This window comes from Ammodytes marinus (genome assembly GCF_949987685.1).
Source record: "Ammodytes marinus genome assembly, chromosome: 17".
NCBI classification, from domain to species: domain Eukaryota; kingdom Metazoa; phylum Chordata; class Actinopteri; order Uranoscopiformes; family Ammodytidae; genus Ammodytes; species Ammodytes marinus.
In genome coordinates, this window is record NC_137221.1 from 10,664,575 (window position 1) to 10,736,663 (window position 72,089).

General features: G+C 39.2%; 3 protein-coding genes across 7 annotated transcripts; 2 read left to right on the plus strand and 1 right to left on the minus strand.

Moving 5' to 3' along the window:
* The first annotated feature begins 15,023 nt into the window (after nucleotides 1–15,023).
* Nucleotides 15,024–18,938, plus strand: LOC307263752 (uncharacterized protein). The gene is made up of 2 exons (XM_080044992.1): nucleotides 15,024–15,160; nucleotides 16,082–18,938. Exon 2 carries the CDS (start codon nucleotides 16,135–16,137, stop codon nucleotides 17,488–17,490), a length of 1,356 nt encoding a protein of 451 aa, XP_079901118.1. The 5' UTR covers nucleotides 15,024–15,160; nucleotides 16,082–16,134; the 3' UTR covers nucleotides 17,491–18,938.
* Nucleotides 18,939–19,871: 933 nt separating this feature from the next.
* Nucleotides 19,872–27,968, plus strand: tmem79a (transmembrane protein 79a). The gene is made up of 5 exons (XM_080044981.1): nucleotides 19,872–20,008; nucleotides 22,734–23,576; nucleotides 24,408–24,602; nucleotides 25,092–25,314; nucleotides 26,068–27,968. The coding sequence occupies exons 2-5, from the start codon at nucleotides 22,859–22,861 to the stop codon at nucleotides 26,258–26,260; spliced, it is 1,329 nt and encodes a 442-aa protein (XP_079901107.1). The 5' UTR covers nucleotides 19,872–20,008; nucleotides 22,734–22,858; the 3' UTR covers nucleotides 26,261–27,968.
* Nucleotides 27,969–29,393: 1,425 nt separating this feature from the next.
* On the minus strand, nucleotides 29,394–53,770 carry mef2d (myocyte enhancer factor 2d). Of its 5 annotated transcripts, none has more exons than XM_080045589.1 (12): nucleotides 53,599–53,770; nucleotides 45,973–46,326; nucleotides 43,765–43,968; nucleotides 43,436–43,573; nucleotides 42,040–42,253; nucleotides 41,579–41,635; nucleotides 40,743–40,924; nucleotides 37,353–37,482; nucleotides 36,620–36,803; nucleotides 35,275–35,343; nucleotides 34,189–34,239; nucleotides 29,394–33,615 (listed from the first exon to the last, which is right to left on the minus strand). In XM_080045589.1, exons 2-12 carry the CDS (start codon nucleotides 46,024–46,026, stop codon nucleotides 33,180–33,182), a joined length of 1,719 nt encoding a protein of 572 aa, XP_079901715.1. In that variant the 5' UTR covers nucleotides 46,027–46,326; nucleotides 53,599–53,770; the 3' UTR covers nucleotides 29,394–33,179. The 5 variants fall into 5 exon arrangements, with proteins under 5 accessions (XP_079901715.1, XP_079901714.1, XP_079901716.1 ...); XM_080045588.1 differs by having other exon boundaries at nucleotides 42,040–42,256; XM_080045590.1 differs by lacking the exon at nucleotides 34,189–34,239 and having other exon boundaries at nucleotides 42,040–42,256.
* Nucleotides 53,771–72,089: the final 18,319 nt, after the last annotated feature.

Here is a 72,089-nt window from a genome sequence, read left to right on the forward strand (position 1 = left end):
GATGTATTTTCGTATCACGCTCTCATTCATGCTTTGTTGATGACACAGTATCCATTCTCACCATTATCACCCACTTTGTTAATCCATTTCATACTGTGCACACAATGTTTGAAGCCTCCTCCAACATAAATGCTTGCGTTTCTATTATGTCCTTTGTTCTGCTGAGTGCTTCATCTCTAATCAGGGATTGGTCCATTATGATTTAATTATCGTATATAGTATAGTATATAGTATTCTTTCATGATTGAGTCAAGGATGGTTTTTGCTGAAAACAGCAGTACTACTAGACTATTTGGCCTGGATAAAAGCCCAGATAAGGTTGTGTCTGGGTGGCTGACTTTTATTTATTTACCTATCCCAACTTCATGGCTCCCCATGTTTATTGATGTTCCCCTTCCTATCCTGTGGTATGCTAATAATCTGCATGATGCTCTGTTGATTTCAGGAATGCCGCGGTCAACCATGGAAGCTCCCCAGTGAGAAGAGATCCATTGGAAAAACCCTCAATCTAGATCCTGGTTGTGAGGTAAATGCTTTGGCAACATCTGTTTCTTCCCTTTTATACCAACAAAGACTCTTTGAATTTGGCTAAAAAGGAAAAAGAGAGCAAATAGATTGAGATCAGAGCTAGTCATGGAGAACGTCTGCTCAAAGTATACAGAGAGACTGTGTCATTTATATGTCTCTAAGGTTATATTTCTTCTATGAAAATCTCGCACTGTCCCCTCTATTTTCTTTCATTTCAACTTTCTTTATCAACCACAAATTTGTTCTCATGTTCGATGCATGTTGAAGCGAGATTGTTATATGTCCTCCGCTATGAACAGACATCTTCACAAATCTGTTAGCTATTACACAATACATTCTGTTGAAAGAAGACTCAATCAGAGCGCAATCATATATGTTTTTCAACATAATGGCTAATGTATTCTCACATAACTGCTTGCATGATTATGCTTTGTCTCTCTCTTTTCCTACTCTTTAACAAACACTCACTCAACCAAAAAAAAACATTAGAGTGTACTAGATATGCCAAAAGAGAGTTAAACCAGCAATACAAAAAACACATTAAAAATGGTAAATATAGTTAATATTATTTAAAGTAATTACATATAAAATATGAAAGTGCTCTTTATGGAATAATAACATCAAAATGTTACTACATTTTTAAACCCTACATATGCTGTGCTCTTTGTGAATAGTGAAAATGTGTGAACACACGCACGCACACATTTAAACACATTTTAAACAAATATATATACACAAGACATGCACAGACACACACACACACACACACACACACACACACACACACACACACACACACACACACACACACACACACACTCACACACACACACACACACACTCACACACACACTGGCCCACACTACCCAATAGCCATTGACAACAGTGCCCTAGCAACCATTGGGCATCATGCCAAGCCACTGAGGTTGCCTGGTAGTGTGTTCCCATGGTTACATTTTCTGCCTTTGTAAATAAGGTACACAGAAAGAGAAAAGGGGGGGGGGGGGGGTTTGGGAGAAATTGCACCACAGAATCTCATTCTATCTTGAGATAGCTAATAATTTATGGTTTGTGAGAGGCAGATACTTATTCTGGCCCTGGCAACTGAAGAGTTGCATTAGCATCGATGGGGATCTAAGGTCCCAGTCCTTGCTGCATAGAGTCTTAGTACACCAGTCTCTGAATTACTTTTTTCTCATAAATAGATTTGGTAGTGTGACGATCACACTCTTCAGTAGGCTCTGGTAAAGTAAAAAGGGAATGGTGTTATATATTGGTGTTGGAGAATATTTTAATTATTATTTAATTTGTGTATTCAAATAGTTCCTTGTTTATCCTTATAATTGGGTTTTTCTCATCAAATAGTCACTCTTAGTTTAACTTTCTTCTACCTTGAATGTCATTCGTTAAGAAATTATTGTTTATCAAAAGAGTGTGTGCCCCTTTGTAAAATCAAGTGGACCATCAGCGGTCCTTGGCCTAGAGTTTGAGAACCGCTGTCTTAAGCCTGCATTCCTGTTGAGCTGCTTGCCAACTTGCCAGACGATTCATAGCTGTGGCTAACGGTTTATTTGCTGTCACTGGGCAGATTTCACTCCTCCATGCTCCTACATTGTTTGGGTGGTGCCATAGTCCCTGTGCGTCACTTCTCAAAGACAATGAGTGGTGGAGAGTCACCTGAAAACCTTTGGCAACGGAGTCTAATCGTTTTTTGTGGGTTTTTGTAGAGAAAGGTTTTTGTTCACTTATCAGAAATGTATTGTTGCGAGGCAGATTTGATCTTAATTTTTTTTTTTTGTCACATTTCTACCATTCGATCTTCTGCTCTGACTGCCTATTGTTGTTGACAAATGTTATGTTTTTAATGTGCATTTTGGAGGACAGAATTATTTTCTTTTTTTCATGTCAGAAATTCTCAAAATCTTGACAAAAATCCTGTCCTTCAAAATGGACATTTGATTCATTTTCAACAAAGAAACTATTAGTTGATGGATTAAAATTGTAAGCCTTTTTCTCAAGAAGCAAAGATCCTGAACATTTGTAGAAGTGTTATAGTCCTCTTATTGAAGAAGCCTCAACCCAGTTTTTGTACAAAAGCTAAATCTTATGCACTCAAAATAAGAGTTTAGTTATTTTTTGTAATAATGACTGGTATTATTACAGTATTGTCTCAGCTTTTGTGAGGCAAGATTAACACATAATGATCACGCTGTGATAATCCATATACCCACTACCCAGAGTCATTATCGGATGTGATAACAACACTTTAGATTAATGAAACAAACTGAATTACTGTTAAATAGAATTAATTTACTGCAGCTCAGCATGAGCTTCTTTTTGTGTATTCTGTCACTACACTACCGACTCATTGCCATCTTGGTCATTTGCAACGGCATTATTTAGTTGCTCTTAGGCAAACATTTTATATTGTCAAAAACTTTGGCTCACTAGTACAATGTGTTAAGTGATTTTTTCATTGTAAAAATATATTTCAAGTCATTTAATGCACTGGTACTTCAACCTCTTTAGTTCCGGTTCATTAATATTTTGTGATATTATGTAAAATAAATACTTCAGCATGATTAATTTGTTTTGGCTCTCGCAAGAGGTCGAGCTTTAATCCCCACAAAGCCTCACCTGACCTGATACCAGCTTGGGTTCGGGTTTAAACACCTCCCTGGCCACCGGTGGAGGGGCTTCCCACCAGACTCACATTGGCACACAAACAAACCCAGGCAGATTGGCATAGAGCTGGCATTGGCACAACCATGCCGCATTCATGCGTGATCCGACTGCCAATGAGACGGTGAGAGAGGTTTAAAAAAGGGGAGGAGCAGAATCAAGGGAATCAAGGGGGGAGACAGAGTTGGTATGAACAGAGAGATTGTCTGAGGAAAAGAAAAAAAAAGTTTTAAAAAGATTTTGAGGCCTGAAATGTCCAGTGATGAAGGACAAATAAGAGGCACGTAGGGAGACGGGAGGACGGCCAAAGAAAGAAACTAAAGGGTAGGCGGAGGGTGGGCTTTTAGCATGGCAGAGGGCAGTGGAAAGAGGCGAGGTGAATGGGTTTGCATTTGGAAGCTGGCCAATAAAAAATGTATGTCTCTATTAAGCATATGGTGCTGCCGAACCCTTTGAAGTAAACACTAAGTTGTCTCATATTTCATCTGATAATGGTTAACAGTTCAATCTTTAGCAATTACAAGTTGAGACTACAAATGGCTATTATCCCTCTAATGTAATTAAAACAGCCATTTATCATCTTATGCACATTCACCTGAGCTATTCCGTACATATTAAAATGCAGTTATGTTCCTGGCAGGCAATACAGTGAGTTACCTTATAAGGAATCAGGCATATGCCACTTTTGTTCCTGAACCCAGCTTTGTCAGTCATCCCCAAACGTCCAAGACTTCAAGGTTGTATTTTTGGTGCATTGACCAAGCTGAATAGGAGGCCTAGCAACTCAGCTGTGCAGCTGCTATCAAGTAATCAATGAGTCCTTGAGGCACATAGGAGGAGTGTCAAAACACAGCCATTGCCCGCTAACAACAGCCAATTTGCTACTTTTGCAGGAGATCAACTCAGCTAGATGTCAAATGTGTGGGTGAGCCCCATTATTTACAAAGTATGAGAGAGATTGACTGGAAAGTGCTGGTACTCTAGTGTCATCGAATTACTTACACATTAGATCCTATTTGTTAGAATGACCTGGACTAATTTCTACATTATGTGAATGTACCTTATTAAACAGTGCAATTAACCCTATAATTTTTTTATGTGTCAAGATATTGAATGACATCAATAATGAGATTCTGAAGTAGGAGACTAATTATTCACATTGGTAAAACATTACAGGCACTAAATCTAGATGGAATACTAAATATATTTTTATTTCTAAAAATTCATAGTTTCAACTGAATTGAGTCACTATTGCACTCACTCATCTTGTGCTCAGGGCCGCCATAATGGAATTTTTTACTGGCTTCCTGATCTAAGAAGGCTCCAAAACAATGTAATTTTAAAAAATTATTGACTGGTTCATGATAAGCCCCTGATCTTCGTAGGGGGGGCGTAGAGAGATCAGGGGTCTATCATGAGCCAGTAAAGAGAAGAAAAATAAATCACATTATGTTTGGCCTACGAAGATCAGGGGGCATCATTCACCAGTACATTTTTGTTATTTTTTAAATAACATTGTTCGGGGGAACGAAGATCAGGGGCCTAAATTGAGCCATTAAAAACAAAACAAAGTCTTCAAAGAGAGAAGTAGCTTCTGGATAAGGGATTATTAAAAACAAAATTGGATTGCTGACTGACTGGATTTTTTAAACCTGTTTTTTTTTCTAATCTTTTTGGTAATTCTGTGTCTCCAAATTATTCCAGAAAATAGCTCTGAATTGCTCACATATGACACAGTTTATTAAATCTTTTTATTCTCAAAGTGCACCAGATTTATGTATTTTACTTTAAAAGGTTCACATTTTTCTTCCGGGGGGGCATGCCCCCGGACCCCCCTAGAAGGTCCAGGATCCCCACCGCTTTCTCCTAAATTACCTTCAAAAGCACTGTAACCAACCATGTGTGTTTGGTTATTAAAAGTCATTAGACCAAGAGGGGGGTTATGTACAAGTTTCCTTAAGTGATTCGTTATTTCATCAATAGAGATATTTTGGTGTAGACAAACATAACTTTTACGCATCTGTATTGTAAGACCGCCGCCCGAGGGGGCCTACGAAACCTCTCAGCCCCTAGGCCTAATGGCAGGTTGAGGCAAGCCTGCTTGTGCTTATCAATGGCTGAAAAGAGGGGTGGTCATTTCTACAGGTCACACTTTCATTAACTGGCATCTCTGCAGCACTAGTGAACTCTGTTGGGTGCTTCACATCTGTGACACTCCTTGTTAATATTAAGACCTGAGGGATGTGACGCATTGCTCACTAACGCTGCTATTCTCTTAGATAATCTATCCCCAGAAGGTCACTTCTGCCTTTTTAAAAGTTGATAAGATAAGTTTAAAGGAATATTTTTCCTTTTGTATGAAAATCATAGTAAAGACAGACATGAAGGGCGAAAACATGCAAAAAGGGTTTAGCGTTACAACTTGCATGCTTCACAGAAACCAGTGGTCTGTTTTACAAAAGGGATTTCCAAGCAAACCTTTCACAAATTATTGTATGCAATTTGCAGATACATTTACAACTCCAATACGCTTCTCACTTGCTCACGGATGGGTTACAGATCTGTTTATTTTTCATTTGTGCAAGGTGTCATAATTTCTATCAGATACTCGAGCATCAAGTACATTTTTGTTCAAGTTTTGCTGCTTTTCTCCATCTAATATGAAATCAAAGAAATTATCTTTTAAGTGTTGGTCGGACAAAACAACTGATTTATCGATAATAAGAACAAAGTGTTGCAGCCATAATATATAAGTCAATCTCAGGAATATTTATGGTCAAAACATCTAGAGTTAATATACTTACATGGACAAAAAAAGGTGCCCCACAACACAGAGAAACTATACTTCAAACTGTGATAGCTAACATCAGCCTTCTTCAGACACAAGGCAGTACTTGAGTCTAACTATTGGTTCAGTGAATTGAAAACAGGAGAGGAGTATTCGACTTCAACCTCAGAATGACAATGAAGTGCGCTCAGTAGTGCTGAATCGAGTCTTTGAGGAGAGGCAAGATTCCAACGGCTGTACTTGCAGAAGTAGGTCAGGCAGACGCCCACAGTAAGCAACTGCAGGTTAAGTGCGTGTCTTTGTATTCAGAGACAGTAAAGATCTGCCTTGGCCTCTGGTGGGGGGTTGGGGGATGGGGTGGGGGGCTCTCTATGTACTGCGTCTACCCACAAGAGGGAGACAAGTCCACAAAAATAGTTAGTTAGCCAGTCCCAGCCTTTATTCCTTTGAATTCCAACAGAACCATATTATATTTTCATTTGTAGACACAGACCAAGTCTTTCGTCTGATTCTTAATGTTTTGTTTTATTGATTAATTGAGACAAATCCCACTCTTTTATTCATGATGATTCAATCTTACAAATTCTGACAGACAGAAATATTTGTAAAAGGCAAGAATACTCCAGTTGGAAGAAGAAGAGACTCCAGTGCTGACCCTGCTCCGGTGCTCTGCAGTGTGAGGTAGTTGGTTGTATGGTTTCGCATAATAAACAGCCTGGAGATAACTGTACAACCTTCTAGCTTTCCCTGCGGTGTCACCCAGACTCCAGACACATGCCATCAATCTTTATACCTCTTGGAGTGGTAAGTATGAAGACTGACTTTCAAAAGGAGAGAAGACTTTCAATTTGATTGGCTTTATTTATTTTTTCAATCTTATTTTTTAACAATTTTACCAGTACAAATAACTTTTAGAGATGTATTTAAATTAGATAAGTCAATGGTCCTCATTTAATTTAGGTGTAAAAGAGTATATTCTCTTTTATCATACATTTAAAAAAAAATAAAACATTTCCTTACCTTTTACTTATTTTTAGGTTATTTAAAGGTTGTGGCGATGGACAAAAGAGACACGCTGGCAGTCACTACCAAGCAGATAATTATTCAATCTAAAATAATTAAACATTTCTATTTCAACAAATTACATTTCAGGTCCATATTTATAATGACAAGAAAACAAGCTACAAGTCAGTTTCTTCACTGACTTTAATCTAACACATCTGAAATACCAATCAGGTTTTGTAGTCTAGGTCGAGCTAATCCAGACATCAATATATCAACCTTGCTCTGCAGCGCTCTTTGATTTGTTGTTTGGTGCAGTCCTACGGGGTGTAGAGCCAACTATCAATAGCTGTTTGTTTTCCGTGCTTTCTTAGCATGCCATGCAATCCAGAACATCTCTTCAGACAGCATAATGCTGGAATGTAATATACAGTAAAAATCAGGCAAAAATCAGGATTCATTATTTCTATCATTTTTATCATGATTCAGGGGCTTTTTTGTCTGTAGATCCACCCACCATGATTTCAGCAGTTTGAAAATATAAAATGTAAACTGCATTATGTTACAGCCTTTTTATTTGAATCTTTCCTGTTAATTTACATATTACACAAATATGATGCATTGTATGGCAAAGCGTTTCCTTAAAGTGTCTTGACACACAGATCTCCAAAGTTAACTATCTCTACACGCTTGCCTTTCTCTGTAGTTATGGTTGATAATGACAGCATGCCCAGACATTAGTAACAGTGTGTCCTGTAGCAGGGGGCCGTATGTGAACTTGCTTACTGCCTCCGCCTCCTTTTCCTCCTTCTCCCTGCACCCCCACCCACCCCCCTCTGTCCCCCAGTGTGTCTGGCTAGTGGCTCAGACACTCAGTATCCGCATTGCGTTGCAGTACTCCAGTGAGGAGGGGAGAAAAAAAAGAGCATATATCAGCAATCTCTGCCGAGCACTGCTCTTTTCTGTAGGCACACAAAGAAGCCGTCATGTTCTAACTCAAAAGGAAATACAACCGTCACAAAAGAGCCAACTTCCACTCGCTATTTTATTAAACCTGGCCGGTTCCTGCATTTGTCTTACATTTAATCAGGAATGTTATTTTTTCCCTTTCAACAGCTCTATTTTCTCATTAATTACAAGTACATTTTTTCATTTCCCATTTTATCACTGCAACCCAACATGACATTTTAAAATGTGTCTTCTTTATTGAAACCATTCTTTATTATTATTCACGCACAGAAAATTTAATTTGGGAAGTTTTCCTGTGAAAGTTGCAAAAGTTCAGCTATGTGATTCCACAATTTGTGAGGTCTTACTCACCAAAGGGTGGTAGATATTTCGGAGTTTGTGCAACAAAGGCGGCTGGATTGATAAGCGGTTACTTGTGCGTATAGCAGTCTGATGTGATAATGAAATATGGAAGAAGAGCAGCGGTGTTGTGGTCAGAATGGCTGGGAGGTTAATCCCCTTTGGGCTTGCTGTGGCTTTGATCGTCATGCTGTGTAAAATCCACAGTGTCCGTCTGTAAGTTCCCCCCTGTTGTTCCCTCCCTTTCCCACACACACACACACACACCCTCTCACACAAATGCATGTGTTCACAGCGGCGGCGCACAAGGACATGCACGAACACACACCTCACACACATGCAACTACCTTGACTCTCTCCAGATGCCCGAACATAGCAGCACAAGTTCAAACCCACACAAACAAACATAGAGTAATAGATACCCATTTAGAGACACAGCATTGTGTGATTGTAGACTGCAAGATAGGCAAGACGGGACGTCATGCCTGGAAAAAATGTAAGTGGTTAGAGAGAGAGCGAAAGAAAGCGAGAGGGAGACGAGGAGGGAAAGATGAAAATGAGCGGAAGGGCTGAGACAGAGAATGGGGAGGAGGGGACAGAGTGATAGGTAGGAGAAGAAAGCGATAGCTCGAGATACTGCATGCTTGCATAAGTGTCTGACTGTGTATGTTTGTGTGTGTGTGCGTGCACGTGTTTGTGTGCGATGTATGTAGGTGACACAGATTTATGAAAGGAGGAGGTCATAGATGGAGGCGCTGTTGGTGGTTGTTGGGGGTTGGGGGAAGTGGGGGTTTTGGTACAGCACCAGATAATGGAATCAATGCAATCTGTATGTTTTACTGTGTGTGAGTGTGTGTGTATGTGTGGTTGTATATGTCTTGTTTGTGTGCGCATGTGTGTTTGTTTAGCGTACCTGCCTCATAGACATTGCTTGCTCGGACTCTAATCGCCTGGAGAATTAGTGATGTGACTTGGCAGAGAGAAACAGGCACAAAACAGAGCCAGGGACAGCGCCTGAGAGTAGGATAGAGGAAGAGGAGAGACAAAAAGAGGAGAGCCAGACACGGAGGGGTAGCGAGAGGGGAATAGCTTTCCTGTTCGCCGCTGCGTACAGCACTCACAAAAAAGAAAGGACTGGGAATATGGGGCAGGATAGGTTTTATCAAGCGTTATTTTTTTAGCCACTGGATTAATTGTTGTTTTTTCTCCCTCAAAAGGGAAAAACGGATCAATAACTCATCGAAAAGAGTGCGTTGTATCGTATGTTTGTGTGTGTTTGTGCGAGTGTGTGCGCGTACCTGTTTTATGTACATGCACTTGTTGTCTATATGTGCATTAGTACAAATGTGTGCGTGTGTGTTTGTTTTAAGGCAACAGCAGGCAAAGGCAAATGGTGAGTTCAGATTGACTTTAAACAGGCCAGCTAACAAAAGGAGACAAGCAATTCGACTGACCACGTCCGCCCCGCCATCTTCCCTTCATTTGTCTCCAGCTTATCGTTCATCCTTTTTGACAGAGGTTTTCTTTTTCTTTTTTACACAAGAATATTTCACTTCATCCTCCCTGTAGCTTCTGGTTCTCATCTGCCGGTCTTTGTCTCTGGTGCGTTTGAGAAGCAGCAGAGGAGCTCGTAAAAAACTGGGACAGAGGAAAAATATCTCAAAGCTCAGAGACAAAGAGGAAACAGAGAGAGGCAGTGTCATTTCTCACACCAGCAGAAAAAGGCTTCGAGTCGCACATCTGTCTGCATGCGTGTGCACCTGGCCACATCTTTGTAAGTAAGGGGACATGTCTTGGATTTTTGGCGGACGATAAAGCTGTCAACTGCACAGGCTTTACATGTGATGCATATGGAGCTTTTCAGCTGTGCACCAGTTGTTTGGACCCGGGGCTCATCTTCTTCATATGGCATCAGCAATGTCAGGCTTGTATGACATTTATTCTGTCTGGGGGGAGAGTAAATCAGTGTTACTCCCTCAAGGCTGAGCATCTTTGTCATGGGGGAGCGATTGCATAATCCTGTGCGATCACAGGGCCTGCTGTAGGAAATATAAGATGACAGCGTTGTCTGGGGCTCTGGGCACAGCTGTCTGTTGGAGGTTTCATGCATTTTCACAAGCAAAGAGTCGAGCACGCATTTGTATATAAACCGTATGACCGCAGTGTTGGAGCTTAACGCAAATACGCAAATTCAGATTTTTACATGTATGTGTCTATGCTCTTTGTCTCTCTGTCTACCAGCAGGGGGCATTTTGTTTCCAACGTCTTAGTGCACAGACCTGCACTGAAAAACAGGCGCTGGCTATGTCAGGAGGAAAGACAGTAAATTGGCCCTGAAAATGAAACAAACGAATAAATACCAGTAAGAGAAATGATATTTGTATGGTTCCCAATGTACTCTAACTAAATCTTTGTCTTTCTGCAGGATGTGGTCCAATCCATTGTGTGCAGACATGCCAGAATGAAACATTTCATGTCGGACTGCATCGTCATCGTTAAAAAACAACGGTAACCATCCAACATGGCGTATGAACTGTCTCTTATTTTAGAGTCTATTTTTGTTATAACATATGAGGCTTTGTATCCATCATCAGTTACCATTGTAATTATATGAAGGTTTTAATGTCAATCGTGAATCGCACTGAGCATAAATAACTAAATTATGCATAGCTCATATACATGACAAAGATAGATACCAGCGCAATCGCTAAATAAACCTGTATAATTATGTATGCATTCTTAACATACTTCACAGATATACAGTATCATTTAAGACATATTGGATTTTAACTGGCTGGGGCTGATTGAACAGTCGACAGCTGACCAGCAGTGTATTGGTGTGCTTCATTTTCCCTGAGACCCTTAACCTGTGATGATATGAAAGGTCACAGGTGAGGTCCTTGGGAACAAAGTGGCATGCAACTGCATCAGGAGGACGCAACATTTCCTGTCATTACAGAGATAGACAACAGGTTATGTTCCCTGTTTTAAATAACAAATTGATCACAAACGGCAGAAATGTATCACAGATGTATCAAACGTTTTCAACTCCATTAACTCATCTGGAGAGAATTCCCCAGACTTTTCCAGACATCATGGACAACGTGATTTTTCTGAAGGGGGCAGCACCTTTTGGCTGGCTTTGTGCTCAGAACACTCTCACAGTTCAATAACAAAAGACAGCCAAGGTTCATGACCCCGATACATGATTCACGTGGGATCTGTTGACAGACACTGAACATTGCAACCTGTCTTCAAGAGACAGGGAACACTTTCAGTATAATTGATGATTATCTTTTATTTGATGCTTATTGATGTGTGAAAATCACAGCGACTGAAAATATTTGTTACTGTCAGACTTTGAAGAAAATATGACTTTGATAAAACCATAGGATAAAACATTTTTCATACGAATATTCAGATTACTTATTCTGTACAACTAATAGTCAAAAAACTTAAAGTATGTTCAGTGACTACCATGTCATAAGAAAATAAGAAGAAAAAAAGCATCACGTGTGCCCTGATCTTTTTTGATTGAAAAATACAAAATATGTAAATAAAATTCAAGAAATGGTAGCAGCTTGTTGTGTCTTTTTATCTTATACCTTGTAAATCCAATTCATACAGAAAATGATTTTCATCTGTTTTCCTTAATTGGCCTTACTGGTATTTTCTGCCACTGTATACAATATGTAGCCTATGTACAGTATGTGTATGTTTACTATATATTTAGGAAATATTTCTGCTCACCCAGTCAAGGAATTTAATGTGACATAAACATTACAGCTTATTGACGAACATGTGATACCAGAGATCACACATAAAACTTTTTCTACCGTCACATTTTTATGACCTGAGCTAGATATTAGTTTTGAGGTGAATAAATGAAAAAGTGTTGTGGTCCTCTCTCCCAGGCGCTCGGCCTGGGTGACTTAGTTTTCCCTGGCTCTAGGCCCGTCCATGTGTTTGTGCATCCCAGGACAGTTGACATTGATTGTGTAGGAGACAGACTGAGACGCATTAGTACCCAGCTCGCCCCTGCTGCTGAAAAACACATTAACTGGCTGCATTGGGAGCCCCGTCTGGTAACCATGGCAAAGCACACAGGGAGAGGGGAGGAGGAGGGGTAGGAGAGTTGAGACGGGGCAGCGGGTTCAGCGAGCAGTCTCTCAGGGGTTGTCTTTCTCAAAACGGTCCTTTCCTTTCCTCCGGCCACGTCAGTCATTTTCTCTCAGCCTCTCTGTCTTCCTCTTTTGAACTGACAGCGTCTCACTCTCTCTGTCCTCACACTAATATAAACACAATTTGCATATTTCTTTCTCCTCTCTTTCATTTTTCTTCTTCTTGTCCGTGCTGACCTCATCAATGTGCTCTTACCTCATACTCCACCCCCTTATCCAACTACACTGCAACTTAATCTGCATCTGATTTGCCCCTTTTTTTCCACACATGTTTTTTCTTCCATTGTCAATATGGTTCCCCTCAGTGGAGAGGCACAGGAAAGAAGAGAGGAAACTAAAACAATGTGGAATAAACGTGGCTAAAACTGATACTGAAGGAGGGCAGATGAGCTAATGACTTCCAACAATCATAACCCCAATATATAATATCATTTAGGACTTTGTATACTTGCGTTTTCTTGCATATAGATATATAGACAGACAAATAGAATCCATAGACAGTAGATGAGCAATATGTATTTAAAAAACACTCTTAGGGCCTATATATTTTTTGATTACTTTAATTTCTCAACAAGGACATATTCAACTTAAAAGTTTGAATAAATATGTTTTTTGGTCAGGTGTTGTGCTAAAGTACAATTGTACGGCACATTTACTTTGAGTATTTTTTATGTTAGAAGACTTTTAAAGAGAATAACATACGGTTGCTTAATCCCTGTTAATTGTTTTGCTTGTAAAACATCCAGTGAACTCATACAAATGCAAGCTCAGCTCCAACATTGAGTGCACCTATGACGACTGTGGCCTCAAAGTGCATCATATAAAATATATAAAGGTTATGATAAAGTTTGGTAATATCAGCCACCAAAAGCTACTGGTCAGTGGCCATAAACAAGACTCTGGTTATTCGATCTTCCACAACAAGATTTCATAAGAAATTACTTTTTACTGAAAAGTTTAGCCCTTAAATCATAATTTAATGAGAAATAACCCATATGGACCTCTGTGTATTTACCAGAATTTGACTGGACAAATGTTAGGTTTTACACTATATTTATTTTAATGAGAATGTGTGTATAATTTTAAATCAACAGACCATCTTTACTTTATATTATTTTTAGTACTTTTCTTCAAGTACAATTTAAAGTATATGACGTTTATTGGAGTGTTAAATCAATGTCTATTTGCACTTAACAAACAAGTCTGTAGGGGGCAGTGCTGAGCTACGTTAATGTGAAGTTAAACAATGTAATCAGTTCAATTGAGCTCTAATAATGATAAATAATGAGATGCATTTAAAAAACTTCACATGAGTATATCCACTTTGTGATTTAATTTAGATAAGCGGTAGGGAATGAGTCCAAAACTAGCAAACTTTAACAATAACTTCACACTAAAAGCAAATCAGAGAGAAGCCCTGAGGTGGCTGAAATACTTTTCTCACTGTTTGTTCATGCTCAGTTTTGTAACAATGTAAATATGTCTTTACAATATGATGTGATTCACAATAAGTTTTCGGAAAGGAATGGACAGTTCCACGTTAAAAGCTAAAAACATGTTTGGAAACCTGTAAACATTTTACTGCAAATAATTCTGTTCTTGGAGCATTTTCCTTTTGTTGAGGGTGTCCTTTTTGATGTAGCCTACAACATGGCACATGCTATTTGCAGGGATCATTTGGAGAATTGTATCAAGTGGCAAATTGGGAGAGATGCTCTCATTCCTGTGGTTGAGAGTGTGCATCCATGGGCCATGTATCAGACTTAGATATAAGGATTGCAAGCAATATTTGGTTGACTACTTTTTAACATGAGAATTGCATTGGTGTTTTCTCCTTTTTAGTTTTATATGAGAGGTGAAATAAGATTTAACTTTTGATCATGCACAGGGGAAATCAGCAGTAGCAGAAACAAAAGAACAGTTGCAGGACATAGATAGATAGATAGATAGATAGATAGATAGATAGATAGATAGATAGATAGATAGATAGATAGATAGATAGATAGATAGATAGATAGATAGATAGATAGATAGATAGATAGATAGATAGATAGATAGATAGATAATCTATGTATCAATTCAAGATGGATGGAAGAACAGACAGTCAGACTTTTATTATTACAGTTAATTTACGTTATTGGTATCTCTAGCATAGCCTACATCTATCTATAACATAAGAATGAAAAACAGAGATGGTAGCATACTAATTACCATATACAAAACATAAATAGTTTTCAAATTGTATTGAAACAAAATAGCATAATAGCAAACAATTAACAAGGAATTTTCAAGAAACAAAAAAGGTTTAAATGAATAAAACTGTGTGGTGTGTTAAATATATTGTGTCCGGAGAAAGCAGTGCGAAGAGAATTGCAAACAATTGTGCCAAAGAAAATGTAAATACCATAGAGTAGATTGTGTAGCCAAATACTGCTCAAGGTGGGCTCATGGACGGGTGGGCTCTGTTACATGTGGGAGGCATGGTGGGAGGCTGAATGCGGAACCGAAACTCTGCGCTGCAATTTCCCCCCGGAGCCTCCTAAACCTCGCGGACCCCCGGATGTGGTCGCAAATTTAAACCGCCATCAACAACAAATGCGCACTTCTGTCTGACGAGGGACTTTCTCTTTTGTGGAAAATAAATTAAAACTTCATAGGAGGTTTATTTCAGGTGAGTTATTTTCTTTTTTGCAGTAGCCTATTTTATTGATTTCATGCCGCTAGCCGCAATTTCCTTCGCCATCAAATTTGAAGCTGACTACTTCCTGGAAAACAATCTGGTCCACAGGCTAAGGCCTTAAATCTCAACAAGTGTACCCACCTTCTGTTTCAGAGGGGGATGCATGAGGGTTTTAATTATTTTTAAAATAATTTGTGTTTGTTTTGGTTTTTAAATATGCAGTCGGAGAACGCTAAATAATTTTTAATTGCATGCAGCGCCGTGCAACATCCCCACGTTGCACGAGTGTATTTCAGGAAGTAGCCCCAGCCGTGAAAAAGCTACCCTATAAATAATGCTAGTTTGAACAACGTTATCAGTGTATTTCCAAATAATGTTTGGAAAAAAATATATTTATACGTGCAAATTTGAATGCATACATATTTTACTCCACGGATCAGGTTATTTATATTTATTGTATTTGTTCCGTATTTGTCTACTTCATTTAACAAAAAAGACGAAAAATAGTAGCTCCTTAGTGAAATAGAAAACGTTTTGATCGCCCTGATCTTTTTTTTTTAAGATTAAAGATGCTTTATTTATAGTGCAGATAAACAGAGATTAAATGGGGCACTGAGGGGAATGACATGCAGAGAATAACTGACCAACATATATACACATTACTTTCTTGCTTTTATAAAATAAATAAAAGATAGCCTGTCTATATGAAATGAATGGCGCGATTAACAAATACTTCCATTCTTGTTTTCAAAAATGACAAATGAGGAATTGAAGAAATCAGTTGTAGATCAATCAAATTGTTGCAGCTCTATTACATTCAGCAACTATTTATTTTTGTAATGCAACCTGACTTTACTGTTTATGGTTATTGACCACTTAAACTGATAATATTTTTTTTTGTGCTTCTCAAAGTTCAATTTACAGGTGCAAACCTAACAAAAGCAGTCCAAGCAAACAGCAACAGTATGGAGGACGAAGTAAGCACGGCTGAGACAGGACAAGGAGAGGCTGTGAACAGTGAGGGAGAGCCCAGTGCAGACATGTCCAACAACAGTCCTACTAAAAGAGGAAGGGGGCGGCCACAGGGGTCAAAAAAGCTCAAGGTTTGTGTCACAGACATTAAACTACTAGAGTTTGTCTCAGACATTTCCAACGGTGGGTCCCCACAGACTCCGAGGGGAAGAGGGCGTCCAAAAGTCCATAAACCAACAGAGCAGCAAGAATCGGTGGGCGACAATGCTGATAACTCAAGTCCTTGTAAAGTGAGCCCGACAGGGACCACGAAACAGGCCAGTGATGAAGACGTATCTCCTAAGAAAAGAGGCAGGCCAAGAAAGTCTACCCCCAAGATGGCCGATGGTTCTGAAGATTTACCGAATGGTGACTCTGAAAAGCCAAAAGAAAGAAGGGGGCGACCAAAAGGATCCACAAAGCGCAAGTCAGAGGCTACAGACGGTTCTGTAACCCCTAAGAAAAGAGGTCGACCAAAAGGATCTCCCAATAAGAAACCCAGGCTGGTGAATGAGCTGAGCGGGGATTTTAGCATTAGCTCAGCGAAGAGGGGTAGAGGTAGAGCTAGGAAACCAGAGTCAAACGGCATCTCAGAGACGCCTCAAAGAGGGAGGGGGCGGCCCAGGAAGAGCGACGTGAGTGTTGATAAGTCAGCCAAGAGGGGAAGAGGTCGACCGAGGGGCTCTCAAAACATGAAACCCACTGCATATAGGGCAAGTGGGAAGGTAGGCCGGCCTCAGAAAGGAGCATCCCCTTCCACAAAAGAGAAACGCGGTAGACCAAGAAAATCACCTGCCAATAGGGGAAGGGGAAGACCAAGAAAGAACCCTCTGTTGTCACCTGATGAGCTGAAAAAGCCAAGAGTATGGAAGCCCCTGGGAAGGCCTAGGAAATACCCACTTGCCGATCCTCCAAAGGAATCGTCAGCAGCCCCCCCGCGAGGCCGAGGTCGGCCGCGTAAGTCGGAGACGAAGAGAGGGGCTCACTTACGCAAAAACAGTCCATCCACGCCACGCACACCCACTTATGATGGACCCCCGAGGAAAAGAGGCCGACCCCCAGGTTCAGCTAAATCTAAGGATAAATCCCCAGCGAAAAGAGGCCGGGGCCGTCCTAAAGGTTCAGTCAAAAAAGATGAAGCCGAAAACGCATCCCCAAACCAATCGACAGCAATGAGCGATTCGGCTGTTGAGGAGGAACTTTATGAAGACGCAGTAGAGACGGTGGAGATGCCCGGTGACCAGGGGGAAGAAGTTGAGGAAACACTCATCCATCAGGATGAGACCTTTGACATTAGCAGCCAGGCTTGATGAACTGTCTGGGCCTGACCAAAAAGTTGCTGTAATAGTTGCTGTTTGATTCATTGAATACAATCTTGTCAAAGAAAACACATTTTTAACGTTTTGTCAGATTTACAGCAGCTCTCCTGCTCTCCCAACTTACTTGTTCATGTTTTATAGTGCTTTTTTTTTAAATTATATTTTATTTTTGTCATCTGAGAAAGCAGTAGTACTAATAATCTTTAACTTGAACTGGCATGTAGAGTTTATTGTTAAAGACTGATTGTTCCAGTTTTCATTAAGCTTTCAGATGTAGTGTTTGTCAGACTAACTGTAACTTTAAGCGTTTGGTGAGGAAATTCTGAGGAAAGATACAATCCCAAACAAATATTTGAGAGCTGAGAATAAAACAACAAAAATTAGCAAAACTATTGAGAGCTAAATTCTGGCGGCAAATCTGGGCAAGAATCTGTTCTGCTAAGGATTTTGAGGTATAGATGATAAAGAATAAAGACTTAAGCTATGTGAAGGTTGTTTGAACATACAGAGACTTATCACCTGAATCTCTAGTCCACAGTGAGTTTCAGCTTATTGTTTCTGGCTGCAACTTAACAGTTTTGATTCACCTCTGCAGCTCTCAAGCTAAGTATTATTAAGTGAGCTTCTGTTCCATGGCTCGATTTTGTAGTAATTTGTGTTATTCAAAACGCAGACGGAATTCTGAAAGGGTCCTTTTATATTTTTTAGTTCTGGAACAAGACTTGGAATTTGCATTTTTGCCTTGTTTCTGTATTGAGTAGGCCTATCTCTGAGGAGAGTTTGAAAAAGCTTTGAATGTTTCACCAGTTACCGTTATTCAAATAAATTGTTGTTGAGTTGTCTGGCATAGATCAGCATCTCAACTTTAAAAAAAAAAAAATGTAATACATGCATTCCTCAACAGGATGAAAATATCTGAAATGCCTTCCCGCCAAAAGATTTCCTCTTCTAAATAACATTGCCTTTTCTTTCTTTTTTTGATGCTGTTATCAATTGCAGTTATTTTACTCTTTTCTGTAAATGTTTACCTGTAGCTGTGAAGCCTTTTGCTGTCTCTGAATTATTTAGGACTTTCATGAGATTAAATTCAAGGAATGGTATTGATTTTACAAACATTCATCTTTTTGGTTTTGAGCACCTTGTTTAAAACATTGTGAAATTAATATCACATCATTATTATTGATATTAACAGTTTTCTGGTTGGTTCAAACAATTGAACTTCCTACTTGCCAAGTTGTGCTTCTGTGTGTCAAGTTATCAAGTGTAAAAGAATGCAAGATGAGGATGAAAATGGAGGTTTATTTGAAGTTAAAAATCGATGAACTTCTGCTTTGTGAAGCTAGATCGTTTTAAACAACATATTTGGATTTTGTGTTTTGAAGTCAAGAATTTGTGAAATTTTGCTCTTTTAAATAAAATATTCTTGCCGTTTTATTTTACACAGTCTGATGTGATATTTGGATCAGGAGGTATATTTCAATATCCCTTTCATTTTCTGTAGATTTTTGTCTTCCATTATTTACTTCCAGACAGTTTAGTTAACTCGATGTAGCAGCCTGCAGTACATGGAAAGAAATTAGCATTTTATAATAGTGTGTGTGGGAAGCAACTCCACCCTCACCACTCCTGTTTAATGACCTCACTGATGCACCTTAGAGCTTCAACAAAGGCTGTGTGTTTGACGAATGTGTCACTCCTAACTTAAATTCCAGTACATGTCAAGGTCTACATTTTTATTGTTAAAAATAACACACAGAGAGCATTACTTCTTGTAACGATATACCCAAAACAAAGTAAAGTATCATTATCACAGTAGTGATAGTTTATGAAGGATATAATTTTATTACAGTATTTAATATATTATGTACACAATATCTTGGTAGTCGTGCAACACTTCCTGCAAAAGTGAAGGGCAGTAAGCATTTGTAACTTATGTGTGCCTTTATAGAGAAATAAACTATTGTACCAAAATTGCTTCATCATTGTCAATTGTATAGAAAAAAGTAAAGTAGGCCCACATGGATATTGAATTATTAGTTAAAAAATAAAAAGTATTCAAGAGACAGGGGTGTGGAGTACGGAAGCCGAGATGCATGTTATCGCAATAATTTTTCAATGTTATCGTGATAATGAGTGAATTGTCCTTACCTCTAATTATATTGTTATATCGAGATAATGTGATTACTCAACCGATAGTCACAAAAGATTGTCTCTTGTTCAGTATCTCGTTGTTATGAGAATACAAAGCTTGTTTTTCTCGTGATAATGTAAAAACCATAGATATTGTAAAAAGGCTGGCGACTTTTTCGGTGCGTGAAACTAGAAGCAGAGTGATACCTCCTCACCGTTTCTATCTGTGGGATTGGTTTAAAGAATGGAATGAGCTGAGCACCTGGTCACACCTGCCAGGTTACTTTTTAGCTACTTCAGTCAGAAACTACAGTCAGTTCGTGACATACAGACTTACATTTTACGGGTTGTTTTGGGGACGTGAACGGAGTCAAAACAGGTACGTGGGCCTTTAACTTTCAATAATTTCTCAAGTTGCCAGTCTGTCGTCAACAAGAGAGTTGTTACAAAAAAAGTTTTAGCCCTAGCTCGAAACTCACATAGCCTACCTCAAACTCACAGCTCTGTACCTTATCAATGTACCAGGTCTAATAAGCTACACCTCAAGCTTTGTAAAAGCGCCACCTTCTCAACAGAACCCGGGGCCATACATTTGATTAACAAATATCTACACAGTGTTGACATTTCAGACTAGGCCTAACCAACAGAACGTGTTTTCTAAACAGTTTCAGCGTCTGTAAAGCATTGTGTTTCATTCACTGCCTTGCTTTCTCAGACTCTGACAAGGAAGTAGGCCTACAATACAAAATCAATCATTTCCTGTAAGTAATTGAGTAGGCTGCAATCCTAAACAACACATCTCTCCTTAAAAACCAGACGGTGAATAGACACAGACCTCTTCTTGGTGGGGCTAAGAAAATAAATCTACATTTTAATTCTCATAATACTTTCTAACAATTTTGTGCAAATGCAGTGTTGTTGCCCTGTAGCATACTGTGTGTGGTTGTATTGTAGCAGACAGGCAAAGTCCAGGCTGTTTTCACAGAGCAGGAATGCAGCCATGTTGATATAGCTTGTTCCTCGCTTTATAGGCCTAGCAAAAAATCTATTGTTGTTTCCTGTTAATAATTGGCATTACATATATTCCACAGTTGGGTAGACCTAGGTTCAACACACTCTGATAGTTTTTTTTAGTTTTGAGAATTGATTTAGTCGTTTGGGGATTGGATTGCGGGTCCAAAAGCAGATGTGGGAGGTTTCTTGAATGTCACTTAAAGGAAATAACATCATAACATTCCCTCTGCAACATATTATCAACATCTGTAACGTTTTGAAAATTAATTGTATTGCTTCTCAAATGTGAAGATTTCCTGCTGTTGTATGTTTCTAAATTACATTGTTTGTGGCTACGAAGATCAGGGGCCTATATTGAGCTATACTACTATTGAGCGACTCTTCAGTGTACCCCCCCTGTCTCCCATGTTTGTTTACTGTCACTGAATGTCTCTTGGTGGGGTATAACTGTAAACAGAATTTCGTTGTTTTGGTACAATGACAAATAAATCATCTTGAATCTTGAATCAGTATTAGAAAAAAACAAAGACTTCTCAGAGAGATTTTTAAAGCTGTACATTTTTTTCTTTCTGCCCTTTTGGTTATTCTGTGTCCAAATTATTCCAGAAAATAGTACTAAATAGCTCACATAGGACGCAGCTGATTTAGCATTAGTTTTCTTCTCAAAATGCCCCCGAACCCCCATAGAAGGTCCTGAGTTCCCACAACAGTCTCCCAAATTCCCGTGAGAAATACTGTATTACCTTAAAATGATTTGTTTATTAATCAAAACAAATATTGCAAATTTTGTGTTGTAAGACGGACACTGAGGGAGCCTACGCAACCTCTCAGCCCCAGGGCCTAATGGCAGGTTGAGGCAGGACTGGCAATATGGGTTCATGCAGGTACACCAACTTATATTGTACATATAAAGAATGATCAATATATGTTTAAACAAATATAGGTTTTTTAATTTTTATAGTAGGTAGATCTTCTTCACTTGGTCATTTTAAAAGTAGCTCACAAGCTGAAAGACTGTGGGCACCCCTGCGTTACATAATCAGGATAAGCTTTGAGCAATCAAATAAAATGTTTATAAAACATTTATACTGGTGTGCCCCTTTCTATTGTTCATGTACTTGTATTGTGGGTTTGTCTCTTTAAAATGTGAAAAGACTTAAATAAAAAATAAACTATGCGTTGGTGCAGCCTTAAAGGTGGAGTCAGCGATTCTGGAGAATGCTTGTTGTTAAAATCATCATCATATCTTCTCATGATCTGCTACCTGTCCGTACTGTGTGCACTGAAAAAGAAATCTGGTGTTAATACACAGTCTGTAAACTGGTATGATGCGAGCAACATAGTAAATGTTTACAGAGCCTAGGCTCAGTATTAACCCTGGATCCCCCCCCCCCCCACAGTTCATCATATTGAGGAGATGTACACTCATTTTGACAAAGTGATTTTGACAACACCCTTTCTCCAGAATCGCTGACTCCACCTTAACATTTTGAATAGATTTTCTGGTATACACCCAAACTTGCCTTTTACACGGTGTTGGCCTGAGACAGGAGCAGCCACACACAGCAACATAAATCCCAACCCATAATAAATATTGAACTTTTTTATATTGAAGATATTTTTTGGCATTTTTCATGCTTTATTGATAGTGTGAAGAGACACAGGTGAAATGGGGCAGAGAGGGGAGTGACATGCAGAGCACGACCGCGGGCGGGAATCGAACCCGGGTCTGCTGCTGGGCCCGGCACGGGGGGGATACCCTACCAACTGAGCTAAGGGTGCCCCATAAATTGTGAACTTTTTTTTTTTTTTTCTAAAGATTTTTTTAATGGGCATTTTTATGCTTTATTGATAGTGCAGAGAGACAGAGGTGAAATGGGGCAGAGAGGGGAGTGACATGCAGAGTTCGACCGCGGGCGGGAATCGAACCCGGGTCTGCTGCTGGGCCCGGCCCGGGGGGGGGGGGGGGGGGACGCCCTACCAATTGAGCTAAGGGCGCCCCCTATAAATAGTGAACTTTGATTGACTTATCTTTTTTTATGAAGCTGGTTGTGATATTAAACACAGTTGTTACTTTTCCCCACTCACAGGGAAATCAAGAGAAGTGGCCAAAAATGACTTTTAGCAACTGGAAGAAGCTTTGCTAACAGTCAAGACTCTTTGATGGTGCAACAGGTTATCGACCGAGACCAAAGACGACTTTAAAAACTCAAGAATGTCTGGCTTAGGTGGTGGTTCGATCTCAGATTCAGTTGAAGAGGTGTCACTTTCCCAGGCTGGTCCGACTGCAGAGCCACACAAATCGGAAAGTAAAAAGCTGCAGGAAAACGACAACATGGAGGAAAGACTGGAGACAACAGATGCAGAAGAAGAAGAAGACTTAAAGGAGGAGAATGAGGAGGAGGAGGTGATCAGCTCTGCTCATCTGGAGCCGTGCACCCTGCCATGGCCCGGAGACAAAGACAGAAGCCGCCAGACAGACGAGGGAGTCTGGTCGGATAAAGGAGCTTCTGAGCCCGAAGAGAGGGACACGGGGATCAGCGCAGGAAGCCAGGACCTGTCGGAGGAGCACAGCCAGGCAGAGAGCGACACCAACAGCAAAGGCAAGTGGAGGGAGAGCATGCCAGAGGGAGAGCGCTGGAGGGACGAGGACATGGAGCCCCAGCGCCACGACAAAGGGGACGGATCACTGGCAGACGACGAGGAAGAGGAGGAAGAGGAGGGAGAGGAGGAGGAAGAAGAGTCACATTGGATGTCAGAGAAAGCTGCTCTGGGTTTCACTCCACGAGTCACCATTGTGCGTCCGTCCAGCAAAGAGCTTCCAGAGGAGAGTCGTCTCTTCATAGAGGGGGACGAGGAGAAGGACGGCCAGATGGAGCCCCACTCTGCGGGGCAGTACTACCAAGAGTGGCCAGAACAAGACGACAAGTTCTGTGAGTATGAGACGACAATACAAACTAAACTTTGATACATTTTTTGACCCATATTTTTATCACGATATTTAAGGATTTAAAAAGTAATTTAGTGAGAATGAGCAATAGGACTCATTTATTCAATTGTTTACTCCTGTTGACAGTAAGATGTCATTATAGAATTGGCTTTACTCAATCAGTGGGTAACGTCACTGATTGAGTGCTTCTGGTGTCGTGGAAGGGAACACGATTATGACCAAAAAATGCACCTTTTTAATATGTCTTGCCATATGAATTTAAGTGCTTTTTATATTTTTATATCCAATTTTGAGTTCCTGGACTTGGATTATTTATGAAATGTTTTTGTCATTCCTCCCCTCCATCACTGATGTTTGCTCCAAGCGGGACAGCCAATCAGAGACATAGACTTATCCTATTATGCACACTGTATTCTCTAGTAAAGCAATCCCTACATTTTACTCAGGGATGCTATTCTGCAAAACTTTAAAGAATTTAGTTTTTATTTGCGGAATGTCTCCTCTATTTTATCATTTAAATTGATGCTCACAATGTAATAATGTTCATAATCCAGGCAGGGTAGAGTTGTCTGAGGCACATTTTCACTCCATAGAGAAGGGTGAAGTAAGTGAGCCACTGCACTCTGAGCATAGTAGTTTAGCATAATACTCTTTTCTTCTCAATTAGATATAATTACATGTGTTGAGATGAATCATGCTGTGACTTCAGTCTCATCCTCTTTTTCTCGCTGTCACTGTTTTGTCCCAAAAAAGTCAAAAACTTGTGTTTTTTTTGTTGAAGATCCTGATTTTTCCGCCTCTTTCCCTTCTTCAGACCTGTGTGATCACCTGTGCAGTGAGAAGCTGAAGCTGATTCTTTCTATGTTGGCCGCGGGGATCCTCTTCCCTCTGCTGGTGTGGGCGGGTTACGCCCTGCTCCCCTTTGACTCCCCACAGCTGGAGAGCACACCCCTCAGAGTGGTGTACACACTGCGCTGCTCCTTCTTCGCCATCTTCCCCATCCTGCTTGGTAAGCTCTCACTGTGTTCATGTTAGGTTTATCTTGCTATGACACAATTTAAGCTATAGAGAGTAACTTTTTCATATCATCGAATGTTAGTTGCATTGAAGCCATCATCAGACGAAGCAAAGTTGATTAGGCCTATCAGCTCCACAGAACTCAATGTATTTCTCAGTATTGCAGCGTCTACAAACTGGTATCGCCCCCTGACACTGGCACAAAAGCTCAGAAATAACCCAAGAAGCGACCAAGATATCTTTCATTTGTTGATTCTTCTGCTAAGAAAAAAACCTTGACGCACAGCTGAAGGTATAAAATCCATGCGTGATCTCCGATGGCTTACCTCATGTAGATGTGTCGACACTGTTGTTGTAATTACTCAGAATTCCTTATGGTGGCAACAGAAGATACACACTATAGCTTTAATATGAGGTAAAACAAACACTTTGAACCACAAACAAACACAAACAGGTGATATTGACTGTCGTGTCTCTCCAGGTGTGGTGGTGCAGGGCGTGGCCCGGCTGCGCTACAGCGTCCTGACGCCCCTCTACCAGAATAAACTGGTGAACAGAGAGGTGGCGCTGCACGTGCACTACGTCAACGAATCGCTGGCCCTCTTCCTCTTCTACTTCCTGCAACTCGCTGTGATGGCGACCTACATCAGCCAGGATCTGCTTAAGTTGGTGCCACTGCTCACAATCATATTTGCTTTCGGCAGGTATGTGTACTCGCCGTCACACCTTTTTTAAATGATTCAGATACAAACCAGGGACACGGTGAAAGGGATACATGATTCTGATGGACTTTCCCCGATGTGCATGGGAGTGACCAATGTGGTGTGACATATCAGACGTGTCGGGTTAAATGAAAACAACAAACTGAGTCATAAATTGGGATTAACGTCTAACTGCTATAAACTCTGTGGGGCTGTAAATTATAAAAGATGTATTTACTATCACTATCCAAGTTTACCATGTTACGATGGTAACATTTGCTAATTAGCACAACAATCATAGTATAGCTGAAGCATTATTTCAGAAGGTTGTTGCTCAAAACTTTTGTACAGATAATGGCGTAAGATAGTTATGAGTAAAAAAAAAAATAATAATTTAATATGGACTAAAGTGGTGGAGTGACCAACAGACTGACATTACCATCTCCACAGACTCACCACTAGCATGGCTAAATAATTTGAAATAATATCATTGCTATTCTTTCCATACCAACAAGAGTCGCTTATGAAAAATAACATGGCCTCTAAACTATGATACTTTGTAGAAACAAAGCAGACCCTGTCTGCCTTTTTGCATTTTAGCATCAAGTTTCATTTGTGACGACTGCAGAAAAAATATTCTCGAGCAAATTCTAATGTTTGTCATTAATTATCCAATTCGAGCCGATTATAAACGTACAGCAAACAAAAAGGAGTATTTAGTACACCTGTATAATCTCCCTCCTGTTATTTCTGCAGGCTGATCTACTGGCTCTGCCTCTGTCTGGGCAGCGGCATCAGGGGCCTGGGCTTCGGATTCTCCTTTTTCCCCACCATGGTCATGCTGGGCGCCAACCTGTACTACGTCTGCTCGTCACTGGGACAGGAGTCGGTCTTTGATGTAGCAGGGCCCACGGAGGCTCCTCCCCCCAGGCAGAGCTGGTGGGGTTAAAGGGCCACGTCCAAAAACAGGTGGTAAGGAGTTCAAAGACTGTAAACACCGTTTTAATGTGGTGACACGACAACTCTCAGGCAGACAATTTGGCTTGTTTCTTTTGGTGTCCTTCCAAGTTGTAATCCTTGCGATTTCAGTCCTGGTTGATTTGTTGACACTCATGGGTAAATTGCGGTTTAAAAATACAGCAAACACTCCATGAGCAGCTACTTTTTCAAAAAGTTAACAGAGGATATAATGGTGATTGCTCTTTTTTGTTCTTACTCACATTCAAAAATGAATAATGATCGAAAAAGGGCAAAAATGACTGTTTTGTAGACACATTCTCGATACGTGTGTCAAAGTAAAAGCATCTGCGCGATTCCTCAGTTCAGAACTATTAATGTGAAGCAGCCGAAGGAAATGTTAACTTAATGGTAACTTCATACAGCTGTGATAAAGTAAAAGGAGAGTACATTTATACGGAGATAAAATTGCTCTGGATGTACATGAATGTGTGTAAATCCCTTGTGCTTATAAAGGCACATAAATTCCAGCAAGGGAATGGCGGACTTTGCCACTACCACCAAAAAGGTATTTCTCTCTTTTAGGAGAGATAAATACTGAATGTAGATACATTGAATGGTAAATTAATAGTATGAAAAAGTTTAATTTCATGAAAATCACAAGGATTACAACTTTCATTATATGACCATTTCTTTGTCCTTTGTTCACAAAGAAAACGAAAGTATGAAGGTGGTTGTGGGAAAATTTGTAGCCTAAATCTTTGTGTAGAAAAGCATAAATACAAAAATATTCATGTTGTGGTTAAAAAAAGTTTACATACACCAGCAAAGCTCTTATCTGCATGCAAGTGCGAACTCATCGTGTTTCGTCTTGTGCTGAAAAATCCAGTTTTGAGGCCGAAAAGTTTCAGTTTGAGGCATTCAGTGTTTGGATGTGATGCAGCAAAATAAATACAGAAAAGTGAGACATGACATCTTTCAGTTACTGTGTAAACACATAATCAAGTGAGTTGGACATCAAAACTAAATATTTAATGGAATTACATTTTTTTTATTTAGTTTTCACACAATCGGAGCTCATAGCAACTTTAAACCTTTATATTTATAACTGAGAATTGCATCTTTATTTTATTGATCAATGACTTTTCTTTGTTTATAGCAACGTTTCTTTTGAAGTTCCTTTTCTCTGTGTGAATACGTATTTAAAAATCTAAATAATATTTGGGACATTGAATTAGTTAAATAAAGCTTCATAATGAATATGACACTCAAAATTGTGCAAAGTTACTGGTTGTTGGGGGGCATGTTACTTTTCATTGATCATCTGACCTGCTAAGAAAAATCAAGATTACTATGAGGGCAATATGCAAGTTTCAACATGACAACCTGCATGACAATGCTGCCGGCCTTGAAAAACGACAAATGTTACCAAACTACGTAGGTTGAAGAGGACACTGATAGATGAGGAAAAACAAATGCCACAACATTTTTTTTTTATATTTCACAACAGATTGGAATTTGGACTCACGTCCTTTAAGCCATCTTTGTTTAGGTTTTCTGTTGGTAACACCCTGCTGTGCATTTTGGTTTTCTCCCTTTCTATAAAACAATATGAAAATGTTCTTAATCTTTGAAAACTTTTTAACAGTTAAAAATAGTCCCAATTGCTTAGGGTAAAATTGCCAGATATTGATGAAGAGCTAAACTTTCAACATACATCCCTCTCAACACTTAATATATGATCATCTTATTAAGCGATGCATTGTCATCAAATGTATATAACATACTACAACAGTAAAAACTGCTTTCACATTAATGCACAAGAAAAGAGAATAGTCCATGTGCTGTGCCTCAAACCACCAGGGTGTCCAGAATACTTTAGAAAAAATTCAAATTAGAATTTTTAACTAATATTTATATACTTTTTTTGTGCAGTGCTTTTACTTATAATGCAGTATTTCTACAAAGTGGTACTGCTAATGTTTTCAAGTGAGAGAACTGAATATTTAGTCTAGCACTCACAAATGAGGGACCCTTGTTTTGTTCCGTTAGTCATTTAGTGTTCCCTTCTTTCATCATGTCTACACTCCTCGCTTGTTGTCAAACCTTTTAATGACTCATATCAGATATGTTACAACCTGTGCAAGATTTCCAGTCAACTCTTTCTCTCTAATACCCAAACCAAACCTCCTGCATCTGATCACTAATCTAATTCAAACAACATTCCTATGACAGATAAAAGTATAACTCTGAGCACAATGTGAAATAAATGGAAACATTTTATTATTTCCAAAGCAACAGAAAAATAACCCTGAAACTGAACTTTCACACACATTTGGCTCTCTCTCCGAATCATATGTGCCTCAGAGCAATCAACATCTTAAATAAAATTGTAATGGGCCTTATATACATCCTGTAGACAATGAACAAATGTATATACATGGATAACTTTTCAATCTTTATGGAAAGTCAGAGGTACAAATTTCAGTGACTTTCATTTAGCTGAATACTGTAATTTCAAGAAGAAATAACTTGTTTTTTGTTCTTTACTCCGAAAAACATATTAGACAAAAGTAGTTACTTACTTGTGATTTGTATACGTATAATTTGTTATAAATCAATATCCAACTGCATGTAAAGTAGTTCAAATCAGCACCAACACGAAAATGCTACTTTCACAGGTCTACAACGAAAGATTATTTATTAACATGTCCATTATTTTGTTGATTAATTATTTTGTCTAAGATCTGATCTGAGCAAGTTTTTATTTATTAATGCCAAAGTTTTCCCAAAGCTCCATATATCTTTTTCAGTCCAAACGCCAGTTTTTTCAGTTTAATTTAAAAGAAAGCCAGACTAATCTTTGCATTTTTATATAAATAAAAACATTTCAAATATATGAATCAAAATGGTTCCAAATGACTGTTTCAGATCCCTAGTATTTCTAACCAAGTACAGGATCTCAAGTGAGTTAAGGTGTGATTGTTGTTGCCATAGTCCTTGATTATGGTTTATTGGACTTTGTTGAGTCGTATTTTCAAAGCTCATTCGGACACAGCAAACGGTCAGTGCTCTGCCATTTTAGTTTGCGTGACAGTTCAGAAAGTAAACCAGACTCAAGTTAATTTCACTCAGTTTGTCTATTTAATATATAAAATACGGTAAAACATACGCAAAAAGGGTAAGGTCTCAAGGGACTTGGATACTTTGGTACAACAAACACTTTTTTTGTAAAAGCGGTATAGAATTTCAATAACATCAGTGCATACTTTGTATATGAAAATATACACAAACTGTATATCATTCTCAAAAAACAACAAAGAAATATTTTCTTTACAACAAAAACCCAAAGCAGACTAGCTCAACACAATATATTAGCTATAAATTTCATCTTTAGTATTTCATATGCTACATTATTCTGAGTTGTTTGAAAACTCATTTATGATGCATGTCCTTTATCATTACTGTACGTAACATAGGTTTCGTTGTTATCTGTATCCCATGCATTTACAATTTTTCAAAATTCATGAATTACTAATTTCAGTTGTTTCCTGTTTTTATAAATATATTCTATATCTTAATTAAATTGCAGCATTTAACTGGTATTTCCTTCATTGCATTTGCTAATACCACAATAACTGATCGTGCAATTTTCAGCAAGTTGTTTTAAAAAAGAAGGAAACCAGTACTATATGTTTATGATTAGAGAAAATAAGAGAAAAGAACAGTTGACTATCATACATAAAATAGCAATAAAATAAAGGCTCCATAATAATATCATCATAATAATAGACAATGGAACTGTCACCAGCACAAATTAATCCAAAAATAGTGAGTTTCTAAAAAACATTGTACACAAGTAACAGGGGTGCAGGTTTTCATTTCTCATATAGATTGTCATGTGACTACACTGCTAGATTGGACAGAGAACCTTTTTTGTACATGAACAAATCTGCACAAGGCAGGCAGCTGAATCGGTGTGGTGTCACATTTCAGTCAACCATCAGCGCCCACATATATTTTCCAAAGATATTTATTTGTTATTTTTTTTAATGGAAATGACTGTGGTAAAACTGGAGAATATTAGCTCTGTCCGAGGCTAGTATTGCTCATCAGTAGGAGCTCTAAAGGAATAGTTTGTCTTATGTGAAATGCGCTTTTTTGCATTGTTCATGTTAGATGAGATGATGGATACCACTAATGTTGGTGCGTTAATATGAAGGGACAGTCAGCAGCAGGTTAACTTCGTCTAGAATAAAGACTAAAATGGGAAAAGCAGTTAGCCTGTTTCTGTACAAAAACTATTCTGCTTTCACGAAATTTGGCTATATGGGAAGAACAGGAAAACCTCCTGTTATTCTGTCATGTTCACACAATATTCAATGTTGGCTAGCTTGAAGTCAAATCCTTTCCTTAGCTACTGAATTTTGCTCTTTTCGATCTTCTCATATAACTCTGTTAGAAAGCAAATATGCACGTTTACCAAAATAAAGAAATGTTCCTTTTAATGGTTTAAGAGGCAGATTTTTTCCACCACAAGTTCAACAAATTAATTGAAAATGTTTACCGAAGATGACAGATGAATGAAAACTGTACTTGAAGTCAGCATAGTATAAATCTACCCTTCACTGTAATGAGGGACGGAAAAATCACCTGATCGCGAAAAACATCAACACTTTAAGCAAAAATGTCACACAGCACTGTAAAGTTTTTTTTCCCAGACATCTGCCACAAACTAAACTACAGTGTCGTTGTTTAACGCTGGTTTCGCATTCTGCTGAGGGCTGTGCCTGACTGCACCAAACAGCATCAATTCATAACAGCCGCCTTGTCCACTTCGCCCACATTGATGTAAAAGTGTAGGATTGTTTTTACAAGATGATAAACCGTCAACACCACCAGTCCGCAATTCGAGCATCGTCTCAAGGGAGAAAAGGGTCAAGCTATAAGGGGAAACTTACTATTTTTAGGCTATAAACAACCTGTGTACAAACACACACACACCTTTGAAATCAGACAAAACAGATTTGTCCTAGAAAACATACAATTAAACAACAAACACAGCACTTGGTAGCCAGTTTCTTGACATCATTTCACTGTCTGCTTGAAGTGGAAAAGATTTAACATGATTCTGTCAAAGTATACATCAAAAAAGTGTGTTTTATCTCTTAACTACACTATAAGTGAATGGCAGTGTCCTGATGATTTAATGTCAAGGTGGTTATGGACAATTTTACTTTTGATCGTGGGTTTTAAAAATGCGTGATAGGAGAATATGATGACACCAAAACCAAGCAGGCCTCTGTGAGTGAGGGACAGAAAGTGCACACACCATCAACACTAGCATAAAATAGGATTACTGAAACGAGTATGGTCCACCAGCACTACCTAGTGTGGTGTAACCCCTGGACCATAGCTCGAAACATATCAAATTCACACTCATATATGCAAACAGATCCACTGAGAATCAACACATTGCTTGTTTTTAGGGATACCTAGCAAAGTCTATGCAAATATATTCATATGTACATACACGTCGTTGAAGCTTAAAAGCCATTTTTACTTTGTCGCCCACTGAAGCGGTAGAAATATAGAAAATGTCTTTTTCCTTTCACTTTTCCAAACACGGCAAAGAGCTAAGGAGAGCTAGAGAGCGCTAAAGAGGACATCAAAGCTTTTGTAGAAGGAGTGATTTTCATACAACGTCAGAGTTCCTACTTCTGGACAACTGACAGACCTTCAAAACAGATTTTTCTTTTTTAAATACCAACGAATAAAGAACACTTGGACTGAAAGGACCAAATACTTCCCTACCCAAAACCAACTGGTGACAAAGATTCACCAGAGGCTCAACAAACTCATACTAAGTGTTTAACTGGATGGCATCTACTCCTGGTTAATAAGTCGAGTGATGGTCTAGATTTCTGGTGCAACAATTTTCCATCCAAGTTCCAGAGATGAGGTGAGAGGACGGGAGGAGCGCCCGGGATGAGGAGAGGGCAACAGAAAATTCAAAGTCTGAAGAGCATCAACAGTTTTTAGTTATTGTTATTTACGTGACAGTGCGAGTGATGTGTGTCAGTGTCCCTTGCACTGTAAGTGAGAGGCATTTGGCATTTTTTGTGTGTGTATTTTTTCCCGTTTGAGAGGTTGATATTGGCACTCTGGCGAAGTCCTCGACTCCACAGCCGCAGAGCGCCACCTGAGGGCTGTTGGGCTGAGGTCGTAAGTGTGGCGTTGGAAAGGACGTGTCATTCACTTGAAGAGCCTGTTTGAGTCTGTATGTCCAGTGCCATATAGATGCTCAGTTCTCAAACCTGTCAAGATTAAGATTGATCCAAAAGTGCATTTTGGAAGTGACTTAATGGAAGAATGGACAAACACAATCCAAGCGACGTTGGATTTCAAAGGGCAGGAAGTGGTGAGTCTTTCATCAAGGTTGTGATGTTGATGAACCACTAATCCCATTACCGACAATGCAGCAGAGCTCAATGTGAATACATGAAGGTTATGCAGAAACCACGTGAAAGATAAATGTAAGTTTTTTTTCTCAGATAAAAAAAAAGGTCCAACACCTTATTTCTACCATAATCAATTTCTATACAAGAGTCCATTCACACAAGCCTTTAAATAACTTGCTGCCCTTCTATCCAAGGGCCTACTGGGACAAATATCCAGCTGAGCATTGAGCCATCCTCTCCTCTTTCAGAGCATGTTTTATGTTTATTTGGCAAAGCCTCTTTATTCTGGATGACACAGCTGACTTGTATAATTTTGGACAGGTGTGTGAGGATAGTGTAACATGGCAGTGGGGTGTGGGGGCAGTGAGGGTGGGTGTGTGTTAAGGGTGTTTACGTTTCACCCAAACTTTACTGTGGGTGCAAATGGTACGCCACAATCGACAAAAACTCTTATGTGACCCAGGCGTCCAATCTCATGCGCTTGATGTTTCCTCCCTCCTGCTCCTGTTCGTTGGACGCCCTGAGGAGCTCTGCCGAGGGGCTGAAGTCGGGCGGCTGTGATTGGCCGGCGGGGCCCATGCTTCCTGTAGTCCCGCCCCCACCTCCACCGGCGCCAGTGTCATCGCGATCACTGCCTTCAAAGGAGCTGGCGTTGCTGCTCACGCTGTCGGCTGGCGAGCGGCCAGTGGGAGGCTCCAGGCACAGCAGGGAGCCTGGGTACTGAGGCGGCGCACTCAGGATGGCTCCGGCCGAGGACGGGGTGTTGGAAGATGGAGGGCAAGGGGACCTGCGATCACGGCCGGGCGAGACGGGCTCAGATTTGATGCTCACGCAGGGGTTTGTGTTGACGGTCAGCATGGCTCCTTGAGGTATATGGGTCACAGGCCTGAGAACAAGGTCACAGAGGAGAGAGAGAGACACACACACACACACACACACACACACACACACACACACACACACACACACACACGCGCACACACACACACACACACACACAATGGAAGGTAAGGGACAGAACAAAGAGGAAAAAACAACACACAAATGATTAGCCGTTTGCCAAATATAATTGAGGAGCTGGAAGGTTTTTTGCCAAGACAAAAAAAAAACACATTACAAGGCACAGCACCAACAGGAAAAAGCAACACTCGATTATTCAATAATCGAATCAATTCTGAGCCTTTCAAAGCAGATGTAAACACCCCCACTGCTCCCAGAAGATCAACAGAACAGCCCAGGAAGCATGAAATGATTTGTGTGACAGGGTGGGTCGCAGTGAGAAGCTGTGATGTGAAGAAACTACGGATGACAAACGGAAAGTAATCTTGGGTTAAGAGAACATGGTGGAAACCGGAAATAGGTCTGTTTCCTGTTTGACTTCAGACAGCACCAGACATGCTTGGGGGGAGCCAGCCAAAAGCGCACAGACACACAGGAAAAAGGAAGTGTGATACAGTACCGGCCCAACCACTCATCTCTACCCAAGAGCAGGTTGGACGGAGAGCCAACACTGTGGGGAGAAAACAAAATGTTGGAGCCCAAACCAAAAGGGAAAGAGGTGGATTAGAAGGCATGTGTGGAGAAAAGTGGGAAACATTATTGCGAGCAAAGTTTCTTCAAAAATAGCAATAATGTCTTGGTATCAGAAACGCAAAGATCCTGATCTGCTGAACTTATGTTACAGCACACAATCAAATCCAGACATGAAAATCTTGTCTTCTGATCTACACACAGCATTGTGTGGCTCATTTACACACAAATTAATGTGTTCATCAGGACAATGATGCTTTCTGCAATTATTGCCTTACTACAGAGTGTCTACGGTGGCCCAAAAGGACAAAAAAGCATGCAAGAGTGGATGCAAAATCATGCACATCTTGGCAAGGCTTTTCTTGACAAGGTAAGATGCTTCCATGGCTATATTTAGTATTATTTGTATCGGTGTAGAAATAGGAAGACAGACAAAACTTAAAGGAATAGTTCATTCATCAATAGTTTGCTAATCTAAAAGCCAGGACATTATTTAACCTCTATACTGCAATAACTTCTAATAATACAAAAATGACAGTTTCGCCCCATAGCTTCAACATTAATTGAAAAAAAAAAAAAAAATATGATGGATCCATCACATAAACTCAGCTAGGAGCATGCAAAGTTTGTATCAAATACTTTTGAGAAGTTTAGTCATCAAGAATAATGAGCCCAAATGTAGTTGGACTACCCCAAATTACTATATTGTACTGTAAAATCTATAACAACTTGAATTTAGTAATGCAAAATTAAAAAAATAAAGTGCTGATGTACGCAAAGTCTTATCTTAATGAAAATCTATGTTTCTAATCTTTCAGCAAAATCAATAACCTTAATATATTGAAACGTACAAAAGTTTAAAAAGTTTATTTCAAATGCCACTTATTAGTCAATAAATTCCATGTTCGGCTGTCTTAATGGCAACATACACTACATGTTGTTTCCTTCAAATGCAAAGTGGACATCAAACCCCCCTACAGACAAGGTCATGACATTTCACACACTGGCCGTTCACCTCAGATTGGCAGCCAGACTGGACACCTGGCTACACAGCTCGCTGCTCTGTTTGTCCATGCCCCACATGCTGTGGACAAGAGGAGAGGACACACTTCAAGGATCTGGTGTTCATGTTGCCAAAAACCCACCCTGAACCCTGCGGTGTACAGCTCTCTTCGTAACGCGGCTGTCCTCTAATGTGACACAGGGGCTTCTCACTATCTGTCTTTATTAAATCTCAAAATAAAATATTGTATAAAACTGTTATTATGTATCACTATGTATATACTGTAAATAATGAATGTATCAGTTTTATATATAACGTGGTTTGCATGAGGGCAGTGAGATACAGTATAACTTAAATAACATTAACAATATCTGACTGACCTGATATGCTCACATTGTTACATGCGTTCGTGGACTGTTTTAGTCACTTGGAGGGGTGGGCTGCCATAACTTGCACACTTTAACTGAAACCAATCGGATTTGTGCAGTAACTTGCTTTAGCAATGCAGAGGTTTAGTGGAAGTCACTGGTTTAATCTTTGTTTATATGAATTATTAAACTATAAGGAGATAAAAAATGTCTTAATTTCAAAATCTCTCCTAATCGTTTAGCTTATTTAAATATTATACTTTAGCAGTAAATAAACTTCAATTTTCAACAAATATTTATCATTATGAGGATGCATTTCTGTAAATATGACATTGATAATATATCAGCCAGTTCTAGTTCATAAATAACTTTTTTTATAAGGCTATTCCATATTTTTATTTATAAAATATAAAAATAATGGCTGGTAATGGTTAATACATAATTGACTGATGCCTTATATAACAGATATAAGCAATCAGTAAGCATCACCTTTGGGTTGCCAGGTTTGAAATATATCCTGCTGGAGAGTCATTAAGGGTAAGTCATTAATCAAAGATTCTCTTCTGTAATTAGTCATCCAGTCTGCAGCTACAAATGTCACGCGAGTAATCAATAAAGGATCTTTGGGGCCTGAAACCTTCTATGCAAGATGTTTCCTGTTACTGCTGAAGTAAATCAACTCCAGGAAAACTGAATACCAGATATTCAGACTGATGTTATGAAGAGGCTGAGATGGTGAGATGCTGGTGAGAGACCAATTCACTAAAAAGGGATGTGAATTGCCTCCATATAAAAGGTATAATGGTATGAATGTCATGCAAGTAGTACAGTTTTTAGATGTTAACAGCAGATTGTTAACCAGAAATATGTCAGTCCCCACTTCCATCATCGTCATCATCATAGTCGTCCCTGACACTGATGGAGCTTTCTGGAAACTAGATTTGAAAGAAAGACGCAGCGCCGATGAGAACATAAAAAAAAAGACTTACACCAAGTTGCTGAGCGATGCAAGACTTAGTTGTTGTTGTTGCTGCTGTTGTTGTTGTTGTTGCTGTGCTTGCTGCTGCTGTTGTTGTTGCGGTTGCTGGGAAACCTGCTGTTGCCATGAGGACAAGCCACCAGGTGAAGCCAGAGCATGTAAAGCAGTGATGTCTGCACTGGTTAGCTGGTACTCTGAGAGAGACAGAGGATGGAAATGTCAAAACTAGACTAAAATTCCCATTTCCTTCATATTTTTAAATAAATAACATTAAAAAGCATACTAAGCAATATCCAGCGAATGTTTGTTTATGTTTACACTAACCGCAGCAATATTTGCCGCTCAGAGCGAGTGCCCAGGCTGGGCCGTCCCCGATACGTCGACCCACGAAGTTCTGGGCGGCTGCTGGCTCTGAGCCAGCTTTTTAGATCGCTTTAGCTGAGCCGCGGCTGTGTGTAAACACCATACTTTCTTTTTCAGTGTACACATTAGATGATATTGACAAAAAAAATAATCTTGATTTCAAACGCTAAGTATGCCTTTAAGGTGAGGCACTCTAGGTGAATAGGGTAACATTGTATAGCCTGGTGTGACCAGCCTGTTCTCTGCGAGCTTCACATTGGTTCATGCCTGCAGTGTCTAGCCTCAAATAAGATAAGCAGAATATTTTAATAGTCACTTGATGCCGTCTCCCTCGACTAAAAAGTCTGTTTTGGCTCCCAGATCTCCCGTGTGTAGCTCACCTGTGTTGTATGCTGAGGTCATGGCAGAAAAGGGCAGCCCCTGTGCCAGAAGGCTCGGTGTGGCCACAGAGACCACCGGTGTGGTGAGGGTTTGAGCCACCTGTGCGCCTGCTGCCAGCCGCTGGGCGTTCTGCCACAAAGACACACCAAGATGTTAGTCACCGCACACACAGGGAAACCAACTGTTTCATGTGAGCCTCAAGCTGAAGGAATTATTTCAATAATGTAAATTCTGACATGCTGGTAATGACAATGTGGCTCGATTCATAATGATGAACTGAGTTCAGTAAATCTCAAAGTCACGTTGATTTACTATCAGGGGCTTCTTGATGACATGCTTTAAACACAGGTTCCATGTTGTTGAGTGTGCAATAAACAGACAAATTACATTAAAGGCAATTCATTTAACTGTCACTTATAATTATGAGTTAATGTGTTTTTTTTTAAAGTACCTTTTCAGTCTTTATTAGACAGCGACAATACAGAGATGAAAGAATATTTTAATGTGTCATATTGTGAAAGTTTTTTTTCTTTTACTTTTATTACTCTACAACTTGCAGAATAATTTCACACTAAATGCACAAATTTCTTACTGACTGACTGATTGATTAATCGATTAATCATTTCAGCTCTAATACATCTACTACACAGTGTACATACAGTACACTCTGTATTCAATATATTACTCTGAGTTACAACATTTTAGAATAAATTTGTAGTCTTAAGAAATTAAATCCTTCGTCGGCCATGAAAAAGTTTATCAGCACATGTTTGGACCCACCCAGATATTGTTTGATTTCTAACTGAAGGTGCAGCTCATCTCATGTTTCTCCAGCGGATGTCACTAAAGGCCTTACAGTATTTGGTTTGGATGCACTCCAGGACGCTTAGCCTTATTTTAATGTTTCAATAATTCATTTTTAGAGAAGGTGAACAGGGTACAGACCTGCTGCTAGCGCGGTGTTTGTACATCAAGTCAGACATATACAAAATATTCAGTGTTTCTCCAGACACGCTGATGGATCTGTGAAACTGCCACCATGAGATTTTATTATTATGTTCATGCGCTGAAAGACACATCTGTGAAGAAGCACAGCACTCCTGAGCCTGGTTCAGATGAATTATAAGATAGATGCAGGCAAACCCAGGTCCTTTGTAAGAGAGAGAGAAAAATACAAGGTCTACACACAAAAAGCAAGAGATGCAATAATACTGGTTTGGAATTACTCTTCTGAATTGTGGAACGTTGTGAATGCGCATCATCCTGAGAGGAAAACTGTGTTATGACTGTAGCGCTGAATTTACAGAGAGAGAGAGAGAGAGAGAGAAAGAGAGAGAGAGAGAGAGCAGAGAGAGAGAGAGCACAGAGAGGGACCAGATTCAATTAACTGCCTTTGTGAAGAAGTAGGGAGGGGCAGCAGGGCTAGGGTGATGAAAATGAATCACTATCCTCTGGAAAATGAGATTCTTGCCCATAAACTAGAAATTAAATTGTAAAAGAGGGACTGACAATCATCGGCAGCAGAGAGCAGCAGCCATCATCCCTCTCTTTGAGTGAATGGCTTTGGCTTTTTCCGACCAAAAAAATATTTGTAATTTTTTTCTTATTTAGGGGAATCTAAATCTATTACCAAAATAGTTGTGAAATCTATCTCTAATCGATTTGCTTTTCAAAATAAAAGTGTGTTCTGCAAATACTACTACTGATAAATTGCCTTTAAGGTAACACCACTTTATAAGTTTGTTTTTAAATATCTCTAATTGACGACTTTGGTGGAAGGTGAAAATGAGAGTGTGAGTCAGTTAACAGGGATCATGCTCCGCGGCGCTTCGCACCACAATGCCAAGTGAAAAGACACCCATGCTTTAAGTGGCATCATACCATGACGTCAATGGGCCTGGTTGAAAAACTGACAGGATCATTTAAGTACAATTCTGCTAAAGCACAGATCAATGTGTTGGGTTTTCCTAGATTATCACTGAGAAGGACATGATCATAACACTGTAAAAATGTTTTAACAACACAAACATGAGCACTGAACCACATGCAGTCAGGCGGGAACCACAAGCTGAATCCCAAGAGATGTCTTCATGTCAGTGGAGCAAAACAATGAGAAACGCCTGTACAGTACTGTAACCATGCTAACAATGTGCGGACAGTTGATGTCCGTCGACTCATGCGAGTGTCTGATGTTTGGGGGGGAAAATCACCTCGTTTACCAATTCCAGCTCATCCTCTGTCTGCAAAGGGTGGTAACAGAGAGAGTTACAACTCCGAGTCATATATCAAGTAATTAAAAAAATACATAAAAAAATGAATAACTGAACTAATTAATTTAGTTTGCATACTAATTTTTTAATATTACTGGTTTGTTTAGAAAAGTTACCTGTAACATAAATCAATGTAGGCTCATTGTTAGAGTTAAGCACCTGAAATGACAGAAGGTCCGATCACTCTGCCTGCCTTCAGTCGTCCAAATTAAATAGCTGAAAAAACTATCTAACCACACGGCCCATTTCGTAGCCGTTCTTTAACTTTTGACCATGTCAAAAGAATCTTCCACAATTAAAGTAAAGTTATCATAGACTCTTTACTTGCGGTTGGAAAATATGCCGACAAGATCATGAGATGACAAAAACAAGAATTCAATTGATCCATATAAAGCACGAAAATACTGCATGTTTAAATTGCCCAGCAATATTGACATGTGTAGATGTGCTATTCTATGACACATGGGCATACTCCATCTGCTGTAGAAGATTGTGTGGCATGAACAGAACAGCTGCTAAATGGATCTTTAGGTGACACTGTTATGTCAACAATTTTTTCTGAGGCCAAGAAAGACTATGAGCATACACTGTCAAACGTGACTATAAGCCAACGTTGGTGCATGTTTACTTGAAAAGGTTATGAGAAATTTCCTGAGTAATGTCGGTGGGAGGTAACTGGTTCATCCAAGCCTTCATCAACTTTGCCAGAGTAAATAGGGAGATGTTGAACAGTGAGTGGAGAACTCAAATCTATGCTCCTAGGAAGTACCGAAAACACAGAAAAATAAATGGCAACCAGCCTCTAACAAACTTTTTATCTGCAAACTAATTATCGTATTTCATTTGATACTTGAATATAAATTCCCAGTGTTTTTGTATAGTTTCCCATCTCATTCATTGGCCAATAAAGGCATGCGTTTCTGAGATCAAATTAAAATAATTTCCATCCCCTGATGTCCCTCAACAAGTCTTCTGGGTTTCAGGTGTCTTGGTTTTGGATTCTCACTAAGGATAATCTTAATTCTTATCTCAAGTTTGTTAACAGAAGTATAAATTAAAATTTTTGAACGTTAACTAAAAAGGAACCGAAATGGACACGTTGGGCTTGGTGAAGCTCACCATCTGCATGAGGCTCTTTCCGCCCTGTGAGGTGATGACTCGGAGGTCTGGTTTGCGGCTGTTGACCATCTGGGGGCTCGGAGGTGGGGGTGGAGATTTGGCCGGAACTACTTTCCCCAGACTGTTGCCGTTGGATACGGTGAGGAGGCCTGGGGAGGCCCTGGCGCTGGTGTATCCATTAGCTGCGGGGTGACAGAGGTGCGAGTGGACAGAAATCAATAGGAGAAAATCAAACAGGTGAATGCAGTCAGTGGGGTATGGATGCAGTGTGCACTCAAATCTTGTTAAATTAATCCAAAGATGTATTTTTCTTAGTCCTTTTATTCTGAGACACTTCATTTTAAGAGATGTCAGCGTTGACAGAATAAAGCTGTTAACGGCTAAAAACATTTGAACGTGATGTCAAAACAAATGTATTCCTTCTAATAAAATCATTTGCATATTTTAATTGAAATGTCAACATTTCTTCAAATAATAAACAGCCTTTTGAAACCAAAAGGCTTAAAAAAGGTATTTCATTTTTGAGTACACAAAATGTTTTCCCCCATGCTAACACTGAGAAAAATAGATGGACCATAATGTGGCCTATAAAGCAGACTACATGTGTAATAGGAAGTGCTGGAATCCCATGCACGTCTGCTGCTGTTACTGGTGGCATCCCCTGATCCCTCCAAGGCACAATCACAGATGGTGCAGAGGAGGAGGAGAGAGGAGGAATCTTGGAAAGGATTTCAGATAAATACTCTTATACAGACCAGATACCAGAGGAACTTGGCGTTGGAAAAAACAACAACGAAGCAAAACTCCATATCAAACACAGTAGTAGGCCTACTTACGAACTGGACTTGGGCATCCTCCATTTGAATTATTCAGTTCCCCTCCGAGAAGAGCACCTTTTGAAAAAAAGACGAAATAGATATAAAGGGTGTGAATTGAGGAAGGAGTGCAGCAAAAGTCCCACACTGCAAATGAGTCCAGTGCAGAGGAATGTGCATTGCTGGTGATCTCAGTAGTACATGTAATGATAAGGAACTACATATAATATCAACTGTAGGTATATAAAAGAATAACAACTGATAACAGTGGATTTAAACATTTGAATGTCATCATTGTGGAGAATATAAACAAAGAGCAGAGGTTTTACATAAATACATTATTTCAGGGTCAAATTTTTTCAAATGTCAAATTCAGAACAAAAGTTACTTCATGTGGGAGATATCTCTTAAAAAACAGGAGGAGGCTGGTCAGTGGTTTTATAGTCTGCTATTAATTACTCAATTGATTATCACTTGCTCACCTGCACTGGCTGGTCGCTGTGGCAACCCAGGAGACACCGTATTTCTCTGAAGAGTCGGTTGCTGTGGTGACAGCAGGTGGGTATCCGTGAGCGACGACGATGTTACATAGGAGGTAGTTACCAGTGCGTTGCCGGGGTTGCTAAATTGCAGTGCACTTTGATTGGATGACTGGACTGTAACTGGCATGGAGAACGTCTGGGACTGGGCTGTCGACTGCTGCAAAGAGAGAAATTAGAGAAGTTAGTGTTCATCGAACAACAAAGCTCCCCACCCTCTCTGTGCAACATCAAAGTAAAAGACCAAATAAATGTTTGGTTTTCATATACTTTAGAGTTTTACGTGACCCTCTTGTTCTCTATATTTAATTGAAGTTGGCTCTTGAGATAAAGTGCAGCAATGGTTTAATGCCACTGGAGCAGTTTGCTTTAAGTGTGAGATACAGGTGAGTATTAGGGGTGTGAACGTTGACAAAAATGTCTTAACGGTTACACGGCTGCAATTTTTTCATTTACACGTTTAACCGTTTAATATTGGGTGGGGGAGGCGACGTCATTAATTTTATTTTTTTGACGATGCTTTTGGAGTGACAGTGTGCAGGGACAGGCAGACAGAAAGACAGAGAGAGGCAGATAGGGATTTATTTCATAATTTTGCTTTTTGACTTCAAAGTGATCATAACTAGCCTAGTGATCATCTGTCTTTAGACTGACTCCCAGTTAGGGCCGTTGTCGCTCACTAGCTGACCAGCTGTTGGAGACGGATATGAAAACGAAAGTGAAACTGAAGGTGGAGCAGTTAAATAGTTAAATGAATAAATATTGTAACCAAACACAATAATGTGTTGTGTTATCTGCTTTAGTAGCCTACAGTAGCTCACGTCGCTCCCCACTCCTGGAAATAAAATGAAGTCATTTTCCAAACTTAAAAAAAAATAGAAAAATTTTCATTTATCGATTTTTCCTGAACGGTTATCATTTACTAACCGGTTATACGTGTACACGTGCACACTCCTAATGAGTATCATCAGCATACAGTAGTAAAATAAAATCAGTTGAGGCTGAAACAAAACGCTATGGGTCAAGTGTATTAATCAAGTTATAATATCTTTAAAATATAAAGCATTCCCTTTCCTGATATCTCCTTTTTACAATCTAAGTTTCTGGTCTTCTGCAAATGACCCAGTTAAAACAAAGCATGAAACAACAAATCAGAGGAACTTCACACCAGTAGCCGTTTCCTGTAGGCACTCGAGCCAAACAGAATAACAGACACATGTTTCACCAACAAGTCTACTGTCAGGAGAGAAGCAGGCAAAACAGTAATTACAATGAACTATTAATTAATTGTATGAAATGTATGCACATTAGGTAACCAATTACGGGTTAAAGGACTTACTCCATAGCGTTTGAAGAGAACATCCAGGTCTTCTGTGGTTTTACGGTACTTGTCTTCATTTAAGGGACTTTGGTCGATGGAGTCTTCACCGTCCGGTTCTGGACTGTCACAACCGTTGAAGCCTTTCTTTCTCAAAGTCTATCACAGATCAAATAAAAGGAGATGAAACGTGTAAAGTTGTGTTAAATCGATCCCTATCTGAGTCCTTGATAAATAAACGAGAAAACACAGGAACAAAATTTTTTAAGATAAGCTAAAATGTTAAAGCAAAATGAACAGTCAATCCCAGCTAACTCACATTGTGATTTTAATTATTGTGATGGGTTTACCTCGATAATGTCTGCATTGGTTCGGCTCTCGTGAGGCTCGTTGTACTCTGTGTATTTGAGCAGGACCTTGTCCATGTCTGTACTGGCGTACTGGAACAGCTTGTTTGCATGGTTGAAGATGATCAGGGCGATCTCACAGTCGCACAATACACTCAGCTCGTAGGCTTTCTTCATCAAGCCAAACTTTCGCTTTGTGAAAGTCACCTGAGAGAAAACATCAGAGGAGGTTGGGGGGGTGGGCATGTTAGAGAACATATAATTGTTGGTTAATTGGACTTAAATAATTTGTGAAGGCTGACAATTTGGACTGTCTGCCCTGTCTTAAAAATGTAGGTATGGAACTTGATTTTTTATCTTGTTCTGATGTTTCTCCACTCTCCAGTCTCTCAAGTTTCTCTCTAACACACTGCTATTGGGATAAATATTACACAAGAAAGAATGCTGTATATTTGCCTTCTCATATGTCTTATTTGATCCACACAAAGACTTGCAAATCAAAATAAGATTCACATTTCAGGAGAAGAAATTGATGACCAGTGAATAATATTTCAGGGGCCTAAAAATTAACCAAATATATGAAGTCAGATATCTGGCAGATACATTGGGTAACACATCCATCAAATAATAAACAAGTAGTATTTTTTGCTCTCCAGCTGCCAGAAAAAACACTAAAACAAAGTTGAGTCGAAATTCAGGATAATAAAGAAGAATCCTTGTTTTTGTGGACCTTAAATGACTCATAACTATTGGCAATAATAGCCTCAAACGATGTCTCGATGGCACAATAAAAATAAGTTAATATTGAAAGGCAATACATAATTTTTTTTTTTTTTTTTTTACAGATGGGAACAAGTTGAGATGTTTTGAGTAACATAACCATGTTTCAGAGACACTACAGACGTAACAAAATGCTGCCACAAGTTCTTCTAAATGTCTTATTTTGCAAAAATTTAACTGATGATTTAAATTGGAGTAGGTTAAATTTTTACATTACAAACGGCTCCAGGATCTCTCTGCAGCGATTATGGTCAGAGCTGTGAGGAGATGGACTCAAAACTAAAGAAATAAAAAATCTTGGTGGTTCCCAAAAAGAGTGATAACAGCAGGAAAAAATCCCCAATAAGTTATTTTTTATGACTAACTCATTTGAGAAAACAAGAAAGACCTGTTAGGGGAGGAGACCAAGAGCCAATCTGAAGGAGCTTAAGAGGGGTGATGAGGATCTATCTACAAGAATAACAATCAATGCATCATTTAAAAACAAATCTGTGCTGCTTACCCTGATAGCCAAAAGAAATTAAAATACATAACAGTCTGATTCAATATTGAACAAAAAAACATGAAACAATAATTGAACTGATAGAAAGCACGTTGTTTGGCAGAAATCCCTCATCTCATGATCCAACCAACATCATCCTTACTGTGAAGTGTGTTGGCAGCTTCATGCAGTGAGGACTGGTGAGGAGAAAGAAAACAGCTAATGGGGCTGAAAAAGGCAAATTCCTGAGGACAGCCTGCTTTAGAGTACGTCAGGCCTTTCACTGTAGCAAATGTGTATATCTGAATGGGACAATAATACAAGCATAAAGCCAAATCAACAATAGAGCAGCAGCTTCACAATGAGCACAACCTGTGAATGAACTCAAAACCATTTATAATCCGCCAGCTTGCCTTTAGCTTGGTAAAGAAAGATAAAACCTCAGCAACAAAAATCACATTTCATGTCAGTAAACTGCACACATAAATATATTATTTTGACGTTCAGTTTGTTCGAATCAGAGCCTTTTCATGATAATAAAGTGTATTTAAAAAATCAATTTAATTTAATTTTTTCCTTTATTTAACCTCGAAAGATCAATTGAGGAGTGACCCTCTTTTTAAATTTGAATCATTACAGTGCCTAAACTGTACAAGATCTCTTTATATATTGTATTAATTCATCAAACACTAGACAAATTAAATATAAATTAAATAAGCTGATGAATAAATAGACCAGATTTCAATTCTAGTGTGACCAACTTGTTAGTATTGTGCCAGAAGGTATTAAGGTTGAATGCCCTATTAACGGTAATATTTTTAATATTTTTTTTGAGCTGATAAACCAGAAAAATAAACATCAGAATAAGCAATTGTAAAAATCTTTGTTAGTCGCATCCATAATAACCGGCCACCAAAAAGATTAAATGATGAAAGCTTATTAAGACTCACCTGCTTGTTCCTTTCATCAGTGATCCGTTGGATCTGAATCTTTTTTCTACCCATGATGCTTTGCAGTTGAGAAGACAAAACGTTGTAGTCAGTCAAGTAGAGAAGCGCCTCTTACAAGGGGAGGGAGAAAGTGCAGCCTACGCAAAAACACTCAGACACAGCCATGCATCTGAGGACACACACACACACACATTTTCTGCCCAGGTGTGGTGAGGCAACGTCGTCCGGCGGCGAGAGTGAAGAGTTGACGCTGGAGAGATGTGTGAAATGGAGGAGGATTGGAGGGAACTCAGTTCATCGTCTGACACAAACTTCCCTGCAGCTGCTGTGGTGACGGGGGACGTCGCTCCTCTCCTAAATGAGACAAGAGATACCAAACGACGGAAAGGTCACTCAAACATCCAACATCAAACATGTGCATCATCAACACAAGACTAGATGTGTAAGAGGAACAAATTGATCATATGTTTCACCACCTATCGCTGCAATTACAGCTGCAAATCTATTTGGGGTATGTCTCCACCAGCTTTGCCCATCTACAGACTGACATTTTTGCCCATTCTTCTTTAAAAAATAGCTTGAGCTTCAGATTTAGCATCAGATTGGATGGAGAGCGTCTGTGAACAGCAATTTTCAAGTCTTTCCAGAGGCTTGTTGTCCCTCTGGAAGGTGAACCTCCACCCAAGTGTCAAGTCTTTTGCAGACTGTAACAGGTTTTCTGTCCTGTATTTGGCTCCATCTATCTTCCCATCAACTCTAAACAGCTTCCCTCTTCCCTGCTGAAGAAAAGCATCCCCATAGCATGATGCTGCCATCACCATGTTTCACGGTGAGGATGGTGTGTATAGGATGATGTGCAGTGTTAGTTTCCGCCACACATTGCATTTTGCATTCAGGCCAAAAACTTCAAGTTTGGTCTCATCTGAATATGCTGTGTCCCCCGCATGGCTTGTGACAAGTGTTGGAGGAAGGTGCTCTGGTCAGATGAGACCAAAATTTAAGTTTTTGGCCTTAACGCAAAGTGCAATGTGTGGCAGAAAACTAACACTGCACATCACCCAGAACACACCATCCCCACTGTGAAACATGGTGGTGGCAGCATCATGCTGTTGGGGTCCTGTTCTTCAGCAGGGATAGGGAAGCTGGTCAGAGTTGATGGGAAGAAGGATGGAGCCAAATACAGGGCAGAAAAACCTGTTAGAGTCGGCAAAAGACTTGAGACTGGGGTGGAGGTTCACCTTCCAGAAGGTTAAATACCCTAAACATACAGCCAGATCTACTATGGAATGGTTCAAATCAAAGTATAGTCATGTGTTAGAATGGCCCAGTCAAAGTCCAGACCTCAATACAATTGAGAATATCTGGAAAGACGTGAAAATAGCTGTTGACAGATGCTCTCCATCCAATCTGATGCTGAATCTGAAGCTTGAGCTATTTTGAAAAGAAGAATGGGCAAAAATATCAGTCTCTAGATGGGCAAAGCTAGCGGAGACATACCCCAATAGACTTGCAGCTGTTATTGCAGCGATAGGTGGTTCTACAACGTATTGACTCAGGGGGGCTGAATACTTATGCACGCCACACTTTTCAGTTTTTTATTTCTAAAAAAAATCCATATTTCATTTTCATTCCACTTCACAATGATGCACCACTGTGTGTTGGTCTATCACATGAAATCCCAATAAAATAAATGTACGTGTGTAGTTTTAATGTGACAAAATGTGGAAAATTCCAAGGGGTATGAATACTTTTGCAAGCCACTGTATACTATATGCTAAAAATGTGTGAGTCATCAGAACGTAAAAGAAAACAGTCAACATGTTTTCCCAAACACATGATGCTTCGGCCCCTTGAGGGCCATTCAGTCACAACACCGTATCGATCAATGAGCAGCTTTACATAAAAAGGATGTCAGTGAAATGGACTCGGTATGGGCAGTTTAAGACGTTATAAGGAAATCTCAAATGATTTATTCAAAAAAATGGTGAAGTACAGGCTGTTCTGCATTGGTTCTGCTCCTTAATTACAGTTTAACCCAAACATCAGATCAGATTTTTCAGAGCATTTTTATCTACACAGAAAATGGTGAGAAACGATAAGGGATTCACACATTTTTTAGTGGCTGTACTGTAGTTTGACAGTCATCTTTGCATGCTATTCTTTAAACTGTCACCGCTTTGAAATCCTCCTTGACGTGAACGTCTGAGAGTATTGAATAAAAGGAATAAACATAATTAACAAATGATGCATTAGAAAGCCTTGAGATGCTGGTCACTCTATTGGTAATGTGACCCACCAATACCTTGGCTGTTGGAGTCAAACTATGAAATGTTTCCAAAGTTTTGTTCCTGCATGTATTACTGCAAGTATAACAGGCATTTGCTTTAGATTATTATGTATCCTGATTTAATATTAAGGAGCATTGTATTGCAACAATAATGGATATAAATATTAAGAAATTAATGATTGGGTTATAGTGACTTAATCTTCACGATGAATCCAAATGTTATATTTACAGCTGCTTTAAACATGTCTACAGCTGTGATTTAAGTTTAAAGAAGGGCTGCGCAGTTCATCATATAATAATCACAAATCTAGCTTCAATAATTAATTAAACTTGGTCAGCTGTGATGCTGATGCTTTGCATTTAAGGTGGCTGCTCTGGTGCTTTAAATCAAGCGCTTCCCGGAGCTGAAAGGAATTTAGTATCAACAGAAAATAAATGGCAATTTATTTTATAATTGATTAAACATTTCATTAATTTTTCAAGCAAAAAACTGTGTGAACTTCCTGCTTTTCTCTGTAATATATTAGCTCTGGCACATTATGATGTGCATTTTCCACGATCAACTGACATTTTATTGACAAAATGATTAAATCCATTATATAACTGTCAGTTGAATTAATGATGCAAATAACGGTTAGTTTCATCACTATTCTCATATTAATTGTGTGACCAATCTTCACCAACATCTGGAATCATTTAATTTGATTTCTTGCTTTTTCTTGTTCTTGTTTTGTATCCGTGTATTCTATATCCTTCATCAATAAGAGGAATATGAACTAGTTTAGTGGGAAACCAGACCTGTGGAAGTGACGATGTGATTATGACTGAACATGGACCACGAAGGTGAATCTTCCAGGGTTCACAGCCGTAGTGAAAACCTGGCAATTTAACACCTGAATAATGCAGATCAAAGAGACAACAAACTTTTTTTTTTTGCATCATTCCACATTTACAACTTCAACTTTAACTGCCAACCTATTAAAGGTGATACATTGTCTCCCCTGAAAAAGAAACATTGACCTTCCAACACATATACTCAGCCCTGTGGCAATAGATTTCCCCTTTAGCCTTGATTCCCCATGTCCATGCCTCCTGTGGGATTGCTGTCCGGGTCAGGCGGAAAAAATTAAAACGCCAGTGGTGTGCACATAGGCCCAGCACACATTACATTTCAACACTTCAGACAGAGCAGGATTGAAACGATTCCCAGACTAACTCAATTACAAAAACCATCAAAGCTTTGTTTCCATTCAACTATATAACACGGTGCACTGTGTTTCACACTGATGAGTAATACTGTCGGACAACGCGCTTACGCTGCGCATACTTGTTGGCAGTTGACATGACATCTCCAATTAGCCAAAGTGAGATGTCAATCAAAAGGGTTAGGATGTAGTGGAGTTATATAAACTTAACATTTTTCAGTTTACAGTTATATAAAATGAGAGAAAAGCTGAAATCTGTCACATTTAAGGAACTGGAACCAGGGAATCTTAAGCATTTTGTTTGATAAATGATTGATCATCAAAATAAGTTGATACATTTTTGATTAAACGTTAAAGGAATAATAATTATTTAAATTTTTTAGCTTTTTGCCTCACTCTCCGGGTCAAGAAAAGGCGACAGAAACCATCCCTATAACTGAGCCTGCATTTTTGATGAATTAATGGGAAATGGTCGCTTCTTTCAGGTTAGCTTAGCTCAAACGCTGGTAGTCAAGGGTAGCGTTAGCCTGCCTCTGGTGACAGTCAGAAGACAAACTTTACAACATCACTGAACGCTCTTATGTGCTTGTTGTGACTTGTGTATGAGCCTTGTTATGTTGCGCTCTATATTCTTACACGTTTTGTCATTTTAGAATCGAATACTTACTGGAAGGAGACCAGGAACTGCCTGTGACGGCTCTCATAAAAGACACGGCATTGAAGTTGGTTTGAAGTTGGTAGAAGAAACGACATGGCTGATGAACGTCTGTCGAATATCCAACTTCAAACTAACTTCCGAATAGTGCTTTGGCAGGGTATGGGGCAACTGGTCCTAGTGTGTGAGCGCGCCCTAAATATAAACATGTTGATTGGGACTCCCAACTTGGGAGTAACAGCTGTAGAAGGACCAATTTATTGGCTAATGTTTACATAATCATCATGTCTGAAAAGTTACTAAGAGTCACCAAATGCTGTATGGTGTTTATACAGCAGTTTTTTTGTTAAGGTCTCCATTATCAAACAACATTATGTACAGACTAACAATTCATTTGGATAGCTTGCAAAACTAACACAAAATACCAAAGAAAGAATAATGATGTGATTTGTGCTGTGCCTAGATGGAGTTTTTCATACATAATATCCCAGCACAGTGCCAGACACCATAATAGATTGTTCATTAAATGTAACTGTAAGGCACCGACTCTAAACAATTACCACAACAGGACATGTAGAAATGTCCTACTGCGCCAGGGAAAAATTATTAAAAACTGGTCTTGCCAACATACTCTACTAACTTTGCCACTGTCAAGCAACAATATTATATTTGAGGCTGCTGTCTAGCCTCCCTCTCTCCCTGCCTGCCCTCTGCATGGCGGCCCCCTCATTACTGTAATTGACACGTTCATCCCTCCTCGTCCCCCTTAAGGCGCTGATGGCTCAATTAGGAGCTGGCCCCGGGACTGATTGGACGCCAAGATAATGAGGTCGCCGCTTGGCTAAAACTGCGCCCAGCGTCCAGCCAAACAAAAGCTCGCTCTGTGACATTCGGGAGAGCCAAAGAAGACAGTTTATGAGTCAATCTAAAAACACATTGCGAAAATCTAGACAGGAGTGTATAAGGGTCGAAAATGAATGACTTTTGGCTGGACCAGGTTTACCTCATTATCTTAAAATGAGCAGAAATTTGGTCATGCTCGTGAAAAGTGAGCCACACATATTTGAATCATCCAAGTGATGGTTATTCAACCCCTTGAATATTCTTCTGATGGGAAACGCAATCAAGCTCATGGTAGGCATCTGTCTGTTTTGGAAAAGTGTAATTAGTGGCCGTGACCTTTAGCGGATTATGCACTAGCCAATGAAATGTGGCAAAGCCCTGAGATAAATGGTCCGAGCCTCAAACGAGACGTGCAGTGGGGTTAGCCCATCTTTTGCTCTCGGACAAGGGGTTACGGACGGCCTCAGTTGCTGATTTAAAGGTGGACGGCATTAATTTGCACTGAAGTAGTCTTGTGACTTTGCAACAACCTTACACCATCAATAAATTATGATAAAGTAATATATCTGTGTCGCCTACAACAAGCAGTCCACATTATTTGAGATGTAACTAGCTAGCTATTATTTTTCCTTATCAATTAACATGCTGCCTATTTTTGCAAAGATTTGAAAAGAAATTTGGAAAAAAATATAAAATCTTCAAATTCCTTTTTTTGTATTCGACCATCAGTCCAAACTCTCACACACATACTAATTAGAAGGATCAAGAGTTTTTCTGTTTCCTTTCAGTTACATGGATCAATTTCATAATGTTAAATGTTTTGTCCATGCTGTACACTCCTTATAATATGTTTTCTGCTATGTGATACATCTGCCCAAATAGCTCCATCTAAGGTATGGGAATTTGCGGGTTGACTGAATTCAAAACCTGAATGCAGTCTTAAGGAACTGCTGCTGTAAATCATCAGTAGGTTAAATTCAGTTCATCTTGGCAAACACTCCCAGATTTGACAGCTCAAAGTCCTACCCATAGGAACTGCAAGTTTCAACAATGCTGTTATTCTAAGCATTTCATTTAACACTTCTGTTGATGACAGAAATTTTTTCATGGCAGCCAATATGTTGACCCTGCTAGCAGAGAAACTTCAGATCCAAATAATGAGGGGACATTTCGGCAAATGGTACACTTCCTTTTGAATCATACCACTTTTCTTAAAGCGACCTTCTCAAATGTAATTTACTTAATGCAATCTGTCCAAGAAGATACTTGTGAAGACACTTATCCCAGTTTGAGTCGACTTTCCTTCTTGACTTATTCATTAATTTTGTTAAACTGTTTTCCCCCAATGATACCTAAATTGACGATTTTGCCGTCTGAGTTTATTATTTTGCCAGAATTTTTGGCAAAATGGCACAACATGTTTTCAGCTTTTGCTTAGGGAGTTCATATTTTTATTTTGTGGTTGACTAACTTTCATTAAAAAGAAATACAAAGGCCTATATGGACTAGGCAACTGCTCATATCGCCTAATGGTTAAGGCCTGATCTGTGCAAAACTGATTGGTGAAATGTGTCATCTATGCTCTTGAGAGCAACATCTGTATCCCTACAGATGTTGGTAAGAATCCATCTGCAGGGGTTGGCACACGGTGGTGGTGGTATCACTCTGTCAAACTGGCCTACTTCTAGTACAACAGTATCTACACTGGGATGGCACAGAAAATCATGGCTGCGGACTTCCAGTGCACCAGCTAGCCACTTCATCCAAACATTTATCAGCATCTTAGTTTGACTGAATCTCGGCTTTGTTGAGGGGTACAGTAAATAGGGCCATGCAAAACAAGTTTGCCTGTGAAAAGCATCTGGCATTAGTATTTTTGTGCAATATAGAAGATACTCCAACACCAAAATCTCACAGACACACAAACACACACAAAGTTAAATCAATGCAGCAAAGAGATGATCATTTTTGATATCTTGAAAAAGATGCTGCACGAACAGCTTAGAAACAATAGGCCTCTGTTATGGGCAGTTAGCCTGTTTTCTCCTTAATCTTATTCAACTACGGTACTAACCATGCTAGATGTGGTATGTGGAGGAACGCACGAGGTTAAAAAGATATTTCGTTCAAGAGAAAGTGGGAGCAGGACTGGTAGCTGTATCCTCCAATCACTATGACAGATGGGGGGATCTGGAAGACTGAGTAGGCCCGCAGATGGCACACAGGTACCCTGCTGCTGGATCTAATTTGACAGGTTCGGCATCAAAATCGTGTGTCGTGATTTATTTTTTATTATTTTTAACCAAACAGGCCCTTAACAGACACCAACGCTGGGTTTGACTTATAGAGATAAGGACAAGCGACTATAAACAGGCCATTTCACAATGTTCAAGTTACGAGTCCACCGACAGCCATTACCTTCCTTACACTCTCCATATGCGGGGAGCTCGCACGCACTACTTTTAAAATCAAATTACGCACGTTTTGCATTTAAACTCAATGGCATTCCTTTGATTAATAAATCAGCAGTGTTAAGCTACTCGTTACTTTGCTTTATTTAAATAATAAAGCGAGCAGGTCCTTGCTCCTGTGTGAAGGAAAAAAGACGCAGGAAGGAAATGTATCACTCCACTTACCCTGAAATATTGCTGATAAAAAAAACGAAAATAGGCCTGCCGCCACGAGCTCCAGAAGCAACCCGGCGTCACCGAAGGGGTATTATTTCATTACGCTGAAGCAACGTCTTTATTTACATGAAATTCGCGGCATTTTATTCCATTTAATGTTGAAGTAACTATACTGTCCACCCCAGACGATACAGTGAACCCAGCGTACGATCGACGTCATTGACATTAACCAGTGACTGACGCATCGGGGATCCAATAGGGAGGCGGCGTGTGGGCCTCTTGTCCAATCAGAGCGCGGTTTCACCGAAGTAGGCTGGTCCGCGAGAGAGGACATGACGGAGGTGACGGCCATGTTCTGCAATAGTGTTTGTATCCCTCCGCTTCAGTATTTACCTTTTGCATGATTTTGCATGTGGGGAAAATGTCACTGTAGCCCCACTGTGCCCTGCCTGCTTTCCATACGAGAAACCGCTAGGCCATTTGTTTTCTCTCGCCTGTAATAACCACTGCTCCGTGACCGGTGAATAACAGGCTTGTAAACGCATTTAAACAAAAGAAAAATATTGAGTGTTCTGATGCATTATGTTATAACATGTTATTTGATCATAGCCTACCATCAGACTGTGTGGCATCGACACGCCGCAGCCTGGTGAAATGGCCACGGATTTTTAGTCACATTTTCAGAATTTTCATTGAAAATATGGGGATATTTAAAAAGTAAAATCAGTTATGGAGATCATACAATGTAGGCTACTATAGCCTACAACCTATTACAGTGCAATAATGTGCAAAAGCATGTTAATAATATCCTCTTGTCATGTTAAAGCCTACCCTGACTATAGGTTTACTGTATGCTACATCACTATAGGCCTACTCTCAAAACTACCTCCATATGCAAACTAATTTATAATAGATTACAGGGCTGGATTAACACGATAGGCTACAGCCCTGGGGGAAATTACATTAAAGTCCCTCCCACAAAAACACACTCCTCCCCCCACCTGAATCCTCTTTTAAAGTTAGTTTACAATATTTTGATTGCACACAAATGTATTTGGAATATGCACCACATCAATTCAATTTCAACGGTTATCTTAAATGTAGGCTATAGGTCACCACTAATTAACACAGCTAGGTCTTCAAGGTCAGTCAAAATGCAGCGTTGACCTTGGGGTTCTTTACTATTTCAGGTTATATTGTGTTTTAGTGGATTATATTCCCAACATTTTGAATTAATAGAATTACCACAAGGTAATTAGTTCTAACTGTGGCCTTCAGGAGCTCCAAGAGCTTCATGTAGCGTCCACACCCTCTTGAAGCCTGTGATTAACAATCTTTCAAATAATCTATAGGCTACAGATCATTATCTGTCTAACTCCTGCCTGTATAGGTTTAAATTGGTTCATAGTTATTTAGCTGTATTTGTATCCCTCTGTTCATTTGTAAAGCCAAGTGTATTGTATGTGAGGGTTTCTTGCATTACAATAATTTGTTTATAAATAGACAGTTTGTTTGTGGCATGCTCATGCTCAAGAGAAAGCTGCATTTCCATGCATTGTTTTGATCATAACTAACGGGCGGTTTGTGCCAAATACTGAAAACTGTCTGTGTCCTTCTTGTCAGCCGAAAAACATCTCATTATCATTTCCCGATTGTATTCAAATGTGTTCTGCAGCAGGCAGTAAACAACTGTAGCATGTTATCTTTCTGGCAGCAGAATCTATCCCAAACTTTTCAATGATTTACTCTGACATGCCCTTTGAAAGACTTTTTCACAGCATGACATCTCTGGTTAAGAGAAATCTACAGTACTGTCACTAAACTTGTCATGTTTATGCCATCGTCTCCCTGAAGTTTACTGCATATCTGAAAACACTGATGTATTTTTCTTAGTTAGTTCATTACTTTAAAAAAACTGCACTGACACTATTCAATGGACAGCATTATTCTACAACAGGAGTAGGCCTAATCTGGTCCGTTGCCCCTAATATAAATTAGATGTGAAGATTGATACCACTAAAACTAGACAGCTAAGCATAAAGACTTAAAATAAGTCAGTAAAAGGTTAAAGGTCACATATTATGCTAAATGCACTTTTTAAATGTGTTCTAACATATCCATGGGTCCACGGTGTGCCTAGAGACTGCCAAAATATTTTAAAAAATAACAATCTCTCCTTTTCTCACTCTCCCCCTTTCTGAAACCCCCACCCCTCCCCCCCAATATACTCCAGTCAGAATTCTCCTCGTTTATGACCTCAAAAACTGGAAAGCCAGAAGCTTCCACTGTGCAGCCCACACCCCTATTTCTTATTGGTCCACGGCCCTGACAGACAGAGGGCGAGGCGTATCTGGCTTCGCTTCCGGACAGGGGGCGGGGGCAGCTCAAAGAGTGTATATTTACGAGGGGAGCTGCAGCTCTTTTAAAAAAAATAGGCCATTGTGAGATTAGCTGAACATCAGCATAGTACAATAAATTATCTGAAAGTTTTTTTCAGCAAACAATTAAAGAAAAACGTATTAGGGACCACTAAAACCATATAATATGGTGTATAATAGAACCGAAAAGTGTATAATATGGGAGCTTTAAGGTAAGAAAAACCTCTGTCTACCAGCACCTCTCCAAAGCTCAGTAACATGATCAATGTTTGTTTAATCTCTACATAATCACAATATGAGTTTTTGCTAGGGAGTTATGTGCTGAAAATATTTCTTGGCCGGGGGGATTTACTCTTCTTATCTAGCTATCTTCAAGAAAGCAAATAACTGAGTAGGTGTATTTCCCAAAATGTTCTACTATTACAAGTTAAACATTGCACACTTGGTAGGTGAGTCGAGGACATTTGCAAATGTGTTTTGTCATGGGAGTTGGTTTTCATAGAAGCTATACCAGAAAGAAACCAGCACTCACTGTTCATCTGGTAACTGAGATCACCTTGATGTGCATTGACACAAAAGGTCTGCTCTTGTGGACAGGGGAAATAAAAACCATCTCAAAAGGTCCCAAAAGCCCCCCAGAAAAGCAGTCAAGGATTTTGAGAATAAGGCCCGGACACACCGGCCCGATAATCGCCGTCGTAGAGTATGGAGGGGGCGGGGACACGAATCTGTTTGGTGTGTGCCGTGAAATCGGTCGTCGGGCTTCTTTTGCGGCGGGCAGTCTTTCAGTTGGAGCAATTTCATTTGTGGAGGGCTAGCGAATCAGTGAAGCCCGGAAGTGAGGCGGGTAGCACAAACAGCTAACAACATTGTTATAATGTGTTAGTTTGTTTCATTCAGCGAGTACTCACATGCATCAACCCTTGTTGACTGCTCGACACTCTCTGCTAAAAATTGTGCTCTTTTTGGTCCATAGATATAAATACGTATTTCTATCTATGTTTATGGTCTAGAGAGCCGTCCCATCATTTCCGGCCTCCGTATTTTTTCGGGCCACAATACAGATTAGCGCCACCTGCTGTTATGGAGACATTACGTCCCGCGCAAGCGCAGAGCGTACGGAAAGTCAGCAGTCGGCTTGGTGTGTTCTTTGCACTTTTTTGGCCGCAACGGGAAGACTGGAGCTGCCTGAATCGGCAAACTCCATTTTCGGGTAGTCGGACTGGTGTGTCCTGGCCTTAGATGACCAGGAAGTTTGAAGTCCAGCAGTATAAGTAGAAACTCAAAGACTGAAGCATAATAGTGTCCAGAGGCAGAGACAAGAAAATGAAGTGCATGGTACAGAGGGCAGAAAGGTCAGGCAGCAAAGGAATGAAGAAGTTCAGCTGAAGAAACTCGGCCTCAGGCTCCTCAAAAGAACAGAGAGGGCATCTGTTAAATGTTCTGCACCAGCTGAGGGAGAGTTTACAGTTGAATTTCTTGAACTATCCAGCATAGTCATTGCTGTGTATGAGGTGGGAGAGCAGGTTAATTGCAAGGTTGATGCTCAGAGTCAGAAGAAAAAGCCCAAAATGGTGACCCCCCCCCCCCCATATACTTTCCAGTGAGTGTACTTTGGCTGAAAGCATCTGTTCAACGAGTTTAGCATTCTGAACTTCAGAAACTGTAATTGTGAGTAGTCAAATTGTGTTACTGCAAAAGGGATAGAACACAGTTAAATGTAAAAATGTAAAATACCTCAGCTGTTAAAAGTATCATCTGACAGCATTTGGTAAAATAAAGGATGTGAAATAGCAGAGCATGTTAACCAATAAAAGATGTAGAACTATTTAGTTTTGTTCAAGAAGGCTGAATACCACACAGGTACAAAATGCCAAGGATGACTCAACAAAGTCTAAGATTTATTTCCATTGTGGTTGGGACTCTTTACTCTCGCAACAAAACAGCTAGTAAACTGTATATAGAATAGAACTTCAGTTCTTTTTCGGCAGCATGTCAGCTCCATAGTTAAACTTTAGGGACTTGCATATGTAAATATCTATAACCCTAAATCAAATCTTTTGTTATAAATTACCGGGTTAACATCAAATATTCTATCATTGATTCGGTTGAAATTATGCAATCACTATCAATGATTAAAGTCAGTCATCAAGTCACCCAGTTCACATATGAAACCTGCAGGGCAGCGCAACAAACCTGAGGTCTTCATTTCCTATCTGCATGCCTGTAAATGGGCTTTACAGTCGCTGTGGTAATGACAAAAACAAGCCAAATTGCTCTCCATGAAGGTCTACCCCCACTCTGCTGCCCACACCCACTCCACGCTGCCTCCCACAGGCACACCACGGTATACTCGCCAGGCCGTGTTCTAACACTGGTTACTATTGGGATTACATTTCTGTAGAGACAAATAAGTTATTCTTGGTTCTGTATCTTGCTATAGTTAAGTTACATTGAAAAAAATAAGATGCCAACTTGTGTGCCCTTACCTCATGTGTACAGTTTAGGGAAAATAGTTAAAGTAGCTATGAGGAGTTTTCAGTTTCTATTGATTCTAGCGACCACTTTGGACATAAGCAGTAGTGTTTGTTTTTTACTAAACAAGTGTTAAGTGTGTGCCTAAGTGAAAATGTTTCATAAACATTTAAGAGTTCCTTGTAGGAGTTCAACTACGAGTTATATACAAAAGTTGGTATGAGCACAGAAAGTAGCAAACACTCAAATTCTAAGTATCTTAAAAAAAGTATTGTTTAGGAAAATTTTAACTTGTGTTCTTTGTTTTGTGTATTCCTGTTTATATTTGAGTTGTTTTTGTGTTTCACTATCAAAACCAATTGATTGATGTATGATTGACCAATTGAACTTGGGTGTAGTAGTTTGACTAAACAATCAATTATAGATAATTTACTAGTTATTTTATTTACATTGCATTACAGTTCGTTGTCATTTATTAAAGCTACTGAGCCTGCATGAGGTTAACAGAACAATCCCAAGCATAAAATATCTAAATGTAGCCTCTGATGATCTGGGAAAAGAAAACTAGTAGTTTTGTCAAATTCTTACTGTTAGTCTAACTGGGCCTCAGTCCTTTTTTTGTCATGCCAGACCAGTTGCATGTAGGATATGACATAATGTCAGTCCACCATATACAGTATATGAAACTATGGCATCTATGGTTTCTTTGTGTCCCAGACCAGAGGGACTTCATGGGGTTTTAAATTGTACAACCCCTAAGGCAAATGTGTGCTATATAAATACAATTTACTTTACCGGATTCCCTCTGTGTCTGTTTCTCTCTCTCTCTCTCTCTCTCTCTGTATGCTGGTTTTGTCTGGTCTGTCATCTAACCAGGTCTCCATGGTGGAGAGAAGGTTGTGTGGCACGGGTCCAACCATTGACAAACTCTGAATTTTTCTCCCGCATCCATATGTAATTGACATATTCTATTTACATGTGATAATTGTTGTCATGAAAACTTGTTCAACTGCGACTTTGTTGGTCTATTCTGTACACAACATGGGAAAACATTATGTCTCCCAAACATCAGCATGTTAGCGCTGTGACAATGAGCATTTGTACATAATTGATATTAGCATTTAGCTCAAAGATAACAGTTAACAGCATGTAGAATGAGGACTTTTCCTCGACATTGAGTAACATAAGTCTGTGGTTAGAGTGGAGACAACTATTTTACATGAAATATTCTCAGCTTGACACAATGCAGCAAACATTTTAAATGTCCTTGTTGGCCCTGTGCTGCTTTTCCTGTTCTGGACTTCTGCCTGCTCGCTTGTGTCAGCAAATGATTCTGTAACTCCCTCAGTCTGCGTTCATTGTACTGCAGGGAGCTTTTTGTTTTTCATGAATGTATTCTTTAGTGATAAATGTCCTTATTAATGTGCAGACGTACAAAGAGAGAGAGAGAAACCTAATAATTCAGTTGCAGGAGATAAAGCAGCTGTGTTTGGCTCACTCCACGGAAGAATCTTTGAATATTGGCTGAATAACGTAAACCCAAAAATAGAAAAAGGTTACTGACAAGACCAGTAACTATCATTCTCACTTTTTTCTTCGATGCTTTGTATTTGGGAGACAATGATGTACATTCTGAAGTCATTTTTGCACCATGGTGTTATTTTGCATGCTTGTGGAAGATTAAAAACATGATATAAATCTACATACATTTATACTATACACTTTTCTTTAAATCATAATAGATGAACTAATAAAAAAGTGTTAATGAAGATTAGTTTTGGGGAAAATAGCTAAAAAAAAGTTGTAGAAAGCTTCAATACTCCTCAGTAAATGTATGAAGTTAAACATTGATTGTGTGTGTTGCTGCAACCGAACATGAGCTCTAAGGAAAATAAAGCTTGACTTATTAGTTAATATTGTAGATTCTCCATCAAGGGCAATTAAGCGAACAAAAATATATCCAAAAATTGTCACAAATTAAAATTTTTACAGCGGATTCTGGAATTTCCAGACTGAATATCTTTAAATAGGACAATTTAATTCAATTTTTTATTAAGTGAAAATAGAGAGAAGGCTTTGAAAGACATTCAGAGACAACATGTGTAGAACAATTATATTTCACACAATAACTTATCAATGAAAACTGACTGAACAAAAAAGTGAAATGATATTGCATCTTTTGTTTAAAATCTACCACATTTAAACCTTATTTTTTTTCAAATGTTGCCACAAACACAATGTTATGACGTCATGCGAGTGTTATTTTCATGACAGTCTATAGGAAGCATTAGTCCATCGGTTAGTTAGGTGAGCTTCCACTTATAATTGCCTCTGCACAGCTGAGATATGAATGCTTGTATTTATTTTTCTGGCAGCTAGAGGCTACATCCATAAATTGGTGCTGATGGATTTTGCAGATGACTGGGATGTTGAAGAATATGTGCTGATGTCCTGGCTGTCAGTAGGACATATGGAGGAAACACAGAGGTTGTATCTACAAATTATTAGTTAAAAGTTATGTTTGCTGATTATCTCTGTTCATTCCCATTCTTTAATTTAACTGCTCATTTACCTTCCGTGAAGGAGGTGTAAAACACTTTCAAATCCTTTTCTCCAGAATACACAGATTTATTGTAATTCTGGTGGAATAACACTGAATCGTTGTTCACTTTAAGGGTAAGCAATTCATCATAATGAACATAACAACATTGGTAATTTGTTTGTGATTACAGATAAATCAACTATTCCTCAGCACATATCATAAACACAAATAACCCTAATTGTACACTGATTGGCCAGAGGGGGAAGCAGATAGTTAGGATTAATGAGTAATGTGAATTGTGTAATACACAAAACGTCCAGGTGATGGCAGCAGGAGAACACAGAAACCTGTATCTGTGTCTGATTTCTGCTTGGAAGCGCAGCATCGTCAACCTTGGCTCGAATCAAACACGACGAGGCCAAATATCCAACTTGTATATTTATATTTTAGCATAGCATACAGCTCATTCAGTAAAATCCCCTGACCTGCAGAGACATCAGTTCGAGAAGATATAGAGAATGAACCCCCTTGGTTGATCACTGAAGCTATTTGAAATAACCAGTGAAACCTACAGACCACAGTAGCCATTAGACCAGACCGTACATTTATCCAAGGTAATATGCACACGAATCTGAAACAAAGTTACCGGTAAGATTTGTCATCTGCGGCCCTCATTTGTGCAGGTGCATGTCCCAGGCGACCTTACAATATAACATTTCTAATCTGGATTCATTATGTGAGTTTGACCCGTTTGATTCAATCATGGATGCATTGAAATGTATTTGGAAGAAACATAATTTCCTGTACCTATAGGCCAACAAACTTATTTCAAAGACTGCAACTGCCCTAAAAATGTGTCTTAATGTTTCTCTCAGTCTCAACCAATAACCAATCAATAGTGTTTTTTTTAATTATCAGTTGTGAGTGACATTTCTCTGTGCTGCCTCCGAAACAATATATCGCTATCATAAATGGGAAATCACAAAATTACAACAGACTCTAAAGCTATTGATATGATGCGAAGTAGGCTATAGGCTAAAACCGTCAATTTCAGCCTCCAAAAAATGAGAATAAAGTGAATTGCCTTTTGACGTTGACTGTTTTTGTTGTAACTTTAGGCGATTAACGAAGAAAACTCAAAATAAAATCCAAAAATAGACGTAAACAATCTTTATTTTTTTAAATGTATCTTTTACAAACGAAAAATAGCAGATTTTTTTATAAACTGAACTTGAAGATTTAGTTTTAAAGTAGCCTATCGATCGTTGAAAAAACGATTGTGTAAATAGAATCCTCATTAAGATTTTTTTTTTAAAAGAGGAGTGGGGTTACTTTATTTTCTGACTGGGAAGAGATGGTTTAAAAAATAAAATATTTGGGGTATCCTACATGTGCATAAAAAGTCTACTTGTTTGTCATACAACTTTTTATCTTGGAGCAGGAGATCAATACACAGACGAAGTCCTCTTCACTTTTTTAATTCAGGTATACCCTGAAGCTCACAGTCATCCTTCGTAAACAGCTCAACCCAACACGCCTGTTGAATCTCACCCATTACGAAATTTTATTTTGATCAAACTTAAATTTTTAATAAACTTGGTTTCTTTTTTTTCTTTTTTTTAAAACTTTTATTTGAGTGGTTTTATGTTTTTTTATACATATGGACAAAAAAAACAGAATACGTAAACACATACAATACATACACAACACCCAACCCACTCTCCCCTCCCCCTCCCCCCTCCCTCACATAAACAGACAAGGAATACAGAAAAAAAGTTAAATAAATAACTAAGACAAAATAATTAAGAAATAAGCTATAAGCAATAAACTTGGTTTCTAACGTCAATATCGATATTTAAATTAGAATTATTTTTGTCCACGTGATAAATGTTAACTTTTCTACGGTTGGCTTTAAAAAAAAATTAAAAAAAATTAGATTTGTGGCAAAGTTGAGAGAATATTCAGTTAATGAAATAATAAGTACTATCATAAAAACAATAATAATTAAAAAAAACGATTAATAATTTAATGTCTTTACTTCTTTTTGAGGTTTGCTTCAAGTTAACATTTTAAAGTGATCTAAAGTGATGGTAATCTCATCTCTTGGTGATCCTACAGGAAAAGACTCTTATTATGCTAAGGAAGTTATTTGAGGGGAATTTTATTTGTGTAGCCTATGTAATTAACCTATGTAATTAGCTGCATGTTATAGTGGAGTCCAAGAAGACATGCTAATGCTGTTGGTTTGGTTTTGTAACAAATATCCTTCAATAAAACAAAAAAACAATATAAATACGCTGCATATAGCCTTAAGAGTCGTAGGAGGTAAGCTTGTTCAAGGATATTGGTGAAACTGCCTAAACACACATCCAAAAATCACAAAGAAGAACACAAGAGAGGCAAAGGGCTGTTCATCATCACTCTTCCCCTAAATGAGAGAATCAGAGAGAAAAAAGTGAGATAATGGTGTCACTGGGATAAATAATGAGGCTGCTTAACATAATAGACGGAGGGCAATAATAGGAGTTTGTACTTTAAGTGTATAGGCAGAAACACAAACGTTTACGCTTCCGAATAAATCGGCTATAGGCTATACTATCTAAAAAGGTCTCTCATGGCCAGATTCTAACTCCTGATCAAAATGCAGATTCTTGTATCAGTTCTCCGGTTTTTCACGACAGAAAAGACTGGGATCTGCCTTCTGGTTATATTATGTCAATTCGCCCCAACACATTTGACTCAATGAGGACTAGGTGATGGAGAGCTCCGTCTTTGTAGAGAACTTCTACAGTAGTTGACTTCACGCAATCCAATGGAGCTACAAGAGAAACAACTATGATCGTCTTCTTCACACTAATCCACCACTCAAATCTTTAGCAAATATTCTCATATATTTATACACAGCCTATATTATTCACAGTTTTACAACTTTGGTTAAAAGGAACTATCACAGGCTATTATTTATTTATTATTATATTATTATTAAACATTTAAAAAGAGAAAAAAGTAGGCTATAGCCTATGAATGCAAAGCTCTTATTCCAAAAATAGTCTGCAACATTTCTGAAATAACTCTGCAGCATGCTTTCAACCCCTCTTTAATTTATTATACACCACCATGTCTCATTAAGCTCCTATTCAAATCAGAGGTCCCCGATTTGAATATTGGCGCGACGTGGGGGTGAAAGGGTGCCAGTCCCCCACATCCACCGGCACAAACCAACAAACATTCACGCTGAATCCTTGTGCTCAGGCAAAAGTATTACAGCTGATATTTACAGTAATAACAGGTAAAGTTTTCAGGTGAAGACATTGCTCGCCATCTTGCGTAAAAGCAGTTTTCGTCGCAATGCACGCCGCGTCTCTGCGCAGCGAAGCCTGCATGGTGTCTGGGCTGCCAGCCGTAAAACAAAGGATGGGTGGGTGAGGGTGCTTTACTGCTGTTGGAGGGGACCGAGACAGACTGTGACCCACCAGCCAAAAGACTGTCTGCTTCTCACGGCCTGCGTAACGCGCTACAATGCCTAACGGAGCAACAAGCGACTTTCCTCGTCTGTTTTTTTAATGACTTAGAAGGAACCACATTCAGTGGAAAAAACACTTTTTCCCCACAAACACTTTTATGGAGACTGGGTGGATGCTGTTGTCCTTACCATGGAAACTTGGGTCGATTTATCAACCTATTAGCCTATATCTAAATTAAGTGAAATAAAGTAACATTTAGGAAACATTTTGTATTGTAGGCTCTTTACTTTAGGATTTACTGTACTGATTTAAGTATAGGCTATACTGTAAGTTTGATGTGGCCTTTGTAGCCAACTTTTCTCATATCCCAAATCCCATTGTGTTGTAGGCTATGTTGTTGTATAGACCGTAGCCGGTCAGAAACGCACCATATCCTATATTTCTCAAATACAATATATGCTCTTAATGATAGCCCAGCAATATAAAGCAATAATTGAAATTGAAATTATCTGTAAAACGCATTAAGATTCGTTTTGAAATTTAACTTTCTACTTTCATACTTTTAACCAAAGTAGGCTAGCCTATTGTAAAAGTAACTTTTACACTTGGAGCATAGCAACACTATGAACCTTATACTGTAGCTATATGCCTAGAGTCCATAACTACCTACTAAGGCATTTTGAAAGGCCACATCAAGTCGTCAGTTTCTACTTTTGCTAGCTTCGATATATCGGAGTCCTGTCAGCCTATTGGCAACTTTCATTGTGCTTTTCTTCTATTAATTGGTTGTTTTTCTTGTCTGTATTGTAATTGACTGATATTTCTGTAGACCTAGGTTTAATTGAGTCAAGTTATCCCTCTTCAGTTGGTTGCTCTTCTTGTGGGAAAGTTTACCTTACCTGAATCAGGAGGCTAGAGATAGATTATAAATAGGCCTACCTCTAAGAAAAAATTGTAATGTGACTATTTGAATACACCTTAGACCTCATATAGAATAAAAAGTTAGAGTAAAAATACATTTTAAGGGACTTTTTCCTGATCCTATTCGAGGGTCTATGAGGAAAGAGTGTGCTGTATGCTGTAGGCCTATAGATTATAAAGCCCTCGTTGTCTTTATGGGCTATAAGGCCTAAAAATACAATTTGAATTTAATACATTTGAAGTTGCTGTTTCATCATATCAGGCAGGAGTTCAAATCATTGAGCCGTAAGATATGGGCTGCCTATATACGCAAAGCTAATTGTAAAGTATGCTGAATTAAAATAGTTGGCTTTGGACAATCGGCCCATGCGCTTACGACGGTCTCCTGGCAACGAGGCGCGCGCATGTGTTGGTGTGAGCGCGCGTTAGCTTGTTGGTGAAGGGTCTGTGTTGATAATAAACTTGAGTTATCTCAGTCAGCACAGCTTGGTTAACGTGTTTGTACGTTTAGATCCGTCGCCAGTCCGTTTTTTCGGAGGCTCTCCACGGGTCACTGCGCGTCTGTAAACTCCGAGAGTCTTTCAGTGATTGGGAAAATCCGTCAAACACGATAGAGATGGCTTCGATTTGTTTGTGGTGCGCTTTACCTGTGTCAACATGTTACAAAAAACCGTAACAGCAGATTAAAAAGGGGAATTTTCTCGAGTTTAAGCCAAAAATTGCAGGAATATTTAATTAGTGAAACATAATGGCTTCACTAATAAACAACCATGAATAGAAGGGTTATAGCTGTATAGGCTAATGGCTTTCATTAGCCTAGTTGATGAATCCTTATCGGTTTGCCTTCCACTTGTATGACATTAAAATCTGAATTGGGGTATCTAAATTGTGAAGAAATCCCAAATGTATACATGCTGCCATGAATATTGGTACTGAATGCTTAATAAGTTATGGATTTTGGTCGCGTCCAGAAACCCTGTAGCAATTTTAATTGAAGGTGAGTAGGCCTATATGGCATCTATCACAACCTAGCAACCCGAAATGGGTCGTTTCCCACGCATCTATGAGAAGTTTATAACCACTACCATTAGTTAACTTATGACACCTAGGCTTAAAGGTGCTTTTGCATTTTAATGTGTCTGCAGTGTATGGGGAATATAGAGATGCCACTGTGTGTGAAGGCATTTGCACACACTGATGCGGTCTAGACGGATCAACACACGACCAAGGAAACTTTATTTGATGCAAATGATGAGCATGTCTAGGCCCTGCACACAGAAACGACGAAATTACGTTTTGATTAAAAACATTTCTGGTGTGATTATCATGATAATTAGCCGGAGCGCCTCTCGAGCCAGTCTCTACAAGTTTCAGCTGCAGACACCAACCATCTTTTGAGATATCTTAGGCTACGTAAATTTTGGGTGAAAAGCCAAATACAAAGACCACGAATTTCCACATTTAAACATTCAAAAAATTAAAGTACCCCTGTTCTCCTTTAACACTGAAGTATGCATTATAACCTAGCCTATATGTTCCTGTATTGAAATGTAGTCTACGGCTGCTATAATGATATAAAAGGCCTAGCTATGACATAAAAACTATCGGCTTAAATAACTAGGCTATTAGAAATAGAGAGATCATGTTCATGTTGCTGAGGTGAAACACAAGCACGATATGAGCTAAGCAGGTGCACACTAGACTTAAAAATAGCTGAATAGGCTTATACGTAGAAATATGGTGATGGGATTTATGCAATGTCTCTTTACAGGCATTTAAACAACTCCCAATCAGTGCGTATAATATACATAGGAAGAAACATTACTGGGATAACATGGTAAAGTCATGCAGATGGAACACAGCCCTTTTAGGACTTAAGAGCAATGCTGATGAATGAATGAATGATGGTGCCACCGTGCACTTCTGCATGCGTCTGTTGGGGGGCGTGAGAGGCGCTGCATAGGTCCCTATTATAATTACATTGGCCGTCTTGCATAATATCAAAAATCTCAGAGGGTGGGAACAATGTTACCTCATTGACTCACAAGGGGGTGGGCCTTGGACGGCGTATATTATTTTGGACAAATGAGACGTTTAACCATTTGGAGACAACGCTGTGTTGGAGATGTAGCCATCCAGGCAGAGAGCCTCGTCTCTCCTGTTTGGCCAGGGGAGGACAGGGGCTGTGGAGGACCGCCGTGTGACCATATGCGTGGAAGAGAGATACAAAAACTAAAACTAGAGGACCCTTTAGAATAGAAGGAATGGACGTGGCCGGCGGGACGTCACGATGCGCCGTCGCAACAAAGCTCAATACGCTGCTCATGAACGCGCACACTTGACTGCCAGCATGCCGCACGCCCGGAGGGACCGCTGCTTAACCAGGAGCTCGTCCGAAACCCCCTGTGCAACCCACCCATCTATCCGAGGAAGACACAGTAAGAACCATCTTTTGCATTATGAGTGATTTTGTGGCATGTATGTTGGAGTTTTAACAAAACATGCAGGAGCGGAGCAGCATCAGGCTTACATGGCGAGCTGTTTAGGCTGTAATAACGACTATAGGCTACTATTGTTTCAACCCTAATAATAAGCAAGGATCTACAGACCGAATAAATAGTAAAATCTATTTCACATTTTCTCAGTGATGCTTTCTTGTAGCCTGATCCCAGACCAGTTTGCGGTCTGCGTGTATGGCGCGCAGCAGCAGCATCATCTGAGATAAAGGCTGAGCATCATCTGACGGCAGCAGCACAGACGTGATGTAGTTTCACTTGTGGCTGCAACCACTTTTGTTTGCCACTATACTCTACACGTCGAAGGGAGTTTGCTGACACCCGATCATGAGAGCATATGTCAGTCAGCAGTTTATAATGTCACAGTCACATGTGAGCTCATGTGGATCAAGGCCTTTGGATTTGTTTCTAGACATCTTTATTTGTATTCATTATTATTTATGAGTATTATGATCTGCGTTTTGCCCTCTCACTCCCATCCTTCTGTTCGGCCCATTTAGCCTACCTAGCCTACATTTTGAATAAGATCAGACTCATTTTTACTTTAAGTTCTGCTTTGGCAACACATGTTTAGTTATGTGTTAACCATATATCCATAAAGCAATGTTAAATTGCAATTTGAATCTTTTCAGCCATATACTCTGCTGTTATAAGTATATCTACTAGATGTAGTTTACCCGGCTTCTATTTTAACTATAAGGCATCTTACAGATTTTATTCCAACTGTAATTACAGTGTTGCATTGGGTCTCCAACGCCACAAGCCGGAGGTGTCAGAATGGCCTCGGGCGTTGCAACCTTTCACAGCACAGCATTGTTTAGTGCTGCGTTTGGCCTGTTTGCTGTCAACAGATTACGCGTTGCAAAGGCTAAGCAGCGAGGAAGGCATGTAAAAAAAAGTAAGAAAAAAAAGCAAAGGTGATTATTGTACAAGAAGCCAGCAGCGTGAGGCTCCCTGCAGGATTATACAGTAGCATACGGTGCCAGCATAGCACTTTACATAAAGCCTGCCTAATCCGTGGGAGTGGGAGGTCAGACCTTCATGCATGTGTAGCCTAGGTTTAATACCCTTTATAATTATTACTTAACATTTTGTAGTTTAAATGTAATGCGAATGTGGCCTATTCGTGATTGCTGCCTGCGCCAAAACTCTGGCGGGCAGCAGACGTTCCCAGTGCATTTATTTCTGGACTTTTAAATAATAAAATAGAATTTTACAAGTGCAATGGACTACCTTTTGTATTGTCCCACATCAGGGTGGCCCCTGAAGTGCATCATGCCGGATTACGCATAGAGATATTAGCCCCCCCTCTCGCCCCCCCACATGAGGACATGAGTCGGGGGCTACAGCATGACTTGCATTAGGACTGAGTAGTTGAATCGAGGTTAATATATATATAAAAACAAACAAAAAAGCTGAGCTCGCATATTAGGTTTCCACCCTAAATACCACAATTTAGAGACACGTCGTCGTAAGACATGTTGAGCCTGAGTTGTATAAGACAAGAGGAATGTAACGTGCTCCACTTTTGAAAAGGTGGTCCACTGTGAGTCTGCATTGAGCTCATGATGCTGCAGAGTCATGAAGCTGCAGGTGAAAACGGTTTATATGAGCAACACAACCTGGACTCGTTTGGGGCTTTCTGTGACCTATAGTAGGAATATTTCCCACGCAGGGCGTTCCTGGGATTTTCCAGAGAGAGAACAAGAGACAGAGAGAAAGGAGGAAGAGATGAAATGTCGGTGTAAACTGTTCATTCTAAAGGTGTCTTTCTGGCACATTTTAAGTCGTTCTTTTCTTCCCTCCCCTCCCCAGAAACCTGCACCCAAAAGCACCAGAGAAGAAGATGAAGCTTCGTTCAACTTCCAGGTGAAAATGAATCACCTGTCAGCTTCTCAATGCAAAAACTTAGGAACATCCATTTAATAGGCTACAACACACACACACACACACACACACACACACACACACACACACACACACACACACACACACACACACACACACACACACACACACACACACACACACACACACACACACACACACACACACACACACACACACACACACACACGAGAAAACAAGTCAGCACGCAGCAGCAGCACGCTGTGTGGAACTAATCGATTACTCCTGGATATCAGTTCTAAATCCTTTCTGGATCCTTTTTGTGGGACACGACTGTTCCGCTTTTTAATTTATTTATGTTTTTTGCATTTACAGCAGCCTCTTTTTCGGTCCTGACAATCTATTAAAGTAGGATGTTTTTTACTGTATTTCTGCCAGGTTAACTTTTACAAAAACCTTCAGTGTAATTAAGCGTTAAATACTACAGTCAGTTTAGACTAACTAATGTATTTTTACATTTAAAAAAATATATGAACCTAGCATATGATAGAGATTTTAAAAGCCATATCTTATACAGCCTACTGCAGGTTATATCAACTAAAATAGGGCCAAAATAGTCTTAATTTATATTTTTATAGGTCTAACTGTATTCCGGACAATTTGTTTCATGTGAGCATTTGCTTTAAAATCAGTAGTGCTTAGTGTTTTACTTTAAATTACGAATGCACGAGAAAGTGAATAGCCCAACCCAAAACTACATAAAATAATAAAATTAAATAAACTGTTGCAATAATAATAATAGTATTAATTTTATCACTGATGTTACCTTTTCTATCGAATGTATTGGCAACACAGACGCCCCACACATCAGTTATTTTCTCCAACAACTGGAGACATCTTACTCAAATTTTATTCTAATTTTAGCATTTCTAAAATTTAAAAAACATACGAAAAGAAAACATGCTCACTTATACACAAGTCACATTTCTATGCTCAGATAGCCCAATGAATTCAATAGGCTACAACTATTTTGTAATAGCAGTCATGCAGCAACTCGACACCTGACTCAGATCAACATAGTAAGGATTAAAAGTAAAACTGAAAACGGCCAAGTGCTTAAAGCGTTAAATAAACACATAAGCGTACCCGCTGGCTGTACCGGAGTTGAGGTCCTCACTAGGTGTTAATGTGAACCTTGAAGTAGCGAGCTCGTGTTGTACCGCGCGTGTCGCGGCCTGCACACGTGAAACAGCAAAGTGATCTCCACTAATGGATGTTTTTTTTTTCTTTTGGCAAAAATCCAAACCCTGCGTTTATATTGCCCCTCTCCGATTCATTGGATACCTTTCGATTGAGCAGCTGCAAAACAATAAAATGTAAGACACACTGGTAGTATGTGTGTAATATTTTTTATCTGCTTTGTCCGCCTCTCTGTAAACAACCTGCAGCACTATGTGTGTTTGCAGTGGCCTATTTTTCACGATGCTGTAAGAAACCTCCTCTCCCATATGGGCGTGTGTGTGTGTGTGTGTGTGTGTGTGTGTGTGTGTGTGTGTGTGTGTGTGTGTGTGTGTGTGTGTGTGTGTGTGTGTGTGTGTTAATTAGGCTTCACACCTCGCTGCTACCGTATTAATTGAAAGCCATGCCTCTGACGTCACTCGTCAAAAGCCAACAAAAAGGGATTTAATGGGGGAAAAGAAAAACAGAGAAAAGGATTTAAAATATTTAATTTTAGACACACACTCAAATTTCATTCTAACACGCACACAGGAAGTAATTTCCTAGGGGTTTAAATATTTTTGTATTTTCACATATAATAAATTATATATTATGTAAAATATGTCCAAATATAGCCTAACAATATGATTTTACTTAACTTCAAATAAACTAAAAAGGAAATGACTTATATTCAAGTAACATATTACATTAATATAATATATTTTAATATTTTTAAATAATCATGCATGTAATGACCCTGGTGGAGTCTAAAAATACTGCATCATAATGGAAATGGGAATGAATAAAATCCACAGTTAATCTCACACAATCATTACACAATTACTCAGATTTCTGCACTGTTGGGTAAAGATATGAGTGTTTTGACACTTCAACAGATACATCTCTAAAGATATGTTATACTGTTTTTAAAATAGTATGTGTAGGGAATATTTTGAGGATGTAAACATTTTATGTTTATAATCAAATATACTCATTATGAAAATATAGTATTTAGATGTTAAAAATAAATAAAAATATGTTCAAGAGTCATCTGGCTTGCCTGCATGTAGAGTTATTGGACTAAAAATGGAAATTAATACCTTATATTGTTAGTATTTACCCTGACTATAAAATGAGT

Coding starts and splice junctions, on each gene's coding strand:
- mef2d (XM_080045588.1), bottom strand. CDS start 46,026: ATGGGTAGAAAAAAGATTCAGATCCAACGGATCACTGATGAAAGGAAC. Junction 41,636..42,039: donor ACAGCGACCAGCCAGTGCAG/GTGAGCAAGTGA, acceptor TTTTTTCAAAAG/GTGCTCTTCTCGGAGGGGAA. Junction 35,344..36,619: donor GCATCGCTCAGCAACTTGGT/GTAAGTCTTTTT, acceptor TCTTGTCCACAG/CATGTGGGGCATGGACAAAC.
- tmem79a (XM_080044981.1), top strand. CDS start 22,859: ATGTCTGGCTTAGGTGGTGGTTCGATCTCAGATTCAGTTGAAGAGGTG. Junction 23,577..24,407: donor AGAACAAGACGACAAGTTCT/GTGAGTATGAGA, acceptor TCCCTTCTTCAG/ACCTGTGTGATCACCTGTGC. Junction 24,603..25,091: donor CATCTTCCCCATCCTGCTTG/GTAAGCTCTCAC, acceptor GTGTCTCTCCAG/GTGTGGTGGTGCAGGGCGTG.
- LOC307263752 (XM_080044992.1), top strand. CDS start 16,135: ATGGAGGACGAAGTAAGCACGGCTGAGACAGGACAAGGAGAGGCTGTG.